General features: G+C 31.3%; 3 protein-coding genes across 3 annotated transcripts in view; 2 read left to right on the top strand and 1 right to left on the bottom strand.

The window, feature by feature from the left end:
* Timp (Tissue inhibitor of metalloproteases) overlaps nt 1-17065 on the top strand; it is a 65311-nt gene extending 48246 nt beyond the window's left edge. The window contains exons 3-8 of the mRNA XM_077434518.1: nt 10477-10608; nt 15007-15092; nt 15496-15604; nt 15707-15828; nt 15904-16046; nt 16122-17065. Of these exons, the coding sequence (XP_077290644.1) occupies nt 10485-10608; nt 15007-15092; nt 15496-15604; nt 15707-15828; nt 15904-16046; nt 16122-16191 (654 nt within the window). The 5' untranslated portion in view covers nt 10477-10484 and the 3' untranslated portion in view covers nt 16192-17065. The remainder of the gene's footprint in view (nt 1-10476; nt 10609-15006; nt 15093-15495; nt 15605-15706; nt 15829-15903; nt 16047-16121) is intronic.
* Nucleotides 1-28498, bottom strand: part of Syn (synapsin) — a 94854-nt gene extending 66356 nt beyond the window's left edge. The window contains exons 1-7 of the mRNA XM_077428993.1: nt 28329-28498; nt 25480-25619; nt 25221-25404; nt 24983-25145; nt 17604-17689; nt 17349-17475; nt 17164-17268 (exon numbers count right to left, since the gene is read on the bottom strand). Of these exons, the coding sequence (XP_077285119.1) occupies nt 17164-17268; nt 17349-17475; nt 17604-17689; nt 24983-25145; nt 25221-25404; nt 25480-25619; nt 28329-28498 (975 nt within the window). The remainder of the gene's footprint in view (nt 1-17163; nt 17269-17348; nt 17476-17603; nt 17690-24982; nt 25146-25220; nt 25405-25479; nt 25620-28328) is intronic.
* Nucleotides 28499-42831: 14333 nt separating this feature from the next.
* LOC143914302 (uncharacterized) lies at nt 42832-71833 on the top strand. Its single transcript, XM_077434481.1, has 11 exons — nt 42832-43063; nt 64178-64299; nt 64373-64481; nt 68986-69098; nt 69176-69288; nt 69367-69445; nt 69514-69650; nt 69805-69918; nt 70000-70145; nt 70226-70332; nt 70995-71833. Exons 1-11 carry the CDS (start codon nt 43001-43003, stop codon nt 71080-71082), a joined length of 1191 nt encoding a protein of 396 aa, XP_077290607.1. The 5' UTR covers nt 42832-43000; the 3' UTR covers nt 71083-71833.
* Nucleotides 71834-72089: the final 256 nt, after the last annotated feature.

The following is a 72089-nucleotide window of genomic DNA, read 5'->3' as shown; positions in this document are numbered from 1 at the left end:
GATTTATCTTAAGAATTGCTATAAATCATTGAAAGAACGTGTTTCAAATTTTTACGGGAAATCTATCTACATATTTCATTTCCGTTTCAATGTGCAACACGTATGTATATGTACTAGGGTTTCTGATTTCCCGGACTTTTTCAATTCCCGGGACACGGGACGGAGCTCAGGATCGTTCCCGGGATTCCCGGGATCCCGGGAAACAATACATAATATATCTATTAACTTGAAAAAATGTAAATATAAAAGTAAACTTATTTAAAGTAGCTTTTTAAAAATACTAAAATATTTAAATGAGAATCCGAAAGTCTAATTCTAGATTTGGTACAAAATTTTCCAGCAATGGAAAAAACTCTTTTAGTTTCGGTCGAAGTTGGTTTTATTGTTAAAAGGGACGAAAACAATTTTTAATAACCTCTTCTCATTTTAAATTATCGGTTTTTCTCCTGTCAGCATGTATATTTTAATTTCTTTTTTAAAGTTGATGTTATTTTTATTTACGTTATTTTGTATATTCGTCTTTGATAATTCCTTATTTAATTCTTCATTAATCGTCAAATACACAATTGTTTAATCTTCATCCGAATCTAAAAGAGTTTCTTCCATCGTGGAATCGTCAATACAAGAAGGATATACTCGCTTCATAATAGTTTCACCGTAGGATATACATTCGCTTTTATTGCAACATTTAAATAATGTTTTGTTCAGTATAAAATCAGAATTATTTAACATTTGTGTAAAAAAATCAGTTTTATGCTTTTTCTTTCTTCGATTTTAATTTTTGAGAATATTTTAAGAATATTTTACGATTCTTGGATTTTTTTAAATCCAATTCCCGGGATTAAAGATAAGAATTCCCGGGACACGGGACATCAAAAATTTTGGTGAATTCCCGGGAATTTGTAAAATGTTGAATTTAATACGAATATTGTAAAATTTGGTTTTTTAAAATGTTGAAGTTGGTTTGTAAAATTTTGAATTTGGAGTGTTATTTATTTTTTACATATCTGTACAAATATGTTCTGCTCCGGTTTTCCTTCCGGAAAAATAACGGTTATTTCGGTTTCCGGTTTTCGGTTCAGCTTCGAGTGGTTAATTTTTAAGTATGTACGTATGTATTTGTATGTATATATATTTTTTAGTTGAACTAGAACGAAAAAAATACTGGTTCGAAGCTATGCACACAATACAATCTTGGTCATAAATAATTTTTCTCGGATGCTGTATGTAAATGGTCACTAGAACGAATTTACTCAATCGCTTCCCGTATAATAAATTTAGCGTAAACGCTTTCAAAGAGTGCGTTTTTATATTGAGAAACTCTCATAAATCATATAGAAAAATTCGACATAAGCTTATTTAGCAATGTTTGATTGATTTTTTCTATAATATCTACATGATGCGAATATTGTTTATCGATCAGTGGAAGACGAAAAAGTCTTTGTGATTATTTTTTTCGGTATAAAGACGAGGCGTCAAAAATTATTTCGAGAATCTCTCGAACAATTAGCGGAATTTACGAAATCCCGACAGACGAGTTTTTTCTCGTCTTCGGTCTGCTTTAAGCCAACGTACTACAACGCATATAATTTAATAATAAATAATAAAAAATGGGCTGTCGTGTTAATCAATGTTAAACGAATTAAAGAATTAAGATGTCGAGGTCGAGGGATTCCGAACGAAAACAAGTCTTATCAAATAACATATGTAATTTGACGCCTTTATCCGTTAAAAAATTGGTGTTTTAATAATACAATATACTTTATGTAATATAAAATATTTTTGCTGTGCGTTTTAAGATTTGTTAATAATTCTGAGATGAAAAATTATTAACTTGTACTCGTGTATGTTAATAATTTTAACGATATAATGTTACGTACATATGTACATTGTATATTGTGTACAAAAGTATTTTTTTAACATTGTCATCTATTACACATATACATATATGTACTATACATTTATGTTTAAAATATTTGTAGCCTATACCAAACAAATAACTAAAATTTTCGATGCTCGATTTAATATCGTTTAATTTATTTAGTTACATTTATAAATATATTTTTGATTTCGTGTATTCATGTATTTACAATTTAGTTTATACGGTATATGTAAGTGCTTCACAAAGTCAAAACTACAGTACCTGTCCAAGAAATTACGGACACCCGTTTTAAACATTTGCGCGCAATAGAAACGGTCAGAAACTACTCACTGCAGCCCCTTTTGGGTTCATTTTTTTTGTATGCGCCTCTTTATTACCTACCCTATTCACACAAAAAAGATTTTGTGTAGTACTATTATTTAAAAGAATGTGAAACAAAATTGAAATGTGGAACAACAGTTTGCCCCTGAAATTCGATCAGTGAAGATGTGCGTTTCTGTAGAAATTATTAATTATCTCTTCACCGTGATTTTTTCTTTTGCAAATTTTGCATTTTGAATTTTTATTGTAAGTGCAAGTATTAATTATTTTATTGTTTTGTTGTATTTTATTATATGTATTTATTTTGTAAATAAACCGTGTTACAACAAAAATACATATTTTTTTTAATATACTAGTAAATGCAGAATTTGTGATTTTTGCAAGGTGTCCGTACTTTCTTGGACAGGGACTGTACATACATACATATATTCCCATTAAATCGAATAAACATTTTAATTAAAAAAATGTTTTAGGAAATGGAGCTAGAGGAGCAAATTATATAAAAGGGGAATATTTGAACTTCATTTTTAATAGTATTCACTAAGTACATACATATATACACGGAACTATGTATATTTCAAACACTTCTAACTTATAATATGTACTCGTGAACATTCTCACATGAATCTCTCACTTTAGTCATTTTTATACCAAACCACGAACCCATCAATTTTTAGTACATACTTATCGAGAATAATCATGTCTAAAGAACAATCCCTGTTTTTTTTTTTAATTTTGTTGAAAGTAATATCATAGACGAAATATTCAATAAATTTATTATAAAAAATATGAATTTCTAAATAATAATCTAAAAAAAAACATTAATATTGTTTTTGATAACTTAAGCGCCGTTGTCAAGAATAATTTCAGGCAGGCTTATCCCTGGTAATGCATTTTTTAGCAATATTTTTGTTATTAGCTGACAATACCCTGAAAGTACTATTGCTTACATTTTACAAGAATCAATCTCATAAAAAAAATGTACCGTTTTCAGCATATTTGTCGATAACCCCCTGACCGTGAATTGGCGCGTGTATTTTGACCCCTATCACCATAATTAGTGTATGAAAATGACTGTTGAAAATTATGATAACTGCTGACCCATCGATATCATATTACAAACTTACATATGTTCATATGTACATATACATATGTACCTATGATTAAGATTCGCATAAAATAAGATTTTATGCGAAAATGACGAATTAAATTTGATATATTTATTTATTTATTTAACATATTAGCCAAAGTGACATTACAGAGATCTCCAACGCGTCACTGTGGCCGGTCATTCAGTAAAAATAACATCATAACAGTAATAATAACTTATAAAAATAACAATATTGACACAACATCATTAAAATCATAAAATCATAAAAAAAAAAAACATAGATAAAGTAATAACAATCATTCATATTTAATAGGCAAAATCAACCACTGGCATTCCTCAACAACCACTCAACCAGATTAGTATATTTTATATTGAAGAGGTCATGAACCCGATGTATCAATAAGTCTGTGTATATATATATATATATATATATATATATATATATATATATATATATGTATGTATATACATACACATACATATGTACATATGTACTGAGTTCGTATTCAGGGCGGCCGAGAGGTATCCCGGGCCCCGGGGAAAATAATTTCGAGCCCTATGATAATCTAAAAAAACATCTTATAGATATATTTTTAATATGCGAAAAATCTATCAGAACTATTAGAAAAATACGAAAAAATAATAAATAATATTTGTTAGACCTATTATAAAAATAAAATATATTGGTTGCTATTTTTAAAAATAATTGAATAAGACAGTATAATATAATGTAACAGTAGGGCCCCTGGAAATTTACCCCGTCTCCCCCCACCCTTCTTATTGGCCCTGTTCGTATTTATTATACATATAAACTTACATCATTATAGCTGAAATTGTCGAGACTATTCCAATTCTGGGGCGATTATTTTCGATCAGCCTATACGCTTTGCAAGTCGCATAGCGCGACTGAGTATATTGCTAAAGATGCATAAATATACATATGCACATATGTACAATGTTTGTATACAACGCGACGAGGCATAAATAAAATAAAAAATGCTTGTATATGGTCGGGATGGTCTCTACGGTTTGTTAAGCGTATCTAAAGCCAAAGATGGATGACTCGATTGTCTCAAAATGTGCATCACACGTCATCTCTCGCTGCATTTGCGATGAGCTTGCATCAATTTGAAATGTTGTCGCACTAAATGAACGGGCAAATAAAGAATGTAACGGTAATTGAGAACGACAATAATTAATTCGTGTTAGAATTTCCATTAAAGTTGATGATAGCTCAGATTAATTGGACTCAAGTGCAATGACATTTGACACACATGACGGTCACCTGTACGACTTTCGGGAAGGTTTCAATATTGATTTGCTTCAGTGGTTGATGAATTTATATATACTATGTTTAATGTATGTATGCAGATAGCGAATGTGTATATACATAAATACAAACTAGTGGCGTGCCATGAAATTCCGTTTTTGTAGTACAGCCTTACTTACGTGTGCGCGGGCAGGATACAAGGGGAAGAGCCTATTCCTCTTGTATCCTGCTCGCGCACACTTAAGTAAGGCTATGTGACAAAAACAGATATAATTTGACCGCACGCCACTGATACATACATATACATTAACACATTTAAAAAATCAAAGACAAATTAATAAGGCCTTGTATTTTACTGGTAAGTATTTTCATATATTTTTGTATTTTCGTTTATTTTAATATGAAAGGTCAGTATTGATATTAAATGGTCAGTATTAATGTTAAATGGTGAGTTTTATTTTGATAAATGGCCAATTTTATTTATTATTTTATTATTAACACAAGGTTGATACGATCTTGAGAGACAATTCCATCCAACAGACATTGCTATTTGCACCTCAGCTTTCCAATTTATTTTATATTGTCTATTTGTTATTTATAATGACATTTAATAATATACTGACCATTTTATTGATAAAATACTGGCCGAAAACTGATTTATGTACTTACCAAAATTGATTAAAATACTGGCCATTTAATGAATAAGTAGTGTGGTTTCATCATCATCATCATCTACAGCCGCTCACCATCCAATGCCGAATAAAGGCTTCTCCAACACGCTTCCACTTATCTCTGTTTGCGTAACTCTCATCCATTTCATCCCACACATTTTCCCAATTTCGTTTACCCTGCGGTCTTCATTTTACCTTTTTGCATTCTCTCAGGTAACATTCTATCACTTATTTTGTCTATCTTTCGTCCATTCTTCTAGCCACGTGGCCCGCCCATTGCCGTTTCAATCTCTTTACTCTATCTACTATGTCCACTATCCTTGTCATACTTCTCACTCACGTGTTCCGCTTCATGTATTTCCTCCTTATGCCGAGCATAAAGCATTCCATACTTTTTTTAGTGCATTGGTCTTTATGTAGCATCTTGGCGTTCAATGTCCATTCTTCGATCAGCGTGGTTTAATATATTGAAAAGCATGTGTGCATTTAGGACTGAGATGTGTTAGTGCACTCATTTCGAAAGCGTATAACTTGAACGTTATTGTACAAACGTGGAATCGGTAACTCTAAACAGATTTATAAAATAAATACCAATCACACTACGCAATACTTCTGAGAATTCATGATAGAATATTAACATATGTACTACATATTTGCATCACTTGTTATGGATCTAAAATTGCGATAATGTTGTAGCAATATATAATAGATATCTTACCCGCGTACATAAATATGTACATATACATAGGCAGGGCCGCCGAAAGGAATCCTCTGCCCTGGAAAAATTCTATTCCGGGCCTTATGATAAATTAAAATGATCTTTTCGATATATTTTTAATATACGAAAAATCTATCATAACTAGTAGAAAAATACATGTGCTGGGGTTGTCAACCTCTGCACTTGCTTTATAGACCATAAATACTTTGCGATTTTTGTCCAACTCCGGACCAAGGTTCATCGTTTCTTCTGTTGAAGATGGTCGTTTAATTGTTGCGTAATCAGGCGTTTGAGATTTGTAGTTTTACCGACATATGTACATACATACATATAAATAAATAAATAAATATGTATATTACATACAGACTAATAAAATAATCAAATTATTTTTCATGTAATCGTTTTTTTTAATACGACAAAAGTCCCAATATTTCTATCGCAATACCATTTATATTATTTTATTATGAAGTTTGTAAGATTTATAATCATATAATGTTAGTAAATTAAAAAATCAAAATTTCATAAATCAAACGATTGTGATATTTTTCATTTTTTATGTTATTCAATTACTTTAACGCATTAAAAATATGCCAATTATGTGATCAAAATGAGTGTGTACATGTGAATATGACCCTGTTTACATGTAACATATATTTTAAACCATTTATAATATTGTATGCATGTATTTCAATCCCTACTAAAACTATCAGAAATAAATAATTGATACTCTTTCTAATATTGATTTATCGAATTTGTTCGTATACTGTTATGTGATATGATCTTACAACCTACGTATGTATGTACATATTTATGTATAATACTCTTTTACCTCAAGTGTTGTCTAATCTTAAATGTTTGAACGTAATCTTCATTTTTAACATTATTGATATTTTCTCTTAGAGCTATCTCTCATTATTTATGAGACTTTCAATAGCTTTGTTACTTCCAGACTCTACAGTTACATATTATGTTCAATTCTATCTACTTAAATTTTTCTAATGTTTCTAATACAATTGTTATATAAGACGATACGATCAATGACCTGTTGAAATCCAAAGTATTATTTCTAATAATCTTCATTGCTATTGCTGAATTTTGTCTCACGACACGTGTAACCCTCAAGTATTATTATCACTATTTATCTGTATGATTAATTATGTGTATCTACTCAAAAATGTCTCGATACTTCTCAAAGGATACATAAATCAAATACTAAAACTGTTTTACACGCGGATGCTGCTTATATTTTAATCAATTTGTTGTTTTACCAAAATTATGTCATCGGTTAAAACTTATCATTCTTTTTGGATAAATACTCATGTTAGATTACTCACTTGTGATTAAATCTTTTAACAAGTAACTACCTAGTTACTCGTGATTTAACTATCATACCATAAACTTGCGATTGAACTGTCTAACTAGTATTACATAATTAACAAGACTTGTGATTAAACTGCCGAACTGGTAACCTGTATCTGTCAATAGTAATTTGTGTTCGAGACCTGCATCATGCATCTCAAAACATGTCTGCATAGATCTCGCCAACACAAACTGCTTCTTTTGGGAAATAAAATATAAACGTCAAAATTGTTAATAAATTATTCTATCTCCTACTCGTCCCCGTAAAAATACTTATGTATGTACATATGTATATATGTATATATTTTTTTCTATACATGTGTGCTATTTTACGGTGGTCCAATTAATGGGCGTGGTTGTAAATCTCGATTATTTTCTCTGAAGTGAATTAGCTGCCGGTGTTTAATTGCTCGAAAAGTGTTATTGCGATGTGCTAGACTTACTGTTCGAAGATTTCAGTAGTACACTGACATTATTGATCCGAATCATCTAGCTTCAACCAGACCGTTTCGAATTTCCCAGTGAAAATATGTAGTGAGAGAGAGAGGGAGAGAGAGAGAGAGGCGTTTCTAGTACATACATACGTACGTATGTATTGTTTGTCGATGTGGAATAATAAGAAGATATCTAAACGGTGAAGCAATATGACCGTCTGGCGCCAGTTGTTACACCCGCTTTCTTTGCCAAAATGCGTGATTGTGTCAAAGTGTAGTGACGTGAGATATAAAATCAGTATATTTTTACAAGCTTTTTAATATTCACACAATTTTATCTCGGAATCGTTTTACAGCTGAATAAGGCGGATCTTATCTAATGACGCTTCGCTTGCATTGCTGTTTATTTACTGCGCTCATAGTTCCCACACATTTTAAATTTCCAACATTTTCTGACAAATCATCTGCGTATAATATGTACATATACATACATACATTTTCCTTTTTTTGAAAATATAATGCAATTAATTGATGATTGTTTATTTTTAGCGTATTACAAAATTCATGACATGACACTGGTACATTTGTCATTGCACTGCGGTATTTTACAAATTTTCGCAAACGTAAATGGTGATGACTCCTTATCCTGAACCACGTCCAATTCCAGCTATCGATTTGGCTCTTTTCAATTTCATATTTGTAAAATTATTTATTGTACTCAATTCTGAACATTTTAAAAAGATTTCTCAGCCGTTCTTTTGATTGTTAACTGAATATAATGACCTTCTCCAACCACCATAATCATCTTCGGTGTACTTTTACAAATTTAATTGATCTGTATACTTTTGATTATAAATAAGTAAAATATAAAATACACATACTGTTATGACAACGATTAACCTTATTTTTAAAAAAGCTAATGAGTGTTTAAGTTGAGTAACCCTAAATTATGGTTTTATACTGTACAATAGTACTTATCTCTAAAGGTAGGACCGGATGCGTGCCGTTTATTGTTCAATTGTTGTAAATGCTTCGTAAAAAAGGTTCGGCAAACCTTTAACAATGCATTTACAACATTTGAACAATAAACGGCCCCCTCAGGGTCCGCGCTTTACGTTATCTCCATTAAACATAATGTCTCATATATAAGGCATGGTTCTACATCACGGCATCGAAAGTTCGAAAGATCAAAAAAGCAAATATCTGTAAGCAAAGATCGAAAATCGAAAGATCGAAAGATCAAAAAGAATGTATGCATGGTAAACGGTATATAATATATATCAGTGGTTATAATTGGTTATCTGGGAATAACTAATTATCTCTTAAAAGTCTCTTAAAATATACTTTTTTTACATATTTTTTCCGTAATATACTATCATCATAATATAATATCTTTTTATACTATCATTTCCCTTTACCACAGGTTTGATTTTTTATCTTTTATATATTTTTATATCTAAACCTACTAATTTGAGTGGTAAATGATTTTAAATTGAGTTAAAAAAATGCTGTTAAATGACCGTATGCATGATGCAAAAGCGAGATGAAGAATGGAGATCGCATCATTCGATCTCACTCGCTCACGCTAACTTACGAGTAGGGAACCCAATCCCGGGATCCCGAGAGTTTTTCAAGACCGATGAATCCCGGGATTAGCTCTGAAACGCCCATATCTCAAAAACGAGAGAGAACCAACAAAAATCATTGCCATATTCGAATTTAGTGGGAACAACTTAGATTCATTATTCTACGCTTCAGTAAGTAAAAAATTCGGATGTGACCAACCATGACTTTGTCTATGAATTTGAGGAATATAAGATGGTCACAAAACAAAATTCGATAATGAACCGTACGTACACATTCACACACCCACCGGCAGCATTATGAAATACTAATAGCTATAACATCATTTTTTATACAAATTGAGCGCAAATGTATGGAAACTTGCACAAGACAAAAGTTCTACTTCCGGTTGTCGGATTTTGTTAAAAAAATTTTATATCTTTAATGAATTTTATTGGATATGCAAAAATAAATTATTATATCCTCTCAAAATTAAAATCTGGGTGTGCTACTGTTTGATAGATTCATTTATAAAACTTTGATATATACATACATATGTAGAATTGAGATTGTATGTACATGTTGATCAACAAAATTGTTCTTACTACATCAGTTATTTCTTTTTTTCGATCAACTATCGACTTCAAATTCGTACTGGAGCTCGAAGGTAATTTGTTTTATCTTTCACTAGACGACGTATGTCTATTTGTAACGTTCTACGTACATATGTATGCATGTACATATGTATGTAAATTTACCTGAGTCAAGCCAACAGCCAGTTTTCCGTATAACTTTCTATGTATTTTTTTTTAAGAATGAGTTATCGCATACGTTGAATCAATTTTTCGGGATGTTTTACGACAACCTGTCAATGATTTTTTCTATAAAAGCTCAACGTTGCGTCACACCATTGGTTAGACACTATCGATTATCCGGATAATACAAATCCATGTTTTTTACGACTTTTATAAACTTTCGGTGTCCCCTCGACGAGTGGGTGATTTTTCTTGGCGCACACGTCTAGACGGGTAATCACCGCAAAACAATGACTAAATAGTTGATCACCAGTTGCCAAGAAGCTAAAATTCTGCAGATCATATCTATATTCGTATACTCCGACATTATTTTCTTACTTGTTTGCTTTCAGGCTGAAACATGCTGCCATCACGATGGTTTTATATGGGGAGTGTGTTTTTCGCAATCGTCTGTTGGAGATTTTCGGAAGCTTGCTCTTGTATGATGGAACATCCTCAGACCCAATACTGCTCGGCAGATTTTGGTAAATATATGCATACTTTTTATAGATGTATAATAATGTGTTCATAGCGTGCGCTTATTACTTGACTGTGTGCATATTATGCAAGTTTTTTTCACGTGTATACATATATTTTGACTACATTTCGTGTAAACATATACATACATACATACATATTCATGTTCAAATACACAAATGCTAACTAGCTGTCGCCTCTTATTTTTCGTGTACTATGACTATTGTTTTTAAAAGTCAGTTATTTATTTAACGAAAATATTTTTTTCGGTTTATCTATCCATATATTATATATGTTACACCGAATCCGTGAAATTGTCTATGACACGCATTCGGCAAGAGAATTGCCGAATGCTTGAAAAATGTAAGCACGTTGCCCAGTTCACGGATTCGGCAAATTCTTTGCCGAATGCGTGAACTGGACAGCGTGTAATATTATAACCAAGTGTCAAAGTGACAACTGAATGAGGATGTTTAATTTACATATTATTATGTATAATATGACTACATACATATGTTTCAATCATCTCATATGACTTGTACATAAATTAATGCTATTTTTATACATTTTGATCAATATTTTAACAGTCGGAATTTTATACCTTTTGAGGAATCAGTATTATATTATAAATATTTAATTTCATTACACATGTCCCAGAACATAGCTCTCGGCTACACCGACCAGACCAAATGTATAAAAATGTGAACGACTAAGAAATCACCGGGTGTGAAACGTTTAATCTAAGTGCATATATCTCTCCGGAGTTCGGAGATGCATTTGTCCGAAGGACCAAAACAGCCCTGCGTGACCTGAGCCATAGAACATTTTGTATTTTAACAAGCTCGTAGTCACCTCTCACTCATTGGTTTAACTTAAAAACATATTTTGGACATGGGACTATTACAGAAAAACACTCTTTGAAGTCTTTGAGAATTGGCTAAAAATGTACCTTAAATTTAAACAATAAGTCAATATTAATAGTTTTTTGGGCTTTTATTATTTCTTTTATACAAAATTACAATGGACCTGACTGTGTGTTCATACATAGTAAATAATTTTTACATGATATAAATTAATATTAAAAATTTTAACAACTTTTTCAACTTTTCCCACCGTCACAGATAGAATTTGCTCATATTTAAATTTAGCGCATTTCACAGGAGTTGTTATAGTGTAAAGAATTAATAATAAAAGGTAATGGCCTCTAGAAATTATGTACTATCTATATAAAGGGTCTTTGTCCTCTTTAGTTAAGGTATGATACTGTAACAGAAGGCCACATGAAATTCTTTCTCCGTGGACCTCTCACACTGTTCAATAATCATTTTTACAATAACAATCAGTACAATTGCAGTGTTCTGAAGTATTGTTTTAGGTTTTCTTGTCCCTTTTATACTCACAAGCTATATGCATTTCAATTATAATTGATAGTACATAATTTCTAGTGGCCATTACCTTTTATCATTAATTCTTTACACTGGAACAACTCCTGTGAAATGCGCTAAATTTAAATATGAGCAAATTCTATCTGTGACGGTGGGAAAAGTTGAAAAAGTTGTTAAAATTTTTAATATTAATTTACATATATCATGTAAAAATTATTTACTATGTATGAACACACAGTCAGCTCCATTGTATTTTTGTGTAAAAGAAATAATAAAAGCCCAAAAAACTATTAATAGTGACTTATTGTTTAAATTTAAGGTACATTTTTAGCCCATTCTCAAAGACTTCAAAGAGTGTTTGGTTTGTCTGTAATAGTCCCCTGTCCAAAAAATGTTTTTAAGTTAAACCAATGAGTGAGAGGTGACTACGAGCTTGTTAAAATACAAAGTGTTCTATGGCTCAGGTCTTCTATGGCTCAAAGTCTTCTATGGTTCAGGTCACGCAGGGCTGTTTTGGTCCTTCGGACAAATGTATCTCCGGACTCCGGAGAGATATATGCAGTTAGATTAAGCGTTTCACACCCGGTGATTTCTTAGTCGTTCACATTTTTATACATTTGGTCTGGTCGGTGAAGCCGAGAGCTATGTTCTGGAACATGTGTAATGAAATTCAAAATTTATAATATAATACTGATTCTTCAAAAGGTATAAAATTCCGAATGATAAAATATTGATCAAAATGTATAAAAATAGCATTAATTTATGTACAAGTCATATGAGATGATCGAAACATATGTATGTAGCTATATTTATACATAATAATATGCAAATTAAACATCCTCATTCTGCTGTCACTTTGACACTTGTCCACGCTGTCCAGTTCAAAAAAACAACACCGGAGCGCTGCTGTCTATTTGCCGACTCCACGCTTTGAGCAGACAAATTCTTGCCGAATACACGCATTCGCCAAAGAATTTGTCGAATCCGTGAACTGGGCAACGTGCTTGCATTTTTCACGCATTCGGCAATTCTGTTGCCGAATGCGTGTAATAGACAATTTCACGGATTCGGTGTAACATATATATGTACATGCATACATACATACATATGTACATATGTACACATCAGTGGATATATGTACAGTGCATACACAAATCAGTGGCGTGCCGTGGAAATTCCTCTGTATTTTTATCTCACAGCCTTTGCCACATATGTACATACAATGTATTGCTATGTGAGATGTGACAATATTACAATTTTTAAGCTATATTTTGCTATTAGATATGATTAGTTGATGGTTGCTATATGTGATTAATTGATGCTAAATTATTTTGAAATGGAAACCTAGTACAATACGCAATTTATTTAACATCAAACTTTTTAAATAAATTGTCAATAATTAAATAGAAATAAACCTCAAGTAAGAACTTACATTTACATATGCGTTCCTTATTTTATGAGTTTTCCTTTAAGCAGTAATTTTTATTACTCTTAAATTTTAAATTTCGATCATTATTTATACTTAAATATATTATTATATATATATAAAGACGCTATTTTGTGTGTGTGTCCTAACGCTAGCCGAACATAATGAATGAATCGATAAAACGCCTTAACTTTTGTATAAATTCATTCGTCGAAACTTGCCGCGGTATCGAATCCCTGAACCCGCGAACACAAATATCCTCTTATAGGTATGTACATACATATATCTGAGTTCAGCGAGCTAACCATAAAGCCATCGTCGAATTTTCAATTGGCCTTTTTTTAAATATTAATTGAAATTTTTCTTCACGCCATATAAAAAGTAAGTAATAATGATTTTATTTTGCGAGTTTTTGAACCATTTTTTTTGTTTTCATATTAAGCAATTAAATATATGTATATATTTTTATTAAAATTAATTATATTTTAACGATATTTGAAAAATAAAATGAAATCGAATTGGCGGGTACGAGGTATCGAACCCAGATCCTATAGTCCTCAGTACTGAGCGCAGACAATTTAGCAGGGGATCACGGTCACTGCTAAAAATTGTGTGCTAAATGACGTATAATGTAACCAGGTGTTTCGACCTACGACCGAAATTTGTTTATAATTGATTTTATTTATAACACGACCAAATATTATATTTGTGTTCACCTCTCGACTAAAACCATTTTCACGAATGTGTTCATATAAGAGTAAGTACATATAATTTTATTTAGCAAGGTTTTTAACATTTTGTTAAATTAAATTATTTTATTTTATTTCAATTTTTATATATTGAAATATAAAATTAATTATATTTTAACATTTAGCGCATCGAACACACAACCTGTGTCTTTATATATACATATATAATAATTTATATAAAACATAAAACTTTATTTTAATTCGTGTATCAAGTCCTTTCCGAAAACACCCGTTGAAATCAACGGGCACAAAACTAGTACGTATATATTTACGCTATTTACACTATTTATTATAGTTCTGATTAAAACGTTTCTGATTCAGGAAGTATTCAAATATTGGTTCGAAGTTGTTAAATAGCATGTTTTATTGATATTAAATGTTTGGGATAATTAACGTACAATTAACCATTCCGTTCCTTTTTTTTTTGAGAGCGGTGTGATAATGATACTTTTATATTTGTAGGTGACCCTACAAATGTAACAATGACTGGGGTCAAAAATATCTAGTCAGTAAAGATCGTATTTTCATGCATTTAAAGGGCACATATGGCTATCTTGCTGTCGGTGAATCAACTTTCTAAAACAAGTAATGCTGTTTAGGGTTGGTTGGAAACAAGAGCAAACTTGCAGTCGTCAAAAATTAAAATAACAAGAATTTAAATTAAAGCTAGTGTTTGGGGATGTTATTAATTTACCAGTATGCAGTATTTAATAACTGGCATTCAATAGGGAAAAGTAATACATTTTATAATTATTTTATATTTGGACTTACATACATATGTATATTGTGTTAAACATAAAATTTAGTTTTAAATTATTTTTTGTACTTAAATTTATTATTTTTCAGTAATTGTTGCTACAGTGAGACGTGCGACACTTTCAAGGGACCAAAATGATATGATTTATAAATTGAAAATAAGAAAAGAATTCAAGGTAATTTTATAAACATATACTCTAAATAATTTGAATATTAAATTATGGGTTTGATATGACTTTGGAACGGATAGAAAATGCAGAGATAAAAAAAACATCATTTAAAATTTTAAATACTAACACATAATGTGCATATTTAAAATTTTTGTTATATGTAGCATATATTAAAATTATAAAAATCTATCTATATATGGATACATATATGTATATACATATATATATTCAATATTTACTTTTTTATCTCGAGAGAGGCCTTAATCACATCAAGTCCAAAAGTCAGTGCATTGCCAGTAAAAAATGTAAACATTGTCTAATTGAAAATGTGAAATCGATGCTTCCAACTCTAGTGAATGATGTTAATCTAGAATTCCAAACATTTCAGTTGATATTTTTTGTTTTTCAGATGTCAGAAAAAGCGAAAGTCGCTCTTAAAGCAGGAATGGTCCGGTCTGCCGTACATGAGTCAGTCTGCGGTGTTGAATTGGACAGAAATCAAACTTATTTGCTAACAGGTATTGTTGATTTGACGTTTGAAATACGAATTAGACATTTACATACACAAGAACACGGTTCAATGTAAATGTCTGTAATAAAAAATTCTCGTTTTGTTTTAGGCCGCATTGTAAGTTTACAAGCACAAATAAGTCTATGTGGATATGTGAAACCATGGAAGAGCGTGACACCGCGTCAACGTAAAGGTTTCCGGATGCTCTACAAACAAGGATGCCCATGCAGAGTGAGTTTCAATTTGTACCATTATATTATTTTGAATTAATTTTCATGATTAAAAATTGGCGAAACCTCTTTTCAGATTCAACAATGTATGAATCCAACCTATTGCAAAATGCTGAAGGCAAAGCACGCGTGCAAATGGCTGAACCCATTCCAATCGAAATGTCACCACGATCATGGAATTTGTCTCATAAACAAAGAAGGAGTCTGTCATTGGGCAAAGTGAGAATATCTGATGCTAATTCTAATTATTTATGCTTGTAAACGTTATCTAAATGTAATAATTTCGTATTTCAGAGCTCGACGACTCACTGAATGTTTAAAAGAGCAGTCACTGTCCCACGATTTGACACCAATAGAGCGTTGAATAACTTCAAATATGTTATTGTAAAATCAAAATGTGTATATTTTGTATTGTGTACCCTTAATTCTTACATTGTTGATAGTTTTTGAATATGTGTTATTTATTAAAAACTAAAATTGTCGTTAAAAATACTCAAAATTAAAAAAATGTTTGATAGTTTTACATTAAAATAATATTTCCTACATATAGAACATATAAATTTAACTATATACATATTATATTAGATTTTATTAATAATAATCAAGTACCTGTATTTTTAATTTGTTTTAAGCATTTTTTTTAATTATTTATAATTTAAAAATGAACGTAAATTTTAATTATTTTAGTGTATTTGTATGAATTTAAATCAACGAAATATGTTTAGTTCAAGTAAAACGTAAGTTTTTATTTATTTTTGTATTATACATACATATAATATACGTAACTAAAAAAAATCTAAGCTTAGCAAATGAATGCATTTATTATTCTTTTTAATAAAATAAGTTTTATTTCATCGAAATTAATTCTAATTAATGGACCCTTCACCGATTTGTATTTTTAACAAACCTTTCAATTTATATGTATAATAACTATTACTATTTTTAAAATGTAATTTAAAAAAAAAAGTTGTTCAATAGTTCATATTTGCAATTAAATTTTCTCAGTTATTATTCAACATTAGAAAATAGGTAATACGAGTAAAACGTCAATAATTTTACATTATTAAATAAAACATACATATGTACATATTTTAAATTAAGTTTTCATAACTTAAAATTATAGAATTTTCAAAGGGTCAAAAACTTCAAAGAATATATTTGTTTTGAATCTGAAATTATTTATATTATGCCATTAAATGTACAGTTTAACTATAATATATTACATGGATGAAAAAGCTAAAATATATATTTTTTATTTTTATTTAACTGCGATGTCGTGACTTTTTTCATATTTGGAACAGGCTTAAAAAAAAATTAGATTTGAAAATGTACTCACCATATCAGCATAGTTGGGGAAATATGTTTGCTCGATCAAGGGAAAATTTTCTTTGCCGAGTCTTCTCTGGAGTTGTAAAAGATGGGCAAACACCCACGGTTTGTCCTGTGAATTATAACAACACAAATGAAATAGACCGTAAATGAATTTGAAATCAATCATTTAGGTATAAAATCAATATTCACTTGAAAATTGTATATGGCATTCAAAGAGTTAATGGATGGCACTCCACCAAATTTGAGTCCCAGCAGAAGGGAACGATAGTCTTCTCCAGCGTCCCGGAGATTCTGACGAACTAGTACGAAATCTGGTCTAAAATGAATATATTATTAATCAAATTATCCTACCTTATAATGTATTTAAACACATAATGAATGTTGAAGTAGAAATAAAAGTGCTAATTTGTATTATATGTATTAATATTTATATGTTATATATACCTGAAACATCTGGTGACTTTAGTTCCATTTCTAAAGACAGCCATCGAAACGTTGGTTCCTTCAGCGTTGGCAGTCAATGAAAGTTCCTGGAAATATTCATATTGATAAACGAGGGTGACTTTGTATGTACATATGTATGTAGATCGTGTATGAAATGTGATTTACCTATACATTATAATATACATGTTTAGTCAAACTTCGATAATTTATCGAAGAGAATAGAATATAATGGAGTATGATCAAATTTGTCAACTTGTTAGAAACCGAAATAGACAAAGAAAACCTGAATATTAATCATGAAAGAGATTATGAAGCAAAAATGATACTAAAATACCTGTAATAGACTGTGGAAAAAGACCTGTAATAAACTAGATGGAATAGCAAATTCGATATGCTAAACTCTTTACTGTTATATAAAGAATTTTGTTAAAAAAATATGGAGTACCATTTCCCAGAACATAAATCGATCGAAATTAATTTCATCATTGAGACATTACGACCATTAAGAGAAGCCAAGATGAAATTGCAAAGCGAGCAAATGACGTTAAGTGATTTTTACGGGATTTGGATTCAATCAATATTGAAACTACAAAAGTTAACAAGTAGATACACCCATACCCGTAAAAATTAACTTCTAGAATAAAACAAACTAGATTATTTGTATACTGTTGTCGCACTTTTGTTCCTAAAAGCAGGGCCCGCTGAAAAGTTGGTAAGCCTAGAGAAAGTCAATTGAGTATGAATAAAAATAAATTCGGATGTGACCAACCCATGACTTTATCTATGAATATGAGGAATATAAGAAGGTCACAAGACAAAATTCGATATTGAACCGTACAGACATATTCACACATACCGGCAGCATTATGAAATACTAATAGCTATAACAGCATTTTTGATACAAATTGAGTGCAAATGTATGGAAACTTGCGCAAGACAAAAGTTCTACTTCCGGTTGTCGGATTTTGTTCAATTTTTTTTATTGTTTAAAATTATTATCAGTATTATACACAATAAATATTAAGAATATTTAAATAATTTAAAAGGTCAAAATAAAAAAACGAAATAATGTTTAAAAAAAAATACTACTTCCGGTTTACGACTTGTGACCAAAACCATATCAACTCTAAGCTAGTACATAAATAATACAAATATAAAGTTTCAGATTGATACGTTCAGGGGTGTGGACAGAGTAGTCGCGACAACATTTTTGAGCTTTCTAAGAGAAAAAAATCCCACTTCCGGTTTATAAAATTTAATCATTTTTTTTATTTTCATCACATTGATACAAGAATTATACTTGAATTTTTTCGTGAAGATCACACATGTTTAAGGGGTCGAAAAAAATAGTGGAAGAAAAATCGAACAAGAGTAAACTGACACTTCCGGTTGACGGATGCTTACCAAATTTTATACATAACTTGGTATTAAGCTTAAACTGATAGATAGGATATATTCAGTTCAATAAACTAAAAGGTTTCTGATAAAAACATAAAAAACCTCGATTCTCTAGAGTAAAAGTACTACTTCCGGTTCAGATAAAAATATTTAAAAAATATTGGGTTTCAAAATTTATAATTTCTATTACATGGGAAAAGATTTCAGTTCGATTCAATTAGCGGTTTGGGAGAAAATTGAATTCAAAAACTTAATAAAAGGGGGCATCTATTATGGGAGGTACCATTTCCAGTCAACTTAAAAATTTGAAAAAAATTTACTTTGACACTAGGAAAAACTCAACTTTGACATTTTAATTATGTACATATATGATCATAATAAGTTATAGGAAACTACCGTATAAAGAGAGTTATAGACGGTATATGGGTGTATGTATTTACATTTACCTGCTAATATTTATATACAAGAGAACCGAAAACGGGAACTGAACCGATATATATATTTTTTACGGCGCACCGACATCTCAGCGCAAACCAACTTAGCGCCGACCTTTCGGCGCAGACAACTCAGCCCAACGACTACTCAGCGGATGACAATTCAGCGCATGGACTATTCAGCGCAAAAACAATTTTTTCAATAAGTTTCAAATGCGTTTTCAAAAATAATTACTGTATTGAAATTGTCGGTCATATCTACATGATAATTTCATAAATGCGAATAAATTTATTTGATACTTGAGGTGAATCCACGCCTTTTTATTATTTATTATTTTTGCTCAGCTTAACAAGGACGTTGTGTGGTTACGAAGTTCCCGAGATTTTTCCGAAACTGTATCAATTCTATGAAAGTTTAGATGATATATAATACATCTTATCACAATAAGATTTTTGACTAAGCGCCGACTTAAAATTCCAAAACGATATTATGAAAGATATTAAATTTTCCATTTTTTGGATTTTTATTTGCAATTTTTTATTATTTGCATTTGTATTTTTTATACATATATTGTATTTATAATGCAATAAATCTAGAAGATAAAAAGTTGCTTTTGTTTCATTTTCGAGAAAAATTTAAAAATAAATATATTATATATATACCGTCACGGTTTCGGAAACCGGAACACTTGTAATTTTACGATTTTTGGGCAATAAAAATATTGTCCCTTTAGGTGTGTGGTTTTTAACGATCGGGTCTTTTAAATATGATTGTTTTCTACGATTTGAGTTCAGTTTAGTGTGAGTTTTTGAGGTGTACGGATCAAAATCGTTGAAAATAAAAATACCATGCAACAATACACTCAACTATCATTGGAGGAGAATATAAAAATCGCGGCTTTGGCAGACTCGGGAAATTCATTGCGATCAATTTCTCAACAAATGGGACGTTCTGTATCTATTGTGTCAATAATAATGAAAAAGAAAAAGGATTCTGGAACTTTTGCTCGTAAGAAGGGGACAGGACCGAAAATATGCACATCCGAGAGACAAGATCGCCTGATAATTCTATTATCTTTACGGCAACGGTTCAAAACTGCTGTAGAAATAAGAAAAGATATCTCGGATCAATTTTCAATTGAAATTAGTGATGTAACCTTAACCCATTTGAACCCACGCGGTCAGTTATGAACTTACACGATGTATGCCAGCGCGGTCATTCACGGCATTTTACAATTTTGCGTCGTAAAATAAAGGGATCACTCAGGCCGGCCGTAAAACCTTTCATTACGCTTGGTTAGATGTTGGTGATGAATTTTAAGAAAGTCACACGAAATTAAATCAGTTCCTTTTGGAGTTTTGAGGGAATAACATCGATCGCTTTTCGACTTGCAGATATGTCGAAGAGAAAACATACGTAAGTTTTTTATTTTTACATATTTTTTATTTATCTTTATGTTTCTAATACAGTAGGACTTATTGTATAATATGCATAAGAGAAATTGCGTTTATATATCTCATATTCCTGAAAAAAAATAATCAAAAGTCGACGGAGTCGTATATGACTCCTTGGGATAATGACACATATTTTTTTCCAGAGAATGCAATTTTACTACTGCAGAGATACGGGAAGAAATTGATAATTGGGACGAGTCTCAACTTCCGGATTCCACATACATACATATTACCACCCCTGGAAACTGATATTCGGTTAAAGAAAAAAGTAGGGTGGAAATCAATCAACCATTTAGTATAAATATGTATAATAAATATATGGGTGGGGTTGATCAAATGGATAACCATATTTCTAAGTATTAGAGGGAAAAAATGGTACATGCCTATTCTGTTTTGGAACATCGATGTAGCTGTGAATAACGCTTGGATTCTTAGAAAAAGTTTTGGTTGTAAACTTGATAAATTAGGATTTATCAGACAGGTAACAGAGACGTTGTGCAAGTGTTATGGTCAAAAACGAAAACAATTGGTCCCATTCAGACCCGGCAAAGTTAATCAAAATCAAAAGGAAGTTGGAAGACATTTGATATTGGTCAAACAGAAAAGGAGAAATTGTGGACACTGTAAAAATAAAACGTTTTCCGCTTGTGATAAGTGTGAAATTCCATTGCATGACAAATGTTTTGTACCGTATCATAATAATTAATTATTTTGTCTTCATGTATTTTGTTTTTACAACTTTTGAACCCAAAATCTCGTTTATGACATTTCTTCTTTTAAAAGGGTGCACCCTTTTTTTTGTTGACGATGTGTATATGTCACAATATATGTACCTACGTGTGTTATGTTATGCGATTTGAAAATATCATTTTATCGAAGAGATGCGTGTTTGTTATTTTTAAAATTAATTTTATAAATTTCTTAACAATAAAATTACAAATAACCAGTGAGAAAGTATTATAACTGATTATGTGACTCCATTGTGGTTTTTGTTTTATTTTAAAAAACATGTTTCATTAGCCCCAAAGGTCGTTCACGACACCACCTTGAAAAAAATTTAAAATGTTGAAAAATCAATTAATTATCCATCCCTATCCTATAAAAAATATTTCCCATGAAATAACTCAAAGATTTTGGAAAATAAACGAAAAAATAGTCCTGGGCACATGGGACATGTGTTTTCACGCGAGCTCTGGGTTCAAATGGGTTAAAACGAGAAGCTCGGAAACCTGCGAAAAAACCATTACTTACGAAGAAAATGATGAAAAACCGATTAGAGTGGTCGAAATATCACGAAAATTGGATGACATCGGATTGGCGACAAGTCATATTTTCTGATGAGTCGAAATTTAACCTCTTCAGCTCCGATGGTTTTCCGTATGTTCGAAGAAAAGTTGGAGAAAGATTCGACCAAAAATTTACCCTGTAGACAGTGAAGCATCCCCCAAGCCACATGGTTTGGGGATTTTTTTCTTATTATGGAATTGGTCGAATACAGTTTGTGCAAGGTTCCATTAACGGAATAGCATATAAAAAAATTCTAGAAGAAAGTTTTATCCCATCAATAGAAAACCATATTTCAAATTCTGATGATGTCATATTCCAAGATGACTCTGCCCCTTGTCATCGAGCTAAATTAGTGAGTATTAATTTTATTTAATGATATTGAATGTAATTAATAATATTTCGATCAAAAAACTGAAATATTTTTGTTACTTTTTCTTAGGTTCAGGTATATTTGCAGGAATTGGGTGTAAAGACATTGACATGGCCTGGGAATAGTACCAATTTAAACCCAATTGAAAATTTATGGATGGCTATTAAATATAGGATTAGTAAAACAAATGTGTCTAGCCATCAATCATTAAAAGAGACCATTGAAAAAGTATGGTATGAAGACTTCCCCATCGACATTTTAAGAAACTTAATCGATTCTATGCCTAACCGTATAAAAGCCATCATAAAATTAAAAGATGCCAAAATATTAATTAAGTTTTTATAATTTGTAAATAATACCATGTAACTAATAAAATTAAAAGTTTACGCTCAACTGTGTTTTTTCATTCAAAATTTCATTCAACTGTGGGGACTGCGTTTGGTCATAAAAACCGGCTCGGACTAAAATTCTCCCTACCTTTTTTTTGTTGTTTATTTTCTTAACGATTGTCATTAAAATAAAGCACTGTGATATAAAACCACCGAAGCACCGAAACCGTGTATATATATATATATATATATATATATATATATATATATATATATATATACATACATACATACATACATACATACATACATACATACATACATACATACATACATACATACATACATACATACATACATACATACATACATACATACATACATATATACATATATATATATATATATATATATATATATATATATATATATATATATATATATATATATATATATATATACGCATACGTCTTAATTTTCTCCACTCACTTAACGAACTCTATATATGTACTAGTGAATAGCCCGATGAAATATCGCATGTATATATATATATATATATGTATATATATATATATATATATATATATATATATATATATATATATATATATGTATGTATATATATATATATATATATATATATATATATATATATATATATACATACATATATATATATATATATATATATATATATATATATATATATATATATATATATATATACATATATATATATATATATATATATATATATATATATATATATATATATATATATATATATATATATATATATATATATATATACGCATACGTCTTAATTTTCTCCACTCACTTAACGAACTCTATATATGTACTAGTGAATAGCCCGATGAAATATCATCGCATGGGTATAAAATTATTATATACTCGTATAAAACTAAAAAAAAATCCGGAACCGTTATTTTCTTAGACTCTCATAGATAGTTTTCAATTCTTTATTTGTAATAATTTTCAATTTTTAAAGTTAACGTTAGCAAAATGTCAATTAAAGTTAAAAAAATGTAATATTATCCGATTATACACAAACGGTCATTGACATCGTAACGTTGAATATTATTACTACACATAACAAATTACGTGTATATACATATGATGTGTATTTACAACAGGTATTCTGGGCGAGGATATGGCGCGGGCTCGTGAGAACATTGCGTTTGGATCGGAGGGTCCGAGCTCGATTCCCGGCGCCCGCGGTGAATGAAATCAATTTTTTTCTCGAATATCGTCAAAATATAAATAATTTAAATTATAATTATAATTTAATTGAAAATAAATACATATAAAAATGGTTCAAAACCTCGCTAAATGAAATTATTAAAATTACGTATTTTTATATGGCGAGAAGGAATATTTCAATTAATGTTTAAAAAAAAAAGGCGAAATTAAGAATTGGATTTGGCGTGATGTTCGTGACCATTAGTTCAATTTATACCTATATTCAGGCTATTTGCGGTGATTGGTTCGAGTCGCGACAAAGTCCTCTCGTCGAAAAATGAATTTATCGATTTTTATCGATTCATTCATTATGTTCGGCGAGAGTTAGGACACACACACACAGATTACCGTCTTTATATATATGATGTACACAGTTCTAATTGGGAGACCTTTAAGCTCGCATTCGCTACAATTCATAGTTTGACAGTGGCGACCGGTAATCGTAATATCTTAGCAGCCAACACTTATTTATTTAAGGGTTAGGTTAGGTTAGGTTAAGTTAAGGTTGGCCCTATTCATTTAAGATAAGGTTGGGATTTATTTTTGTCAAATTTTATTTTTGTAACTGATGTTTGATTTGCCGGCCGAAAACTGAATATGTCTTGCGAGTTATTTTAAAGAGGGGCATTTTTTTTATTTGCCGGGCCGATAATAGGTACCCAATCGAAAGTAGTTTAATATCATTTACATAAATAATATATAGTAAAATACAATTCATAAATTTTTTCATTACATAAATTTATTATACTTTTATATGCACTTATGTTTGTATTTATTGTATCACCTTAAAAATTAAATTTAATGTGCCAATTTATTGTCTCTCGGCTATTTGTCGAAATTACTTACTTTGAATTCGGCTTGTTCGACTCGTATGTCCCAGTCGTGGTGTAATCTTCGTCCTCTGAAGTACTTGGACCAATCCGTATGCTGATCATCTACCACCAACAGAGTGACACATCTTTCCTTGTTGAACGAAGGTCTCACGCCAGCTGTCACCGTCGACGTGACGCTCCCTATACATACATATAAGAATAGCGGTAGTATTTTCGGGAGCAATAATTAGTACGACATAAAAGTCAACGACCTCTCACCTAAAAGGTTGGCTCCTTGGTCTCGAGCTGCGCCTGTCAACGATTGAACCCTTTGCAGAAGAGATTCTCGAGACTTGGCCGGACTGCTCGGCGCGGAAGTCCCTCTGGCAGTGCCTCTCAGATTTAGGGATAGTTCACCTCCCCCGACGGCAGCTGTTGGAGGCGCAGCCGGTGCTCCTGTTGCTAAAATTAATACTAATGTTAATATAAATATGCAAGATTGCTTTTAGCTTAGATTTTAATATTAGGTACCTGGCACCGTTGGGGGTGGTGTGGCGTGCGGTGTTTGCCTCTGGGTCGGTTGACTGGTGGTAGCTGCCGGTGGTTTTTGTCCAACATAAGGATCTACCTCGTTTTCTTCGCATTCTGAGGATAGATCCCCAGAACTGAACCTGCAATTGGAGCAAAATTATCCAGTCGATTTTGTGAGAGGTCGTGTTTGTGTGTTTGAAGCGCTTGAGCATAATAACAGCGGTTCCAAACCTGTGGTACGCGTACCACTTGGTGGTACACGAAAAAAAATCAGCAATGGCGGACATGCAAGAATGAATGATTTATAATCATAAATAGAAATATTTTTTATATAATAAATAAACATTATCTTAATTAACCATAGTCAACGTTAATATGTACAGGTGATGATCGAAAATCCGGCAATTGATACCGTTTTATAAAATAAAAATATAGAAATAGATTGAACAAGCACCAGAATCTCATTAAATTTGTATTGTAAAGAGATTTACTCAAGAAAAGAAAATATATTATATGTACGTATTAGGGTTTCTGATTTCCCGGACTTTTTCAATTCCCGGGACACTTGTAAAAAAACTTTTTTTTTCAATTTAATATATTTTTTATTAAATAAATATTTATTTATTTACAAAATGATACATAATATATGTATCTATCAACTCGAAAAAATTTAATTATAAAGGTAAACTTATTTAAAGTAGCTTCTTAAGAATACTAAAATATTTAAATGAGAATCCGAAAGTCTAATTCTAGATTTGGTACAAAATTTTCCAGCTATGGAAAAAACTCTTTCAGTTTCGGTCGAAGTTGGTTTTATTGTTAAAAGGGACGAAAACATTTTTTTTAAATTATCGGTTTATTCTCCTGTCAGCATGTATATTTTAATTTCTTTTTTAAAGTCGAGGCTATTTTTATGTGGAATCGTCAATACAAGAAGGATATACTCGCTTCATAATAGTTTTACCGTAGGATATACATTCGCTTTTATTACAACATTTTAAGAAAGTTTTTTTCGGTATAAAATCAGAATTATTTAAAATTTGTGTTAAAAAAATCCATTTTAGGCTTCTTCTTTCTTCGATTTTAATTTTTGAGAATATTTTACGATTCTTTGTGTATTTGATTTATTTTTTCCCTTCGTGTAGTCGTGAAAATGTTGTATGTTTTCAAGATTTTTTTAAATCCAATTCCCGGGATTCGAGATAAAAATTCCCGGGACACGGGACAACAAAAATTCCGCAAATTCCCGGGAATATCTGTCCCGGGTCGACCCGGATCGGAAACCCTAGTACGTATGTACTTTGTAATTTTGTGTTTTTATGAAAACTATTTATATTATTTAAGCCATTTAAACCATTTACGTAATAGAATTATGACGAAATAGTAGATAAATATATTAAACTTTGGGCATATTATAATTGCGGCTCCGTTAATAACTTTTTTTCCACAAAATTTCTTAACAAAACAGATCCATTGCGTATTTACATTCCATACCATATAATTACACTTGCGATGGGAAATTTCATGAAATACAATCATTTTTATATGGTGGTACAATTTTGCGTAATGTATTACCAAGTGGTACGCAAGTCAAAAAAGGTTGGAAGCCGCTGGCATAATACTAGAGTTACCATTTCCGGCTCATTAAGTCATTAGAAAAGATTAAAAAAACTAAAACAAAAATACTTAAAAATGTTAAAAATTATAAACTTTTAGGATATATGTAAATACTATCTTTTTTTACTACGTACGTAAAAAAAATGTGTTTTGATCTATTTTGAGGAGAAAAACATTTTTTTTGAAAAAACGGGCCTATACATACATACATACTTGTAATATTGATGGAACATGTGCGTACATTTTATTTAGAGTCATTTTTGAAGAACTAATTTTTTTAATATCCGGTTTGAAATTTGACGTTCCGATATGTAAAAGTTTTCTAGATGCGGTTCAGATGAGCGTGATTGATATATCGTTTTAATAAATTTAATTTTGGAAAACATCTACATATTCGCACATGTACGTGCTACCAAATATTGATATATTTTTTCTAGCAAATGATTTGTTTATGGGTAATCCGACTCCAGTTAAGAATAAAATTTAATTTTTAAATAATGATTTCCAACAATCTTTTTCTTGAAGATCAATCATCTCCAATGGAAAATATTCTACGTTAACATCGTTGATATCAATATCAAATGAATTTTGGCAAAAAAAGTCCGAACACTCGGACAAATTGTTAGTTATCCTAATAAAGTGATAAAAGACAATTTGTCCGAGAACTTGATTCTCGATGTCTTTGGAGTGTGCAAGTGCAAAAGATGAACATGCCGCTTTTCCAAAAAAGGTGTTTTTTTTTTTAATCAACCAAAAAAGGGAATCCCAAACGTTATTTGGGATTCTCTCAAAAGATATTTGGGTTTAGCTACCTGGAACCCTGAAAGCCATATCTTCAACCGGAATCGCAAAGGGAATATTTTGCAAAAAATTTTTCTCGTATTAAACTGGTCAATAGAGCCGAGGGCTCGATGAAAAATGCTCGCGGGTCTTAGGTTGGGGACCCCTGATTTAGAGAATAGTTGTAAAATTTGGTATTAATCATCAAAACACTGAAAATGCTAATAGAGCACTTAGTCTATTATCTCATTCCCGAAAAGTGTTCTTAAAATATATGTACATATGTACATATGTATGTATATGAAGTTTACCATCAGGGAGTTTCAAAATATGTACATAATATTAGTGGCCTACGAGTATATGAACATATATGTGGATAAGGTTAATTGCTAAGCAGTACCTTTTGTATGGCTGTAAATAAGGATTGATCGACGTGTAGTAAATTGACTTACCTTCTCTTCAAGTAATTGACATTGCTGGTGAAGGAGTTCCGGAAGCTGGAGAAAGACAGCGTGGGAGCGGGGGCGGGCTGTGGCCCACAGATGCCGGGACAGCCGGACCGGTCTATCTTGACAGCCGCCTCTGTGCATATACAAAACACTATCAGAACGGACGAATTCATAGGACATAGAAGTTATGTATGTATGTACTTATACATGTTATACAATTTGGAAAACGTCCGTTTCTTTGTACCGAATCACAAAGAGAGCGAAAGAATCCAAAATGAAGGCGTAAACCTGAATATATGTATGTATGTACATATATTATACATATATTATACATATGTATATACATATACATACATACGTATATAAAAGTAGGAAAATTTTCATTGTAAGGCACGAAAGAGAATGTTGTGAAATGTTTCACGCGCAATATCGTCATATCATAGGGACGTACATATTAGGGTTTCTGTATTCCCGGACTTTTTCAATTCCCGGGACACGGGACGGAGCCCGGGATCGTTCCCGGGATTCCCGGGATACCGGGACACATATAAAAAACTTTTTTTTTTCAATATAATTTATTTTTTATTAATGTTTACATATATAGGTTGATCAAAAAACCACCAGCATTTTTTGAACAAAATCTCTAAGTTTGTCGAATTTTTCCGTATTAAGGGCGTTGTAAAATTTTTCAAATTTCTTCATGTTGGTGTAATTCCCTTAATTCAGCATCCCACTGTAAATATATAATCTTAATTTATATCTCCGTCGATACGCTATGTAATTGATCTCGTATAATTGCCAAGTCTATCTCAATTTTTCCTATGTTGCCAATCTTCATGGAAACTCACCACTTAAATCGTTGATAATTTCACCATATTCTTCAAATTTATTTTCTGGTATCTTCAGCAATTTCATGGTTGAAAAGTGGTATATGAACATATATGTGGATAAGGTTATATATATTATATATTAAGGTTATATATCATTATTAAAGCCCGGACCCAGAAGGTGCCGCGTATTGTTCAAATGTTGTAAATGCATTGTTAAAGGTTTGCCGAACCTTTTTTACAAAGGATTTCCAACAATGGACCAATGAGCGGCACCTTGGCTATCCTACCTCTAATCATTATATATAAAAAATTTTGTAGATCAGAAAAAAGTAAACTTTTTTTGAATTTTGCTCGCGTTCTGCACCAAAATACTCGGCGGGCCGCAGTTTGCCCAGGCCTGCTCTACAAACCCAGTGTACATTACAATGTATGTATGTACATAAATTTTGATGTTGATTTCTGCGTTTATTTTTAAAAATTTCTAACCGGGAACTTTTGTACATGGGAGTTATCATGGGAAACATTAGTAATATCAGTTCACACAACTTGGTACCTTTTGTACATCACCGTGTACATACTTTTTTAATTTTTCAAAATTGAAATTAAAATAAAAAATTGATGGTTGATGGTTGGTGGTACGCGAAAAAAAATCAGTAATGGCGGACATCCAGGAATGAATGATTTACAATCATAAAAATAGAAATATTTTTTATATCTAATATATAATTTAGAAAGAGACAATTCAATTGGTTGAATATTATATTTTTTTCGATTCAAATAAATTTAATAAAAAAACAAATGAATATTTACTATTAGATTCGCCATGTTTAAGCTGTTTATATTACAAATACTAAGCGAAGCCGGGTAAAACAACTAGTAATTAATAAACATTATCTTAATTAGTCATAGTCCACGTCAATATGTACAGTCGATGATCGAAAATCAGGCAATCGATACGTTTTCCTCAGATCCGGCATGGATTTTGGAGTGCATTTATAAATTTACCGCGTTCACGCTCCAATCAATAAATAACTTGAATTTGACACTTGAGAACAGTTCGATAATAATCTTTAATGTTGCAGATAAAATTGAAAGTACATATGATTAGAAAATTAGATTTTTGGAACTTATGTATCGGAAATGATCAAACTGAAGTATTTGAAACTTTACATAATTTCTTATCTGAAAACAAGGTCACACAGTCTCTGGGATTCTATTCGCTATCCGCGGCGTAAAACTTCTAGCTGCTACGTCAAGTGCGCGGAGACTGAAGGCAGCCACATACTAGCCACATACATTCTACCTTGCAGGCTCTGGCTGCGTGCAGCCAGCTGGCTGCCGTGCAATCGTACGCGATCTATTGGCTGCCGCAGCCAGGAATTCTTGGCTGCCTAGTGCGCGGGCTCCAATGAGCCACCGTATGTTAGATTGGCTGCGGCAGCCTGGCTGCCTAGTGCGCGGCCAGTCTAAGAAGGAAACAATTTAATTTCAAACCCCTTTGATAATGAACATTTTCGGACAGCTACCAAGGAAAATGAGAACTTTATTGAACTTTCAAATTACAGCACTTAAAAGTACAAGGATCTCATTAAATTTATTTTTACTATCAATAATAGAAGTATGACAAGATATATATATATATATATATATATATATATATATATATATATATATATATATATATATATATATATATATGTATATATATATATATATATATATATATATATATACATATACATATATATATATATATATATATATATATATATATATATATATATATATATTTAGTTCTCAGAATCCACAGCGGTAGCGTGGGACATCTAGTACGTGACCATAACAATACATAGGCAAGCAAACCGGATGTTGAAGATGCCTTGAGCGACCGACCCGTTATAAAGGTGGTACTTAGGCGATATCAAGACATTCTGGACGGAGCACTGCCAGTGCGTGTATCTCCTTAATCACCAATAAATGCTGTGACACGACTTTGGCCTTTTACTTGGATCCTCCACCCACCCTACGCAACAGTATGTTATCTTACCTTACACAGTAACCAAGTGTTGTGTCAAAATATGAAGATATTTTGTAATAAATAAAGTTAAAAAAATATTATTTGCAAGTATGAATAGTTAGTACAAAAAGATAAGCGCCATATTCTACAATGCAGATGTCTAAAATGGATGAAATATCTTTATAAAATAGTTTTTATCGAATTTATGTAATATGGCGTCTATTATATGTACGATTTTTTTTTAAATATTATACCCAAAACCGACAACCGGTTTTTTCAAGAGTTGGTTTTTGTATAAACCCCTTTTATGTACGTAAATACATATGTATGTACATAAATACATATTATATACATATATGTATACATATGCATGCTTGGCAAAGCGTGAAGCTTTGCCAAGATTCTCTAGCTGAAAGCAACGATTATTATCGTGTGAGGTAACATTGGTTCACCCGAAAACTAAATGCTGAAAAGCCTAAAATCACACTGGGTCAACAGATCTTTTGATTATGTTCTGATGATGCGGGTCAACCAGTGTGTTTGCATTAATAATGATCTAGATTTAATTTCTTCCATACTGCAAATAGCAACCCTTTAGAATTTTCATTATTAAATTCTTCTTTGAACGTTTTATACGTTGAATCAACGTGGAAAAGTGACTCTGGGGTTAAATAAAAATAATTAACTTATTATTATGCGTTCTACGTACCGTTTAGTGTTTCCATATTAAACCGTATAAATAAGGATAATGTTTGCTTGAAATTAACTACAATATATACATATTTTTGCGAATCGAATTGAGGACCCTTTGCTGTGGAATAATCTAAATTATGAATAACGTCTTTGGGTATCTGTCAAAACCTCGCAAATACATATGTAAATACAGGAGTTGTTTGCGTAGTAACAAATTTTATGTGTGTGTCTGTTAGTATGAGTGTCTGTGTATTTTGGAGATTTTTTTGAACACCGTTAGTTCTATCAAACTGAAACTCAGTGTCGGTCATTAAAATGCTTATCGAGCAGCGTCAAAAAAGTTAGGGCACCGCTCGATGCGACAAAAGCGCTTTAAAATTAAAATTAGATCGCCAAAGGTCCTACATTTGTACTCGGCAAATTCTATTCAAACAATCTATTGGAAAAAGCCGATCTTCAAATTAAGCTCATCATGAATTCAAAATCTGATATTATTAGCAATGAACATATCAATGTAAAAGCCTTTCTTTCAAATAAAGTTCGAGGTAAAATTAATCCACTCATTGTATTTAATTTTATAAAACAGCACAATTTACAAGAATTATATCCAAACATTTGAGTTTCAATGCTTTTGCTTACACTGCCTGAAACTGTAGCAAGGTCCCAAAGCCGGGAACAAGGAAGATGGGAATCCAGTTTTTTACAATTTTTTTCTAAGGGTGTTTAGAAAAAAATTGCCCAAGGGCACCATTGGGTGTAAGCCGGCACTGAGTAAAACACCGAATGAACAAGTGGGAAGTTAATTTTATGCTGTGAATATGTATATATGTACATATGTATGTATGTATGTACATACATGCATATGTACATATAATATATACATATTTATATTGGTTTATATTATTTTTATCTACAGGCTCTCAATAATGACATTAAAAGAAAAATCATGCACTCATTATATACATAAGTAGTTTCATGTTGAGTGTAAATCTGCTTGTGTACCTTTTGACGCGGAAAAGTCCGCAACTTGCTTTCCTCGCCTTTTGTCGTCGTCCAATCGTCGACTTTCTCCAACAACCCTTTGATGTTTCGATGAAAAGAATTCTTCGGAAGTGTTGTGAGAGCCTTCCGATTCGTTGACTGGCTACAAAACGGCTGTAGTCTCCGTCTAAAAATACACACATACAAATTTTAGAGTATGAACACAGATAATTCACATTTTTTAGAACAAAGCTTTAAAAATAAATTCACTGTGCTAAATCTAATAATGAAATTGACTATATTCATGTATGTATGCAAGAAATAACTTAATTACTAATTAATCCAATTATTCAAATAATAATATATTCACATATATGTATGTACATACGGTTCGGTGATTACTGGTCACAAATTACTCGTCACAAAGTCACTAAAATCTCTATAACGGAACATCTGGCAGCCGAAAATTCCATCATACTAACGATAACTATCATAGTAACGAGAACTTGAGTGCCAAATATTGTGTATTCGCGATTTTCATGGCAAAAATTGTCTTTGTGACCACCCCAATGTGACGAATATTCCAATTACCGTACATACATGCATACGTATGCACACACACACATACGGATATAATATCAGGCGTCACTATAGCTGAGCATACATATATGTATGTATAAATGAAAAAACAATTAAAAGATACAAAAATAAAAATAAAATATCAAAATGTAATAAAATATAAACAAAAATAAAGCATGAAAATAATCTAAAGTAAAGAACAAAAATAATAGAAGAAATAAAAATAATGAAATATGAACAATTAAATGTGAGAACACATTTACGATTTCAAATTAAACCACATCACCATATTTTAGATTTAACGAATCCAAGTTAACAGAAATATGGTTGAGGAGCTTGATGCCCCAGGAACTTTACCAGAAAACCATTAAATTAGTACGTGCCCCAGGAGAAGAGAACAAACTGCGGATTCTATTTGTACTTGAGTTGGCTGGGAACATTGAAGCCCAATTCTGCCAGAATTTGAGGATTGCTCACCAAACCAACCAGTAATAATAATATTTCCCCAAATATAATGTTGTGACTATATACATATGTATGTACTATCATCATAATTCACAATCATTCGCCATCCACTGCTGGATGAAGGCCTCTCACGCACTTCCATTTGTCTATGTTTTGGGCAACTCTCAGCCCACTCGTATTTCTAATTTCTTCAACCCATCTCCTTTAAAATTTTCTCTGGTATTGAGATATTTGTGGTTTCAATTTGTGGTTTGATTCATAACTAGTTATCGATATATGTATGTACCTATTTAATAAAGATAATACGGATGCTTTATTCTGCAATTATCAGTACTTAGAAATTAGATATCGTTATCTTAATATTTTAAGTCAAATTTGCGGATCGACCGTTGCACTCGTTGCGAAAATACCCTTGCGAAAAATTCGCAAGGGTAAATAGATTGTGTTGAAAATCGGTTATTCCCTGCAAAGCGCAAAGGATACCTTTGATCATGGATCCCCAACTTTTTGGGAAATGGGTGGTTCGGAATTTCAAAACGTATGGTGGGCCGAAAAAAAAACAATCTTATTGAAATTTGACAAACGTCATTAGGATTTCGATAAAAAACCGTGAAGGGAATATTTTGAAAATATTTTTTCTCGTATAAAATTTTACGAGCTGGTCAAAAGAGTCGAGGGCTGGATGAAAAGTGTTTGCGGGCCGGTTCCGGCCCGCTTGCCATAGGCTGAAGATCCCTGTCACTATACTCAGTAGTGCCGATTGTCATAATGCATCTGCATCATAATGCAAATTCTATTAGAATTTGATTTATATTTCGATTCATATTCAGAGCGTGTTAAACTTTCGATAATTTTAATTTGACATTTTTATTTTCAATTATATTTATTTCTCCTTTCCTTTTGGGCATGCTTGGGTATAATTCCCTTGAACTTCGGAGAAACTTCTCATTAATTCGTTTCGTTCTCCAGCTACTACGTGGTAATACGTCATGCCCGTTATTGCTGGAGCAGTTGGGACTTTATGTCTCTAATAACTAGAGGTAGGATAGCCAAGGGGCCGCTCATTGTTCCATTGTTGTAAATCCTTTGTAAAAAAGGTTCGGCAAACCTTTAACAATGCATTTACAACATTTGAACAATACGCGGAACGCTCTGGGTCCGGGCTTTACTAATAACTATGTGCGTGGTAGACATCATCATTTGTTGGCTGTACCTCCTGCTTCATAGTTCTTTTTCGAATGGCTCCTATTCCAAGAGCCATTCGACTTGTTAATGAAATCGTTGCTGTTGGGGCTGAATGTGATATTTTCCACCTTAGTGAGCGTAAATTGTCGGATATTACTCTAACCCATTTATCTGGTAGTCTGCACTCATCATTGTTTTCATGATTGATTTATGAGTGGAATTTTGATTTATTCTCTTCCATTTGGGCCTCACAGAGATGTTTTGTATTTGCAGTTGGTTCTTATTTATTGGAATTGGCAGTGGGTGCAAGAAATTCCTTATGTTATATATTATATTTGATATTCTTACGTTATCTGTTATTGTTAAATGCTATTTTTTTATGTATGGATGTAATTATGTTTATGTATAAATGTATTTATGTTTATGTTTAAATGTATTTATAAATGTATTTTTTTATGTATAATTGATTAGAATGTATAATTCAGAAGAAATGACGAAAAGTGAGGAGCGTGTCGACCGCGCGGCGCGCACACGAACGCAACAAGAAATGTGTATACTGTTGGGAGTGCAGTACGGATCAAGCTTCTAGCTGCCCCCGCGCCCCTCCTTCGCCCACTCGGCATATTCCATCGAAAACCGTACTGCACAAAATCATAAACGATGCCTCACTTTCTGATATTATTATCACGATGTATGATCATTATTGGGTGTGCGGGCGAGCGTAATACACGCTTAAATAATATTGATATTTTCATATAATATACATATATTTATGTATATAATAATATTAAATTTTTCTCAAATTCCTTGGGGGTGCTGCAGTACCGCAGTGCATATGGACGAGCCGCCACTGAATATAACTGATATCAACGGTAAGTTAGATAGATGGAAACAGTATGTTGAAGAACTTTTTCAAGATCGGAGACCTACAGACCACGATTTGAAGATTGCTCCGAGAGAACTACCAATCATGGTGTTAGAAGTTGAATGAGTCATCCGAGAGGCGAAAAGCAGGAAAGCAACCGGATTGGATGAAATAATAAAACCACCTGAGGAAAATGGTATCCAAGCTTAGTTCAATTATATAATGCCATCTACATACCATCACCAAGTCATACCATTGGATTGGTTAAAATCCACATTTATAACAATAAAAAAATCATCCTGCGGCGCATGCACATGAAATATTAAGTTGAATTTTTTTTCTTGTTTATTTATATAGGAGACGCGACAATTTTTTTTGCGAAGCGTCTCATTTTGAATGCTGGGAAATGTCGTCACCTTAGTCATAAGTAGAGGTCGGACCGGAAGCGTTCCGTTCATTGTTAATTGTTCGCTGTGCTTTGTCCAATTTTATTTAGAACCCTTTTTTTTGCACTCTAGCTTTGTAAATATACCCAAAACGCCCCGATTCCTGGAAAAAACACGCTGGTTATCCGCCCTTTAGTTATAAGCGATCATTTTTTATCGGAAACAAAATTTCAACTGAGAACAAGCGAACCAAAATACATATATAATATATATATATATATATATATATATATATATATATATATATATATATATATATATATATATATATATATATATATATATATATATATATATATATATATATATATATATATATATATATAATAAATTAATAATAAATGAATGATAGTTTTTACTATAAAATGAATTAAAAGTATAAAACAGCGCATTGTGCTCAACTCAATAACAAAAATATTTTAAATGAAATATTTCAATTTTGTGTGTGATTCTTCTGGAACGTCTTTGTATAATACACATTACATATGTACATATACATACATACATATACATATTAGTAAATATATATGTACATATGTACATACATACATGATACATATATGTATATGTATATGTATTTTTGGTGATCCGAAATTGTCACCAACACCTGTATTTCACATACAATATGTACATAAGACATGAAACTCAATAGCACAATCCAACATTACTTATTTATTAAAATATGACATTTAATATACTACATATTGTAATATCGAGATTACAAATGTAAAAATGAACGAGATTACAAATGTAATGATTACAAGACAATAAAAAGCTTGTAAAAATGAACCCATTTAATGTTCGGTATCAATCACCGTGAAACAATTCTACGCTTTTACGAGGGTATAGCGTGTCCCTCAGCAATTATCAACGCCGTGTTCTAAAGGGTTAACGTATAATCATCTGTTCGACCGTATCAATTTTACACGACACCCCTAGCCCACAGCCCGAGCCACAAATACCACGTTGGATTATGTCGATATCGACACGTAAAAAAAGGAGCTAAACGGAGAAATTTTAAAAAAAAGGAGAAACTTTCCCCTACCCTCCCTCATCCCTCCAAATATACATGAATGTACATACATGTAGATAAATGTAATAATAATGTGACAAATCAATTAATTTAATGATTCTCTAAACCAGTGGTCCCTAACTTACGGGCCCGGGCCGAGTTCCAGTCAGTTAAGGCCAAATGTTTTTGAGGATATCCCAAATGTCGTTTGGGATTATCTTAATTTAGCTAAAACCGACACGTTTTTGGAAAAACGGCATAATTGATCTTTTACACGTGCACACTCCGAACATCCAAGTTCTCGTTCAAATTGTCACTTTATCATGATAAGTGACGATTTGTACGAGTATTCGGTCTTCTTTTTCAAAATTCCTTTGATATTAATGTCAATAATGTTGACGAAGATTTTCAATTGAAATTGATCTATCTTCAAGCGATTGATAGTTTGAAATCGTTGTTTTAAAATTAAACTTTAAATAAATTTTACGCTAAATTGGAGTCGGATTATCCATAACAAAAGCATTTGGTAGTAAAAATATATCAATATTTGGTAGCACGTACATATGTACATATGCGAATAGACGTTTTCTAAAATGAAAAAATCACGATTTTCACAAACTTTGATGGGCTGGCGGCAGCGCAAATAATTTTACATATTTTTTGTAGAATATTTATATATTATTTTTTCATCATTGACGAAGGCATTATCTCCACAATGGAAGGCTTAGCTTAGCACTGATGCATAAATCAAAATTTGCGAGTATTTGAATTTTTATTACTTTTAATTTTTTTTAGTTAATTGATTATAATTTAACAAAATAAAAACACCTGGGAATAAATTCCATGAAATGGCCAAAAGGATTTCATCGAAAATATGTGGGAGCGTAATGGACAGAAAAAATAAAGATAAAAAGTCTAAAAAGATTGGGAAACTTAAAAAAAAGTTTTGTGAAACGAAATAAGTGATGAATTACACTGAGCAACAAAAAAAAATACCAGAGCGGAGACTAGCCAATCTTTACTAAGTTTGACCCACTGAATTCGAATATGATATTGATTTTTGTTCTATAATCCACCTCACATGCCATCTCGCTTGCTACATGCCATCTCGCTTGCACCTAACATATTACGCGATACAACCATATATACAACGAAAGCATTTAAATTGCAATTACCGCTTGAGTTAGTACGTTTAGATAAAAAGATAATATTGAGATAGAAAACCAATCCTTATAAACGTGGTGAAATAAAAAATTTGCCAAATAAATGAAAAATAGCACGGAAAAAAAATGACTTTTAAAATTCGCTAGACAATTAATTAGAAGTATTTTAAAGCAATGAAATATAACAATTAATAGGAAAAATATCTGACTATTGATTACAATACTCAGTTTGAGCGTAACAATCCTAAATTTTGAGTTAAAGACCGCAAAAGCCAAAAAACTGTAAAAATCGCGGATTTTTTTAAACGCTAATATCTCGTAAACGATCGCCCACCAACAAAAATCAATATCATATTCGAATTCAGTGAGTCAAACTTAGTAAAGATTGGCTAGTCTCCACTCTGGTAACTCAAAAACGTGATTTTTTGTTGCTCAGTATTATTAATGTGTTTTTCGATTATTTAATTTATAAAAAAATGACATTTAAACCCAAATTTTACCAGGAAATGTCTCTTTATTTAAATTTATCTATCGACAAAAGGGAAAATGAGTTATAGGAAATAATGCAAAACTATTTCATTAATCTTTTAATTAAAAATATCATAACTCACGTGTAATGTTAGTGATACAGTATGTATGTACATATGTGATAGTTAGTATGTATGTACATATGTAGATATCTCATGTTTAAAGGTAAAAGGTATTTAAGGAAACCGTGTCATGTATTTTAGATATATAACTTTTTGTATCATTTAAAAAAAATTACTCTTTAATAGTATTATACTGTTAATAAATAAAAAACATTTTTTGATTCCAAATAATGGTAGTTAAAACGGTAATTTATACTTAATTAAAATAATCTGTTAAATGAGAATTTATAGGCCGAAATAATATTTATTTGGAAAAAATAATTAAACAACTTTAATTTGAAATTATATAATCAGAAATGTCCTTTACATATGAAACATCATACATATTAATATTTCATTGAAAATGTTATATGTATTTAAGTATTTTTTTCTTACGTGTGATCATGTGCTTTGAGTTGAGCCAGTTCAATTTTCACGTAAAATATATGTGACGTTCAGTTTGGGAGAAGGATTTGTTATCACATATTAAAATCAAGGTATATACTCTACATAGTTTTAGATACATTCAAACTATATATTTAAGTTGCTTAATTGTAATAAGAATAAGAGCGTAGGGAGCGAAAAGCCGTAAATTGTTAAAGAGATTAAGGGATTTGCTAAATTTATAATCTCTCTAATGCTCAATGTCACTGTAAAAATGTATCTCGCTGGAATTAATTATATCTATACCACTCCTACACATATAATATTACTTTAACGTAACGTAACCTTTAATAAAATCGACATGATTCGATTTTTGCGCACTCAAACGAAACGTTATAACGAGATTACAAAAAAACTGATTTGCAAAAATTATTATGATGTCGAGAAAAGGTGAAGGATTCTTCGGCAAAATATTTTTTTTTATTCGAAGCTCGCACGCGTAATTGGAAAATTGGAAGAGCGTACTCGGGAAAATTTTCAGAAAACCCATTCAATGTAATCTTCATCCCGCACACGCACGATTATCCAATGAATTGAATAATCCCATATTAAATGAACGAAATCATTGTATACGCCTGTTTTTTTTACTAGACGTTAAATCAGAATACATATAATACATTATTATGTACTAAAATTGAGTATATGTACATACATATAACAAAATAAAAAATTAACTTAAGAGATTTTCCAGAATCTACATACACATATATTTTGATAAATATGTAATACGTAAAGTAATGTCGTTTTAAAGATGAAAAGGATATTCATAGCATAATCCTGCGTAATGCATAATTGCTTCATTTTATTTATTGATTATAGAGAGATTGAAAATGTAAAAGCTATATTTTCATACATAATTAACAATAAATAAGTAGTTAATAATATATTGCTAACTGTACATTTAAAAAAAAATTTAAATAATAAATATACATTTAATATATGTATATATATGTACATTTTTTTAAATGTATATATTCATACATATACTATAATAAAATTAGTTTTTAGTTAATTTTTGATTTAACAACGAATTTGAATATTTTTTTCAAACAAAAATAATAATAAATTTAGTTCGTAACTACAATGTGATGATTATTGATATGTTTATCGAAAATACAAAGTAATTATAATTTTTCAAGAAGTAAATTGTCAGTCGAGTGCCGTTCGTCTGTATGTGGGTCAAAAAGGGTGTTTTTATTTTTTATAATTTGATGAATTAAAAAAGCAATATTAACTTACCGGAAAGACTGGGACGTCAAGGGAGGGTCTGTGAGCTTCCGTTCAACAGGGTTTCGCGTCGATTCGACTCAGAAAAACCGGCTGTCGGTGGAAAACTAAGATCTCGGATGGGGTTGTGGCTCGTCTAAACTCTCAGAACGACTATTGATTTTCAGAGAGGGTGAGACTACAGCGCCTAAATATGCACTAGCGGCATTGCATGATACTAATGTAAGTGAAGTCGATAAAGCAGTCGCCTATCGCGTCGTAATACTTTTTTGTCCGCCGATAGATGTATATACATATGTATAACGAAATGCTTTTCGAAAAAAAACCTTGTAAATACGACGAATGTCACCTTGTGCGCTATGAAATATTTCATGAATATTCAAGTACATTTTAAATTCAATCTGAATGAAGAATTTTCGATAGTTACCGTTCGGCTAGGTGCGTATTAAATTAGCGTGTGCTCAGGTGAGTCGCTGAATTTGTGCATCTGAATGCGTTTACTAGGAATGAGTGCGCAACGCACATACAGTTGTCTCACTCACACTCGTTATATTAGCGGCAGTTTGGAATAGATCTCTTTCTACTAGCTGAGCGCGTGTAACCGTTTCTGCGAAAGCGAAAGTTGTCAATTTTAAAATTCCAGTGCCCGAAGTGGACGTCAAAATTTTATACTTTTATTGTGAAATGATGATCTACAACGACGTTTTTTTTAATCTCATTTTACGTACATTTTACATACATACATATATGTATTTCGTTCGAGATTAATTTATTTATAAAAAATTTACTCAGCTTACATATAATATGCATTTAAATATAAAGCTTTAGGTGTTATATTGTTGTCAAATGACAGTTGTCCATAGACAAACCTAAATAATTTTAGCATCAGTCGTATCTGACGCTTGGTGCTCGACGTATGGCCGATAAAAACTTCCCTGTTTGTTTATATTACTCACAATACATTAAAAAACACACAATAAACAACATGGGATACATTTTTATAAGTAAATTGATCCGATTGTATTCCGTGCGATGTAAGGTATTTATAGAGACGTACCGCGTAAATTTGACAACAATTATTTATTCCTAAGGGCCCCTCAATTCTTATTACATATCTCTGAACACAGACCAACATTAGTTGCGATAGTTTACAATTTTAAAATTTTGAAACTTTATTTAAAAATGTTTTCAATAACTTTTTATATGATAGACATCTCCTCCATTGAAATCTTGCTAAATTCACTTACCTGGGTATGGTAGAAAAACCCGTAGTGAGTTTTACAATATTTATTTATACATGCTACCAATTATATAATTCTATATGTTTGGATTATATGATTCTATATATTGTAAATAGGTTTTTGAGCTCTTTTTTCTATTATGCTGTACATTAACACTAGTATAATATAATACTATTATTACTAACAAAATTAAATTAAAATTGTAAAATAGAAAATGATCAGTAGATCACTAGCTATTAAAATAGATATAAGAAGTATTGTGAACATAATTTCGTAATAATAAAAAGCATTTAAAAATCAAAAATATATTTGGATACACTTTTTTATTGGTTTTTTAGTTCGATTTAAACTATTAAGTTTATAAAAAAATTCAATTTTTAATTTTTAATTTTTATTGTTTTTTTGCTATTATTTTTTCTTCTTGTGTGCATGTTTATACAAAGCGTTTTTTTTTTTTTAATGTATTTTCCGTTTCATATTGGGGTAACCTGTTGAAACACTGGTATGTATGTGTATTAAAAATAAAATGGTCTAAGAGCAAAAAGAAAAATAAAAATTAGTACGATTTTGGACGAAAGCACAAATACTAGTGTAGTAGTGTAAAGAAGAACGCACATATGTACCTGTGTATAATTGTAATAATAATGAATTGTATTAGTAGAATCCACGCGATGCACCGCACAGGTAAGCGGGGGTCGCCGAGAACTAGCCATGGTCGCTACTCGCGTCAGTGTTGCGCGATCTACTGTCTGCGTCCTACCTGTCGCGTTGCTTGTCCACCTTTTTGACAGCTGGGGTTTGCATTTGCAAATAAACACCCCCCAACGAACGATCGAACCTCGTGACGAACTTTCAGAAGTTATGAAAAACAAAATCGGTTAATTTTCCACCGGATAAAATGGCCCCACTCAGGGATATCGTCATAGTTTTGGTGATCTTGGCCGGTTTCGTCGACTCTCAGGTAAACACACATCACTTAACATCCGACTTGATTGAATTTAAAATCATTTTTTATGTTTGCAACACAAACCCGTTTTGACCGTGACTGATTTTCCGTAAAAAAATTTAAATAAATAATATACATATGTAATATGTATGTAAGTACATGATATTGTAAGTTCGACGGCGATTCAAATTGTAGATACAAAAATATGTATACGAGTATATTTATGTTGTTTAACATTTTATTTGCAAGGCTATCGCCCTCACATTCTTCCTCTTATTGTTCACATTTTCAGTTGTATCTGTAGATGTTTATCACCTTGACGACAAGTTGCCATCGCCATCATGCATTACGCATTTCAATTGTTCAATCTATTCTTGAGTTTTAAAAATCACATTTGCAATTTATTACTGTTAAATATATGTAAGTATATTTGATTAGTGCGATTTCCGTTTTGATGTGAGGAGGTTTCGAAGGTTGTTTCCCATCGACCAGATGCTCATTTGCATATCGGCCTCAACGAGAGTGGTGGGCGGATTACTCTTATATGTTGGTCTCCTTAAAAGGACACTGAGGGATCGTTTTTCTAGAGGGAGTTACATAGTTGTGCATGCATGTTATATCGATTTGATTCAAAATGCTCCCTCGCGATATTATATATAATACAAATGAGGATAAACATAAACCTGAATCTATGGAATACGTGTATGAATTCACATAAAATAAAAATAAATAGCTCAAGGGAAGTACAATATATTTTAATTGGAAAATAATCATTATTTTATTAAACGATATTGTCTATAGATGCGTATAAATGTTCATACATATGTACATATGTATGTGAGTACATATTCGTTGTTTCGCAAACGTGGTATGCGATCTACGACCATGTGGAACACCAACATTGTGTTACCGAAGTTGCACAAAACTAACTTTCAATATAAAATAAATCAAGTTCAACGTTTTTTGCAATGTAAATGAAAAGGTGTGAGATTACTTTTAAATATGAGTTTTAGTTTGTTTGCTAACTTATACCAGAGTTAGTGTAGCTAATTTACGTATATTTAGAATTAATGATATATGTATGTAATTAATATATTTATATATGTTGGAAGATTCCATGAATTATTCTGGACTTTTTTTGCTTTAATTTTTTATAATACGAACATACACATACATATGTATGGATATTGTTTCAACTCAAGGCTGTAAATATAATAAAAGACCAAACTCCATTTGCAAGCAACGTGTATAAACTTCTTTTTAAATTTAAATATCAAATATTATTATGCGTTGTTACGCAATAGTTATCGATATTACAAACATAATGCACAAAACCTGTTTGGTAAAAGTTTGTTACTTTCTTTGTCGACCGATAAATAACTGGATTTTATCGCTTTGGATTGCGAGCCCACTGCAACGTGAACAAATATGGTATTGAGCTTAAGAACCGATATTATTAAGAATATATAATATATAACGCACACGTAAAAGGCAAAAAATATTCATATATTGAGTCATATTGCAAATTTATCTTATAACAGCAGTCGGCGATGTTTATGACTCGTCTGATGGATTTTCGAAAATTCCACGAAGAACGAATCATTGAATAGTAGACTCATTCTTGTTCGAATCCTCGCATATGCATGACGAAACGCTCGAGACGTGCGTTTCCTATCAACTATTCACGGCGAGGGTTTACTTGTTAGTTTCTGCGAAAATCCCATTATTTTTTACCTTTGGAACTTCTTACTCGTGTTGTAGTATGATATTTTAATGTCACTATGATGATGCTGGGCTTAGCAATGTTTTTATTGGACACATTTTTCCAGCTTTTGGTGCGAAAATCAGACATTGAACCGTGCATGAATGTTGTTTTTTCCGGCTCGTCATTGTTGATGCATAGCGTGTCAATGTCAATGTCATCATTATATGATATTTTTCTCGCTGTCGTATCATTACGTTCGAGTATTGCATATGTGGTCTGCAATAATAACAATGTCTAGAAATTGGATATGTGTACGGCGAATGCACATTTCTGTCGAATTTTTCTACTTGTGAAACTTGATTAACAAAACATTTAATATGAATCCCGTACTTCGGTATAATCATTCAGACAGGAGCATTCAACGGAGCATGCAACATTTTAAAGATGTAGAAAAGGATGGTTATTGTTACTTGTAATTATTTTAGGAATCATTTAATTTAATATTCAAAGGATTTCCTTATGATATCGAACGTGGAAGCTATGCTGAGTGAGTTTATATACTTCTTTCCTTTTTATTTATTTTTCATAATGTTGAATAAGAGTAAGAAGGGAAAACTATCAGGGATCGGACAGAAATCTATTGGTATGCTGTCATCGTGATAGCTTACAAAAGATTTTTCATACAATGGGCCTTTAATGTATTATCTACCATATATTATCTATCATATAATATTTGATACCGTACCTGAATTAGGGTCAATCTGCCTTTAAAAGCAACCTACTGATTTCAGATTCCTTGATATTTTTTTTTAAAACCAAGCTACGTTTTTATCACTCCTAAACCAGCATTATTATATACTTATGTACATGCATTAGGCGACTAATTAATAGTATATATATATATATATATATATATATATATATATATATATATATATATATATATATATATATATATATATATATATACGTATATATATAAGATTTCTTATTTGATTTTTAATTGTACATACATAAGTATTATATTTATTGTATATTGTGATACAATTGTTGATTCCTTTTTTGATATTTTGGTGTACATATAAATAATTGTATACTATCTATACACCCCGCTCATTTCCTTCGGTACACAATATTGAGAATGCAAGTGTGCGTACAGACGTGTATGCGGCCAAGCCCATGGTCCACACCTTGAACAATGCTGAGCCCACGAATCCAATCAACTGTTGCCCACTATGAGACGAAAGTCGTTTACTAAATTGTTTGCTAGCAAAAGAGTTATTTCCTAGGAGGATACAACAAAAGAACCGAAGAGACGCGTCGACCAAACGGTTCTTCACGCGCAAATCCGTTACCGTATAAAAGGAACGATTTTCCTACAGTTCTTTTTCGTATAAATTATAAAAAAAAATCTACGAATAAGAGGATGTATTTTCCATTGTCACAATAATATGTCTATGCAATTATTACGTTCAATTTGACAACACTGTTCATGAGATAATTATATCTCTCTGTTTTTAACGCGCAGTCTAAGGTCTGACCGCACTAGGCGACAGTGCGCTGCAGCAACGCAGCGCAGCACATCAGAGTTGGTACTAAAGCTTAAGGTCTGACCGCACTATGCGTCTGCGATACGAACGGCAGCGTGCGGCCAAATATTGTTTGTATGAAATTGTATGAGATATAACGCACTACGCGTCACGTGACAGAGTTGCCTTGTTGTGTCGTGCTGCAGCGGTCGACGGCCGTATAGTGCGGTTAGACCTTTAGATCGCATTAGGCGGCACTGCAGTGACGCAGGGTGGCCAAATATTGTTTGTATGAAATTGTATGAGATAGAACGCACTACAAGTGGCGCGACACTGCGCGTCAAAGTTGCCTTTTGTCTCCTAGTGCGGTCATACCTTTATCATTCTCTGGTACAAACTTTCAAACAAAATTTGATTTTTCAAATTTTCATTTAGTACATACTGTGTTGATTGTATTGTCCGATGATTCTATTCGTGTTACTGAATCGTCACTATAACCTTGGCTCAGTGTTTGTCCAAGTGTTTTCCAGCGAGAAGTACCGCACTAATATATCAGAGGCACGGTTTCTTAGATTTAAAATAGACAGGTTCTAAGATATATTTTGGCCGATTTTACGTGCTATTATAATGTATGAAGTGCTATTTCTGGTTAAACATTCGTACATAATTTGCGTATCTGAGTGGGTTTTTTATTTTACCGTGCATTAATATCTCCGCAAAATGTTCATGTACATTATGTACATACGTATGTATGTATGTATGTACATGTACATAAATCGCACTGGCTAAAATCTTGAAAGTAATTCTACAAAAATACATACATATATGCACAAGGGATGAATATTATTCATAAAATTGACAACGTGATACAACTATAATATATAACATTTTCCTATAAATGTACATACATACATATTTAGATAAATGAAAAACCTACAAAGTGACTGCTAGATTAATATTTTTTCCAACAAAGCATCCGGAAATGCGCCATTTATTGCTTTTATCAGGATATATAGTGGTCAATAAGCTCTCATGAGGCCACTGACGCTGCCCCAAGCCAGATTCCGATTATGAACCAAAACGAGATCCATAGTGTGGGCGATCGAGCAAGGCCAACTCGTAAAAGTGAATTCTGTTCTCGTTTGCCATTTAAAATATAACATTTTTGCTAGAAATCTTCAATGGAAATTTTTTTTTAAGAAAGTCACATTTCATCAATTTAATCTAGTTTATATACATGTAGTTTATTTTTTAGGATAAATGAAATCATATTTGAAAATGTTTGCAATATATTAAAAATATCAAAGATAATGGCGTTCAACGTAATATTTGTTAAAGTTCAAAAATTCACCAAATCGCATATCTATAATTACTTTAAAGGCAGCTTTATCAGTTTTATGGCGGTGATGCCGCCGGTGAAAAATACTCGATAAATTATTTTATTGAAATTTTAATATGGAAAAAGCCAGATCTATTCATATTGTCAAACAGGATGCATTTAGTTATAAAAACTTAATTTGAACCTAATCCTAATAGAAAAATAGCAATATTTTCTTTATAAATTTGCCAAATTATGTATTATCACTATGTACTTATATTTATGTATTTTGAAAAATTTACAGTTTTATTGAAATATAATTTTAAATATATAATAATAATAAAATTTATATATTAATAAAAATAACAAAAAAAAATAGTAATAATAATATTGATAACGGTAGTATTAATGATAGCCGAAAAAATAATAATAACGTAAAGTTACAATTATAATAATAAACAAAAAAAATAATAACTATAATTCCAATATTTCACTAAAATAATTTTGAAAAATAAAACAAAACACAAAAGAAAATAAAATTAGAAAAAATAGCAAAAATTTACAATTCAAATGTTCAATTAATTAACACCGCTGTTATACATTAAAAAATAAATCTTCAAAAATCATTCTAGCTTGGTTTGCGTTTGCATTAAAAACATCGAAATCATAAGTAGCAGTATTGAGTGCATTAATGTTGGAATTTGCACGCCAGACAGATGAACCTCTTTCATAATTTGAAAGACATAGAATAGGGTACGTAAATGTAATAGAAATTATAAATTGCTTGCCCTAATATTTTTACCTCAACCAGAAGTAGTACTTTTACTCTAGAAAATCGAAATTTTTATGTTTTTCTCAGAAATCTTTTGGTTTATTCAACTGAAATTCGCGCATAATTCTTGTATAAATGTGATGAAAATAAAAAAAAATCACTAAATTTAATAAACCGGAATTGGGATTTTTTAAAATAGAAAAGTCAAAAATGTTGTGACCACGATTCTTTCGAGACCCCTGAACATATCAAGATATTTAATGTGTTATTTATAGTGATTTTAAGTAATAAAAAAAATTTAACAAAACCCAACAACCGGAAGTAGAACTTTTGTCTTGTGAATTTTTTTAAGTTTATTCCAAGAAAATTATATTTTTCCTTTGTGTGTGACGGGGAAATTAAATGGCTTTTAATTAATTTTATAATCAAATCAATTCATAGCTTTTCTATTTTGAATTGTGCTTTTTTGTATTAGATACACTTCAATGTATCAAACAATTCAATTCAAAGGTATGTACATATGTATGTATACACCAGTGGCGGCTCGTCCTAATGGGCTGCTGGGCTGCAGCCCCTCCTATAAAATTCTAAGATATATATTTAATAATACATTTAATATTTTATTTATTAATGATATTTTTTTTATTAGTTGGATGGACTTAACTATTGGGGCCTTCGACAGAGTAAATATTACTTACAATATCACCCATATCCAAAAGGGTGAAATTGTAAGTAATGTTGACCGTTTTGATGACCCCACTAACTTGTATGGTGACAGATGAATTAAAATGTTGCTGTACTGGCTGTAAAGTGTTACAGCGCCGAGCTGAACGCTGCGCAGCCCGGAGTTTCGAGAAAGAGAAAGAGCTATTTGCAACTGCAGATAGCTCTTTCTCTTTCACTCACTCTGCCATTTTGGGCTGGACAGTCGGCAGCCTTCGCCTGTCTGCCGTCTACAGTCGGCAGTCTTCGCCTTCGACATTCATCTGTCAGTTTGTTTAAGATTTCGCGCGCTTGATCTTACATTTGATTAGTTGAATCGCACGATCACAGCTTTATTCGTTTTCGTTACTCTTAATTGGTTGTGTACGAGCCCTCATCAAATCTTCGGTGAGTCGTTTTCATTTTGATAACAGCAAACTTTTTTCAAATCTGTTTAACTTTTTCTCGTAATTTTTTATTTAAATATATTAAGATTTTTTTTCTTTTAAAAATGGAAGAACAAAAGAATTCAGTAAAATATTTACAAAATTTGCACTTTTCGCGACTAGAACTTACCGAAAAAGTCGCTATAAAAGCATTAGGCTGCCTCACGCCCAATTTAATTATTTCACAGCCTGCAACTAGTAGATCTTTTGGTTACTCGCAAAAATTTAATCCAGACATTTATAAAAAATACAATTGGTTAACGAGGTGTACAGAAAAAAACGCGTTATTTTGTTATCCGTGTCTTTTGTTTGGAGGCGAGTCGCCAGGCGAAGCATCTTGGACGAAAACAGGAGTTATTGACTTAAAACATTTAAACGATAAATTTAAAAACACGAGGGTAGTGTCAAACACTTAAAAAAATTGTGTAATCTCACGATTTTGGGAAGCTTGTCGGCGGGAAATAGATAAGCATAACGAAAACGTCAAAAAAAAAATCGGGATGTTTTATTTAAAATTATTGATTGCGTTAAATTTTGCGGTAAATTTGAAATGCCAATGAGGGGACACGATGAAACAGATAATTAAAAAAATCCGAGTTTTTCGGGGGCTTCTAGAATATTCACAAAATTTCGACGATTCTTTAAAAAAACATTTTCAAACTTCTTCGGTTTTTAAAGGGACATCAAAAACTATTCAAAATTAACTTTTAGATTGTATTTTGAACGTGTGTAGGGAACAAATAAGTGCTGAAATAAAAAAAAAACAACTTATCTAGCTGTTATGGCAGATGAAACAACCGATGTATCGATGCATTGTCAACAGGTTAATGTTTTTCGTTACGAATTAGGGGGTTAAGTTTTTGAAAGGTTTTGGGGTTTTTTTTAATCCGCGTCGCGAAACCAGCAAGAACGAATTTTTTTAGCAATCTTACTGGAGTACCAGCGTATTTTTCGAAATCTTCATCGCGTTTGGACGCACCCCTTTAATGGGTGGTGAATTTTGCTAGTTTTTTTTTCAATAATACTTAAATCCACATGTAAGTGGTCGTACGCCAAAAATTGTGCTTATTTTGTCCTGTTATGACATGATAGAATAATTATGGTGACATTTTTTAGACATATTTTCAGTGCAGCCCCGCCACTAAAAATTATCACGAGCCGCCACTGGTATACACACATGTTGTTTGTCAGCAAACTCACGTTTTTCAAACAATACATTCAGTAAATATGTACATACATTTGTATGTATACTACATATTTATTGAACAATAACGTAATAATGAATTGCTTTATTATTTATTGTAATTGTCGCTTGTACATACTTTTATACATCTTCCCGTGACATTCAGTCGTGAGAAACTGGCTGATCTTGAGAACGCTATCTCGCAGATCAACCAATTCTATGAGGCTACCCGTTCACAACCTGCCACTAATTTCTTGAGAGAACAAAACATACATTATTATTTGAACCTAGAAAAATAAATAAATATAAAAGTATAAAAAGTCGGTTTTATATTATGGATACTCTGAATGGTTAGGTGAGTAAATGTTGAAATTTTTTTGATAATACCGTTTTTGCGTCACGCAACAATTACTACAATGCGGAATGACACGAGCGCTCTGCAAAGTATGTTAAATTTTTTCATCGTCATGATTCATGAACAGACTTCGGCGTTGGCTTGTTGCTCCTTAAATAACAATAGACCTCTCCGTTTCCGTTCAAAGCAAGAGAGCAAAAAAACATGGACAAAAGTGTACCATTTTTTTGTGCATAAATCATCGTTCGAACGCTATCCTTTAGTCATGAGATGTTATGAATTGTCCAGCTCAGAAATGGTTAATTCATGATAACGGTAGGTGGACACCGGTGGGTCATCAGAGTGTGACAAAATCCACCACTGACCGAATAAATTAACACCGATGTTGCATAATGGTGAACAATTAATCTGTTGTATTACAACTGCTAACAACTGCATCATTGTCGACAGAGATGATGAATTCGGATGCTACATACATATATTTCGGATTCGGTAGTTCGCAAAATTTTGAAATTATTATACTGAAAATCAATCTTAACTAGGGATTGCAATTTACCGTCAAAATCATCAGTAATATTAAAAATAAATGTCAGGTGAATAATGTCATAAAAATACATATGTAATGTCATAAAAGTCCATTCATAATAATTACTAATTTTGATTTATTTATGATTTAACCAAATATATTTATTTATTTAAAGTTTGGATCATAATCGAAACAACCTTCTGATTGCATTAATTACGATTTGGTTGGTCTATGTTGCTATAAATAAAAATACGTGTGTATGTACTTATATAGCAATAGCATTGTTCATTTAAAAGTAGATATTCCTACTTTTTTATCACCCATCGTATCTTGTTTCAGTTTTGCACTCAATCATCAACACAACAATTGCATCTAAGAATAGATTAAAAAGAAGCATACATAGTCTGTCGATATTTTTCACACAGTTTTTACATGATTAAGCAAGAATATGTACGAGCGATCCATTTTCAATGTACATATATAGATACATACATATGTATGTACATACATCTATGCTATACGCAAAAAAAAATCAAATAGAAAAATTCCCTCTTTATCATAAATATTTCATATTTCTTAGGAGATTCTACTGAGAATACAATACTACACGTTATATTACATTTAGAATGGAAAAAATGTTAATGATAAATGGTTTTCCCGTGTGAAAAATCCATTTCACTTTCAGTAATATTGTGATTTAATGTTTACATAAATAAACAGAACGATTTTAGCTCGACACATTTTTGAAGTTGGTACATATGTATGTATGTACATACAAATTTGCCTATTGAAATAAATAATACGATTTAAATTATTTCCTTCTACATCCAGCTAGAAAATATGTATATATGTATACCTATATATAGAAATAAAAAAAAAATCGATGTAACATTTTCGAATAATACCATTCAGTTTATAATCGTTCGCCATGCATACATACATACATATGTTGGTATTATATATGTATGTATGGTATCCGGGCATGTACCCCCTGGACACATACCCCCCGGACACATACCCCCGGTCAAAAACCCCCTGGTCATTAACCCCCGAACGGGATACTAGAGGAACAGCCTGTTCCTCTTTTATCCTGCTCGTCCACATTAAGTAAGGCTGTACGACAAAAAGAGATAGAATTTAAGCGCACGCCACTGGTACATACATATCTTGTTGTTCAACGTCTATACCAAATTTTTCCACCAAAAACACTTTTAGCATAAAAATAACCACAAGGCAAATTGTTTAACAAGAAAATGCCGCGAACAAAAACAAACGTATCATACAAATCACAGAATTCGACTGCGACTACATTTGGCTAGTGAGCTTAACCCAGGTGAGGACTCCATAGTGTAACGTCATATTTATCTACCTGCTTTAGGACCCCAACATAAGCTCAATTTGTGAATACTTGATTTTGATTTTCGGCCAGCTTTTGATTTTGATTTTTAAATGCTTTTTATTATTACGAAATTATGTTCACAATACATCTTATATATATTTTAATAGCTACTGATCTACTTTTTATTTTCTATTTTACAATTTTAATTTAATTTGGTTAGTAATTATAGTATTATATTATACTAATGTTAATGTACAGCATAATAGGAAAAATAGCTCAAAAACCTATTTACAATAAGGCCAGCTTTTGAGGCAAAATACCACTATGTGCGACGTTTGTACGTATGTATGTATATACATATTGCGAATTTACATACTTACGTACATACATACATACTTATGTATAGTATTTCTACCTAATAAAGCAAATTTTATAAAATATAAAGTGAAAAAAGAAATATTTATAGGCGATTAAATAATTAAAATTATTTAATGGCATGGCAGGATGGCAGGGCGAAAAGTAATGAAACAACCGATGTGAATGATGAATGTGACAGATAAACGTCACCGTGTAATACGATGCAGTATTTTCAAACGTGTCTAATACGATATTTTTTCACCATCGTAATGGCGGATGATACCTTTACTTATATTGATGACCAAAATGAGCAATATGGCAAAATATGAAAACAATCGGATAAGAGATAAGAGATATAAAAAAGTCGTCTTAAAGTGAAACGTAAAGGAGGTTTGTAAAAATACATTTACGCACATACATATATGTACATACATATTTATATTCTCCCATGTATTTTTGTGTATGACAAGTACGCATAAAGCGAACGCAGATTTTCATAATTATAATTCAAAAGAAAGGAAACGTTGTATCCGAGTTCATTGGTGTCATTGGTCTACTTTTACACGAAAGTCAAGTGTTATATTATCAAATATAGATAATCAAACATGAAGTGATTACAATATTTTTTTAATTGTGAAGTTTTAAAATACTTTCAATTACCATTCGTATCATCCTGGTAACGAAAGTTGATTAGGAAAATAAAAAGTTTCACGAGCGCATCTCGCCCAGAATACGAAATGATTACAAAAACCATACATAATTCACCGATCGCTTTGAAACTGATGGCTCATTAACAATTCTAACGATGATGATGTACGTATAATATTATATTAGGTACACTTTCATTGAAGAAATCGGGCACGTCTGTTGACACATTTTCGGATTCTTCCTCGTCATGCAGGAGTGCTTTCAAAGCAAATTGGATGATTGATTTGGTGTGCAGTAGCAGATGCAGCAACTGCTGTGAACACAATTCGAACAAGCCGAAATGAAATTATGCAATGCAAAATGCATGCAACTTTAAAATAAACAATGGGGTGCGTGGGACTTCAATTCTGTAACAATATTTTTCGCACGCGTGTGGGTTTTTTTAAATGTATTTTTAGACTGCATGTTTTGCCACAGTGTCATTGAATTTATTCATGCTGAAACAACATATCATACACTTCCTATTTTCCGTGGAAAAACTGTGACATTTCCTTTGCGGTATATTTCACTTTCACCTCTCCGTTTTTGTATGCAAACGTGTGTACCACTACTATGCTGTCATCGTCGTATGTTAAAAAGATGATTTACATGGGGGCTTTGCAATTCACATCTTGGTCTTGTCTTTTTACAAAGAGCCGACTTTGGTAGTTGTTCTGACAGACATTCTCGTCCGACCAGTTGAAGTTTCGAAAATCCAGACCCGTTGGAATGCAACTGATTTTTTTTTGTTGATCCCCGTGACCGGCAAAAATAGTCCACTTTGTATTTATAGCGTTTGCTAAAGTGAGGTCTATGAACTTGAAAGTACATTTAATCCAACGAGATATCTGTTTTATTCAATTCAATTTACTGAATTGTTTATATTCAAAAAAATAAACAAATTTTAAAATTAAAATACAAATACAATTTAAAAGGTTCGTGGAAAAAACGTCAACGCGATTCGTTAGTTTTAGTGTCAATCTCACCACACAACAATTTACAGAAGTGAGATACCAGCAGAAAATCTCTACGAGAATATAGGTTCATAAGTTTGGAGTTTGGCGCTGTCATATGGAATCCCAATGAGGCGAAATTCTCTCTCTTGATTGAAAGAGTTCAGAAGAAATGTCTACGTTACCTATACTTGAGAAAGTATGGGTATTATCCGTATTTATTTCTGCAGGTAGCCTTGGGCTTTAATTCTCTGACTTCTAGGAGGATTGTTGCCATTTCCAAATACTTCTTTGGAGTTTTAAATGGAGTTGTTGACAATCCTTCGATTTTAAGTTTTGGGCTCCTGAGACCGGCAGAGCGGTGCGTAATCGACGACTCTTTCAACTTATTGTTACAAGAACGTCTGCTTTCAAAAACTCGTAACTGGTGGAGGCTGTCCGGTTCTTCAACGTGATAGGAGAACATCTTGAATTGTTTAATTGTCGTGTTGATGAATTGGTCAGCTTCATGAGATTCAACACTGGTTTGTTTGAAAGAGATGTATGAATGGATTTGACATAATTTTAATTTTTTTATAATTTTATTTTTAATTTTTTAAATTTGTATAATTTATTATATAACCGCTGTGACGCATTGGGGTAACCTGTCAGATCACAGCGGTCTTTAATTATTGTTATTATTATTATTATTGTAATTGTAATAAATAAATAAATAAAATAAAATAACTAAAGAGTGGACCAACTTGCGCCGTTCATTGTTCATTGTTCGTCGTGCTTTATTCATTTTTATGATGGACCTTTTTTATGCTCTCTAGCTTTGTAGTTTGCCTTGTTTCCTGGAAAATAGACCCAAAACGTCCTGGTTCCTAGAAAAAGCACGCTTCCGGTCCTACCTCTATTCATAACCCACAGCTCCATGAACAAATGCACTTGGAAATAGTAGGGGATAGTAGCCAAACTCTCTCATATACAGATAACGAAGAAACTTTCGTTATATTCGTTCAATCTGTAGAGAGTAAGTCACCTCCCTAGGATTCCAAATTAAGGATCCAGACTCTAATATGCTGCGTACTGACGCGTTATAAAGGAGACGAACTATTCGCATGTTGTTAAAATCGTGAGCGTTACGGACAACCAATCCAAACATCTCAAGTTATTCCCACCCAGAGTATATTGAAACACTCCAGGTGTAGAAGAACGAGAATAGGAAACCATGTGGCATTTCTTGATGCTGAAAGGCAAATAGCTAATAGCCGCCCAGTTCTATAAAGCGTTCAAATCTTTTTGTAGAACAGAATAATCCGAAATGTTACGAATTCTGCTAAAAATTTTAAGGTCATCGGCATACAACAAGTAGCTGGAATCCGAAATAACCGTATTGATATCATTAATAAATATCAAAATCAGCAAAGGGCCGAGGGAGATTAGAGCCCTGAGGTACGCCAGAATATGTAATATATTCATCCAAACAGACATTACCATAACTGTCTACGATCATTAAGGTAGGAGGTAAAGAGTTTTGTTAAATTATTTGACAATCCAAAGTTAGCCAATTTACGAACGAGTATCTTATGATTAACTTTATCAAATGCTGTTTCGAAATCAAAATAAAAAACATCAACCTGATGTCCCGAATCCAAGGATCTTGAATGATTAAAGGTTAGTTATCGTGAATCGTGCAGGGCAGATGAAGAGCATTTCATCGAAGAGCATTTCATCCTCTGACATAACTAATTTCAGTTAATAGTATTACTAAAAATAAGCCTCATCTAAAATATTATACTACTTACGGGTAATATAAAATATGACAAACCTGCGACTACATATTTAGATTATGTACTTGTAAGAGTATATTTAAAATTGCACATTTGCCAATTCATTAGTACACGCTTAGTGGCTATGAGAATAGCAGGAAGAGGTATCGTCTCAGTTTACATAAAAAAACTATTTTGGTAAAATATTTGAGCTTCCATGGTATCGAAATATGACTAATGATAAGAATCGTCCCATTGAAGTCAGTCGGCGCAAGTGCATTCTCTTGCATCTCTTAGTTGCATTGTCTTGCGTTATCTAGCGGCTCCTGATGACCGTGACAGTCGAAGACAGCTCACCGTGGAGACGAGAACTCTCCTCACGACAGAGAAGAGGTCACCAGTTCAAATCCGAGAACTTCTATGCTCAAACAATGGCGAAATATTACGAGTGTTTGCATTTTCTACATTTAGTTTATTTTTCATGTCAGATAGTCGTGAATCTCGCTGGGTTTGAATTCAGGATGACATTGCGTTTTTGTTTTTTAGTTTAGTGGTTGCTATTATATAAATATATTTTATATTTATTATAATATAATTATGTATATTTAGATATTACGTATCATTACTATTTGCAGTAATGCACCATTCATTACTGAATGAAGGCCTATTTCTCTATTTTAGAATAAATCAACGCATTACGATGCCCTACCTTTCTCCACTCACAAGTTCTTTAAGTTTTGTAACTTCAGTTCTGTAGGTATCATCCTATTCTAGTACCTCCCTTGTACATCTATAGTTTAATCTTCTGGTTACATGTTCTACCTACTGTAATTTTAATTACATACTAGTTGCTCCACATCTGCTACATGCATCCTACTTCTTGTCTATTTTCAGGATTAGAAAATGACTAAAAATCATTTTCAGGGCAGTTTTTAATCCCTGGCCCCTACCCTTCTAGGTGTATCTTTTGATACTGCATAGTTTGCGAAGATCGTGTCGTGTCCATAAAATAAGTTCGCATTATCGGCCATTATTGCCGCAAATGCCCGAAGCGCTCGCAGCACGCCTTGCAATCATACAACTTGACTGAAATCAATATCAAAATAATACATAACCGTTGAAGATTTCGACGGCCCTATTACGTCGTCTGAACATTATCTTCTCGTTCAGGATTCTTGTACATACACAGTGGCGACTCGTGTATATGAGTTGCGGCGCTGCAGCACCCCCAAAAATATTATGAAAAAATCGCATTTACAACTTGCAATTAGATATTTGACACATTAATAATGAGTATGTCATAGACACAGTTAACCTTAAAGTTATAGATTTAATATACATACATATATACTTACAGGTATACCCATTAATCGGTGGGCTCCATTGTGCCAACTTGAGTGGTGGAACGAAGTAGAAGTAGACCCATATTAAGTCTCTAAAACAAAAACAAAAAAAAACGATTTGAAGGCTGTAGGAATTTTACCTCAGTCTTTTGCAAAAGCAAACTAATAAGAGACTTAAAAAATATGGCTCGCGACCCATAGGTCAAGAAACCCTGCATTATATACATTTATTTCCAAAACCACACATTGATGGTTTTGGAAATAAATGGCAAAACAATTGCTAGTAATAAAAGTTAAAAAACAATTATTACTATAATAAGAACCGTAATGTTTTTTAGGTCACGGGTAATTAAAATCACTGAAATTTTATAATTTCAGTGATTTTATAACAACGTGATCTTTCTAATATTTCAGAATTAGACACTCTGAAAATATGACACCAATATTCCAATACTATTATGAATTGAAGAATGCCTTCTATTTTCCAATAGTTTGTGTTGCAGGAAGCAGTATTCAGCAGCAACGATTTCATTGAGAAGTCGAATAGTTCTTAGAATAGGAGACATTCGAAAAATAACTGTGCGAGCTGGAGGTATAACCATCAAATGATGGTGTCTACCATATACATAATTATTAGGGACATAAAGATATATAGAGCCCTAGTGGAGTCCATTGCTTGAAAATTGAGAGAGTACGAGGAGATTTGTCAGGTATATTTATGTACATGATAGTTTACGGTGGTTATCCTTGGCTCTATCCTAGTGCCTACCTGCTGGGAGAACTAGGTTATTATTCCGCCGCGTCACGACGTAGAGTATATTTAGGGAAACATTTCTATAAATTACTAGTTGGTTTGGTGATAAATCCTCAAATTATTGCAGAATTGAACGTTAATGTTCCCAGCCAACTCAAGTACATTTAATGCCGCAGTTTGTTTTCTTCTCCTGTAGCACTTACCAATTTGGTGGTTTCTTCATCTGTTGCAATGGACATCCAGCTCTTCAACCCGATTTCTTTTAACTTGGATTTGTTTAATCAAAATGCTGATCTGGTTGAGGTATTGTTTAATTTGAGATCGTAAATGTGTTCTAAATATTGTACTTGTTTTTATTTATTGATTTATATTTTATCTATATATTTGTTTGTGCATCTATATTTATTATTGTATCTTTTCTGTAAGTGTAGTGACGACTTTGTAACGTAACTATGGGAAAATTGTAAAAAGTATAAAATTAATCATAAATATGAAAATTGAATAAAACCCCCCAAAAAAAAAAATTAATCAAAATCCCTAAATACCCCGTCCGTGTACATATGTATCTATTGACGCGTGCTTCACATTACTTTTAAATCCATGTGGGTGCGGCAAAAGTAAGAACCGGTTTGCCTCCTACCCAACGTTTCTGCTAAACACTCTTTTATTTCATTTTCCTTGGGACGCTATCTCTTGTGTCCTCGACGTCTCTTATGGTTGTTTGCCCACTTTAACTGCTGGGTAAGAAGACGCTTTTTAATTTCGCATCCCACTTGGAATGCTGAAGCTGAAGTTCGAGATCACGCTATTATCGTGGAATTATATCAATTTCCTTTTCCCTTTGCTATGTTACAAGCTTTTTATACTTTTTCTCGTTAGAATACGTCGTTACTCTTCGTCTTTTCGTAAAATTTTCTTGCACAAGGTTATTCCTTTCGATGACGCATGACGAACGTATGCTGTCATCATCAGCTTGGATGCATAATCACCTATGCGAGGTACATTATGAAATCCATGCTCAAATGATATTTCAAGGAAATATACGTGGGCGTAACTGGGATGGCAGCGTAATGCAATGACTACAATGCGACATTATTTTTAATCAAATTTATTATAGACTAGCATAGTTGACGGCATTTCCTGGAAAAACAGAACATTTCCTGGTTTCGTCCATCGTATAGGGTTCCTTCATTTTTACTTTATCTATGTATATACATATGTATGTACGTAGTAAAAACATTTTTTTGTGATTATGCGAAAATTAAAACTAGAGATTTCGACTGATTCGAACTCAGAATCGATCAACGATCACGTTTTAATGATCTAGAAAAAATGTGTGTTTGCATTAGTATGTATTTGTGTCTTCTGTATAATGAAGGTCTTTCCAATACGTTTCCATTTGTCTCTGTTTTGCGCAACTATCATCCATCTCACCCAACACGGTTTCCTAATTTCGTCCATGCATCTTCCCTGCGGTCTTCCTTTTATCCTTTTACATTATCTCAGACACTTATTTTGGCCGAAGTTTCGTCCATTCTTCTAGCCACGTGGCCCACCCATTGCCATTTCAATCTCTTCACTCTCTCCACTATATCCATTTGTCATACTTTTTACCCACGTATTCCACTTATTCCACTATCTTTCCTCGTTATGCCGAGCATACAGCGTTCCATACATCTTTCCTCGTTATGAGTTCTTTGAGTGCTATTGGACCAACCCACGTATTCCGCTTCTTGTTTTTCGTCATTATGCCGAACATATAGCATTCCATATTTCTTTGAGTGCATTGGACTTTTTTTTTTACATAGATATATACCAGGAAGGCTTGACAGGAAGACCCCAATGCGCCTTCCTGGACAATTAATTACAAACAATGCAGCATTTTATTATCACATAAATCACTGTATTTCCAGAAGCTGAAGAACACGAAATAATAATAAATTAATTAATTACAGAATTAATCCATTGAGACATATGTGGATTTAGATTTTGTACATAATTTTTACAAATTATACACACAATAAATACATAAGATTTGTGACACCAGGAAAGATGATTTTTTGCCAATTTTGAGGAACCGTTTCAACAATGATAAGATAAAATTGGCAAACTCTGATAAGAAACGATAGATTTGGAGTCACAAATACCCCCAAATCTAACCAGCAGTATGGCGGATCGAACCCACTGATTACTTGGTGCTAAACATACACGCTACCATTAAGTCATACTGCTGGCATCTTGTGTAACATCTTGGCGTTCAATGTCCAAGTTTCACATCCATACGTCATTACTGGCAAAACACATTGATCGAATATCTTTTTCTTCAGGCAGAGTGGCATTTTTGGTTTAAAAACAACATTTATTCATCTAAATCAGTGGTTCTTAACCTTGTTGGAGGTACTGACCCCCGCCAGTTTCATATGCGCATTCACCGAACCCTTCTTAATAGGAATCCTTCTTAATTGGCACCCGAATCATATGAGTTGGTTGTGTGTCTTGACCTCCGCCGAACCCCTGAGACTGACTCACCGAACCTCTGGGGTTCGATCGAACCCAGGTTAAGAACCACTGATCGAAATGCACTTCATCCTAATTTCATACATCACTGGCAAAACACATTCTCGAAAATATTTTCTTTGTCTACTTTTTTCTTTTAAAATCTACGTTAGTAAACATTTATGTGCATGTACATATGTATGTATGTACATATTTATATGTAAATCGGTCAAAAAAACAGGATTTTATATTTCATTGATTGAATATTTTTTGCAACCGTGTTAAATGTCAGTGGTTTTGATATAATCAAAATACTGTTAAGATAGTATTACACATACATACATAAATTATATGATACGAATATATATATATATATATATATATATATATATATATATATATATATATATATATATATATATATATATATATATATATATATATATATATGTATATATATGTATATATATATATATATATATATATATATATATATATATATATATATATATATATATATATATATATATATATATATATATATATATTCGTATCATATAATTTATAGTTTTATTTTTGACTACGGTCGATAAATCTATAACTATTTGCCACTCATGCGAAATAAATATTCATACATACATACATACATATGTAAAAGAAAGTCCAATTTCATCGAAGTTTACAATTAATACTGACTTGTTATAAACCAACGAATTTATATTCAGAGAAAGTCATGAAACGAAAGTGCGTAATTAAATTAAGATTATTATATGCACAATAGTGTTTGAAGGCACACTTTTTGGTCGCCTTTTCAAAGATGAAGTTTTGTGATCATCTTTTTACATACCTCCTTTACGCTTCACATGGCTTTCGTGTCAGTGGTCATTTTTATCTCTTATTCATTGAATAGTCAGTCAATAAAGCGTATGCTTTGTTTGAAAATAATTTCATATCGGTTTTATTTTTCATTTTCATCCTTAAAACAAGTTAATTTTACTTATTAGTTGATTCCCCGTTTGTTTCGTTAAATAATAAATAATACCAATACCGTTTAATATCAGGTTGACGAACGAATGAGAATTGATTTATAAAGCCTGTTTTGAAAATATTGGAACTAAAATTGGCACATAAGCCACATCATATTCATACATTATCTTTTCTATTCAATCAAAAAATTATAATATCATTAAATTAAAAAAAAAATCTTGAAAATAAAAAGCTTGTAAAAAAGCATTCCTATTGTGATTCAGAAGCCATCAAATTATATAAGGGTCTGACACAAATTAATAAAAAAATAAAAATTTCCAACCACAACATTTATGTATTTATATACATAGATATATACGACGTTGGTCTATTAAATACCTTTCTAATACAAACTGATTTTGAATAAGATAGATGAGCAGGTGACGCAAAAAAACGACTTCACGTTTCGTGATCATACTTGTGTGTTAATCGTGTATTGTTATGTAAAACGTTGAGTATTACTTTCAAATGAATGATGGAAGTGTATTATTTCCCTAATTGTAATTGTACATACATATGTATCTATGTATATACATAAGTTCGCGACACGACACCTTTTCCGTGTTTGAAACTGCGTTTAAATATTATATTTTAGAAATCATTACCATCCATACATTTTTATAATATTTTAAGTTGCTTGGTTACCTAAAAACTAACGAGTAGAAATTTTTGTCGTTCGTTATTCGTGCTAATTTTTACAATATTCGAGTCGCGTAAAACTAAAACTGTCCGTGTTTTGCAAAATGTATTTAATCAGTGTGTTTTAATTTGTGATAAAATCGGACATATTTAATTGTGATGTGGTTTAAGTCTGTCTCTGAAAATTATGACGAAAATTCACTGGAAAAAACGATTAATTGTTGTGTGATAGTGAAAAGTTTATTCAACAATTGAATTATTAAAATTATTAATTATTAATTGATATTAGCAATTGTGAAAAAATTAAGTGTTTTGCAATTGCTAATTCACATCAACAATGTCAACATTTTTGCTAGAAGGGCTCTAGAGGAGAGCATCTAACCTGTGCTCCGCGATAATATGTTCTCCGAACAGCACTTCGGCCTAATGCGTGCGAGTGAGATCGCATGTGAGGGAGAAAACCGATGTTAGTTAGTGTTTTGTCCCTACGCATTTACGGAATAACTAGCGACTGCCGATGAAGTACATATTGTATATACGTAGCTGACAAACTCTACTAGTCGTAAACAATGTGTGCCGCGAATATCCAAAGGTTACGATGCTCTGCTCTAGAGTAGAGTTTGATTGTCATCGATGGAATAATTGCTAGACTAGGCGGCCTATCGATGTAATGTCGGGACAGTCGATCTTCCCGGTTGATTTGAGTGAAGCAGCAGCATTATTGAGTTTGACCATTAATATATATATATATATATATATATATATATATATATATATATATATATATATATATATATATATATATATATATATATATATATATATATATATATATATATAGTTAATAAATTTATATAATATTTAATAAATAAATAAAGTGATTAATATATAATGGATAAATAAATATATGTCAACGTGTGTCATTAAAAAATAAATAGAATACGTAATTATACTTATTATATGTACTTATATGTACATCTATACATTTTTTTTGTTATGTATTTTTGTATATATGTATAATGTACATAAAATATATCTTATTAATCTCTCGCAAATTCGAGTTTATAAGGATCTCGAATTTGCTGATATTATAAAATGGTACCCACTATGTCTCTATGATACTGTATAATTGTTTGTAATTGGCCAGGAAAGCACATTGGGGTTTACCTGCATTCCTGGCATATATTATGTATATGAATAAAATAAAATAAATAAATAAATAATACATATTGTTCTTTTTTATAGGGATTGGAAGCAGGTGTTGATTTCGCCCCGGTTGTAACGGCCACTTGTAAAGCTGGATTTATGACAATCAGAATAAATTTCAACCAATCTTTCACTGGTATAGCTCACGCTAGAGATTTCAGGTAAATTAAATTGATTTATTCGTTTATTTGATGCATTATATTCACTAGGTATTTATTTTATATGAATTTTTAGGACACCACCGTGTATGAGTCATGGAAATGGAAGCAACTCTATGCAATTAGGCATCAATCTTTTAGCATCTTTTGGAGCTGCTGATTACTGTGGAGTATTAGTCAATAATGTGAGTAGAGAAATTAATTTTGACGGTATAAATATTTTGAATAAATGATGAATGTGTTCATTTTTTTTTAAATATTTGATGTGATGGAATAGTATCGTTGGTTGGATTGTAACTAAAGGGCGGCGGTCAAGTTTCCATTACCCACAAAAATTGGTTCACTATGAAACAGGAGACGTTAGTGCACCCAGCTTGTTAAAAACACAATAATAGTTTAAAATAAATTCAATATTGCAATATTGGCACAATATTTTCGGCAATAATGATTGAATTTTAATGTTTATCAAAACTTAGGAAATTTTGGATTTTTCACGAGAGGGCGCGGTACGCTTTTGGATTTCACGAATGGGAGCAGCGCTCCCATGTGGTCCCGTTCATTTCAAGCCCTGCTTATACATATAAAAATAAAAATAAAAATAAACACAATCATTACGTGCTCGGTATTCATTCAATAACCTCTCCTGGTATCTACCCAAAAATTAATAATTTCTTTTAAGACTGGTCTTTAAAGTGTAATCTCTTGAAAGTTCCATTGAGTTCTCACTTTCTTCGATCGATAATGATGTACCTGTTCGAAAGTGTTATTTATCAAAAGGATTCGAAAACTATCAACCCATAAACTCGGCACAAATGAAAAGAATGGGAAGTGAGACGGACAAATGTACACAATCATTTATTGCATATCGACATGCTGACTTTGACTAAGTTAATAATCTAATTCGTTAAAATCAGAAAAAATGCATACATACATATGTATGTATATCTGCAATTGTTGATTCTCCTCCAGGGGCCTCGTATCGGGACTTCGAACTGACCGATATTGATATTTTATATATTATTACGGGATAATTATTGTATATATGTATGTACATACATATGTATACATACATAGATAGGTATGTACATACATTGCGTAAAGACTGCGACGTAATAAATCGTAATTTTCGGACGTCGACGTTCTAATAACATTGCAAATTAATAAACATTGCATTTTTCGTTTCTCAACTTTTCCTGTATTGTTTGTGTGTATAAAATAAAATAAAACTGAATAAAATCATCGGTATATTTTAGGTCAATGTCGGAAAAGAAATCGAAAATATAATGAACTGGTAGAAATTTAAATTATCATAATTTTGCGTGGCTTTATAAAAACATATGTATGTATGCATATTTAAATCTTAGTTAGTTTTATTTTTTTCTCAAAACGTATTTAGATTAATTTTAGAGCGGACATGTTGGTTTCGTAATCGTTAGCTTTTCCAACTGGTCAATTTTAGCTGCTTACAATTAACACTTCAATAATTTATATGTAGAATATTTCGTGTAAAAAGGTTAATAATAAAAGTCGTGAAGTTGCGTTGGGGCAATAGTGCTGACAATATTTTAATGAAAAATTTTGGGTTTCGCCATCGGTTCCGATTGCCTCATGACCGGTCTTTCCGGCTGGGCTTACAAACCGGTGTCCGGGATGTTCGAACGATTGTTTTGTTATACTTTTATGTTCATATATATACATATATATATATATATATATATATATATATATATATATATACATATGTATATATTTAAGTTCTTAGCGCGTTTGCCATCCGATTTGGTAACTTTGTCGATCTTTATCTATTAATTATGATTTGAGACGTACGCTTTTGTACGCCGCACCGGTGAGAATTGTTTTCCTCTCGTTTGGCAATAATTCTCAGATTTAGATTCATCACGGTCTTTTGGTCATTGCCTTGATTCACTTTTTTAATTGATTCAAACAGAATCATTCCCCTTTTACTCGTGAGACCTTCCAGAGTCGCAAAACTTTCCAAAACGACGAGTTCAATTACCTTTTCAATTTTTTTTTGTTTTTGAAAATTTGAAAGCCAAAACTATCAGTGAATTATTTATTATTTGTTTTAATAGTAACAGTTCCTTAAGTTATTTTTTTTAAAATGTGCAATCTAATCATTTAAATGACTTTATAAAATATAAAAGAATATATGTATGTATGTGCATATATTTATTACTGGTTGAATCGGTGAGCAATCCTCAAATTCTCGCAGAATTGAACTTCAATTTTATGATATGTATGTACATTAGATGCCGCAATTTATTCTCTTCTCCTGGGATACGTACCAATTTGACGGTTTCATCGCCTGTTGCCAGGGACATCGAACTCCTCAACCAAATTTCTATTAGCTTAGATTTGTTTAATGTAAAATATGCTTATCTAGTGGAGGGATTGTTTAATTTGAGATCGTTACGTGTTCTATTATTGTATTTGTTTTTGATTAGTTTTATATTTATGCCAACTTTGTTTTCTTCTAATTATGTTTTATTTTATTTTTATTGTATCCTTTTTTTGTTTAGCCATAGTGACGACTTGCAACTACTCTGTAATGTCACTATGGCAAAATTGCAAAATAAATAAATTACATATGTACATATGTATATAGAAATACAACATTAAATTTGTTTTTCTTGTTAAATAAATAAAAAAAATCGTATTTCAAAATAGAATATTTACATACATACGTACATACACATACGTATACGATTTTTTAACATTGTTCTTAGAGAAATCATGACATATTATTATTATAATAACCCTAAAACAGTCTTGGCATAATTTGGTATAAGGGGTCTTGATTTATGTATATGTTTGTACCAATAAATGCATAAAAATACGAGTATAAATATTTTTTTATAAGATCATATTACTAAGGCCGAATAATAAAATAATACAGATTCTGTTTATTGAGTATTTATGTTCAATAGCTTTCCGAGATTTTGAAAAATAATTCGTATATATAATACATGTACTATGTACATACATATGTATCTATGTGTGTCGTATATACATACTTTATGTACATACAAACTTTTAATTTTATAGACAATTTTATATAAAATCAGGTTGATACTATATATACAGATTATAGTAAAGCATTTGACAGGATTGATCACGATATTCTCCTTGAAAAACTTTTACAGATCGGTATTCATGGTGATCTCTATAGATGGTTCACCTCATACATTACACGTCGATCACAGGCTGTCTTATTAAATGGATTTATATCGAAATGGATGAATATTCCTTCTGGTGTTCCACAAGGCTCCCTCTTGGGACCTCTATTATTCAATATTTTCATCTTCGATATTGAAAAATGTTTTCAGAATTCAAGTGTACTATTATTTGCTGATGATATGAAGATTTTCAAGAGAATAGACAACCGAAATGATGCTTTAGCCCTACAAGATGATTTGTTCAGGCTAGAGGCTTATTGCAGCATAAATAAGTTGGAAATTAATGTAGCAAAATGCTCCTGCATAACCTTCACCAGAAAACTATGTCCAGTTGACTTTCCTCATTCAATCAACGGACATAGACTCACAAGGGTATCGGAAATTAGGGATTTGGGAGTCTTTTTAAACTCTGATCTATCCTTTAGTAAACATATTGACAATGTTGTAGCTCGAGCGTCGAAGGCCCTCGGGTTCGTCATCCGGTCCTCCAAATGCTTTACTTCTATAAAATCATATAAAATACTATATTGTGCATACGTAAGAAGTATTGTTGAGTTTGCATCCCAAGTTTGGAACCCAGAGTACTCTGGTGCAAGAGACAGATTGGAGCGCATTCAGAAGAGATTCTTGAGGTACATCAGTAGCCGTTTTGGATTAACCTATACTTCCTATGAAGATGCTTGTAGGTGTCAGCATCTACTTCCTCTTGTCAAAAGAAGGGAGATAGCTGACATCTCAACAATTTTGAACATCCTTAACGGCTCGATCGACTGTCCTCAATTATTGCGCAGACTATCATTGCGTGTACCAAATAGAATGACTAGATGTAATGAGCTCCTTTACATACCTAATACTTTTTCTAATTATGGAAGAAGCTCATTCATCTGGCGTGCAAGCTCCACCGTCAACACACTAATTTTAACAATTTCTATGTTTGACTTATTTAATATTAATGCTATACAAGCTAGAGTAATTATTGCAAATTTGTTTTTCGATGATTAATTTTATTGAAAATTTACGATTATGATTATGAATTTTTATTTTGATGTATTTATTTTGTCTTTTTGTTTTTTGTTAAATATTATATTTTTTTTATTATTTCATAATTTTTATCATATTATTATTCTTATTATTCTGATATTTTTATTATACTGTTATTTCTATTTTTTTTCTTTTTGTTTTCTTTAACTCTCTTACTCTATTATCATTTTTGTTTCTTATTTTAAATGTTTGAGCTTTTCTTTTTTTTACCTATATGTGAAAATTATTAATGGTTTACTTAACATAATTATATTTTTTTACTATCAATCTACATATGTAACTTAATAAACTGTAAATTTTCCAAATAAGTAAATAAAAAAAATAAAAATAAAAAAAAATAAATTATTATATCTATGTATACTTGTATACTTTATTTAATTTTGTACAAAAATTAAATAAAATTACTACGAATCATATTCAATACTTAAATGTGTGATATATTGTTTCATAGAAAACTGAAGAAAGGTCTGTACCATTGGCTGTCCGTGTGCATAGGACTTTAGAACTCGCTGATGATAAGTTTTACGTTATTACTTGTGGAAAAGCTGGCTTCCGAAATGCAAAGCAAGTTTATTTATCTTTAATATTTCATATTTTAACCAAATTTTAACTTGGTTTACATTTCCTTCATATGTTTTTAGAAATGAAACTTCTTTAGTATCGTTGAAAGTTGTTACTGAAAATGGACGGAGAGTCTCAGAAGCACTGTATGGAAATAACTATATTTTAAGAGCGGATTTAAGCAAACCAGATGGTAAATTGATTTCAAGATATACATATAATAATGTAAAACTATCTTTATATGAGTTTATTTTTTAATTTTTATTTTCAGGCTCTTATGGAATTAGAGTGAAATCATGTTTCGCTTTCAATAAACACAATTCAAGTGTTCCTCTAATAGATGAGAGGGGGTAAATATAATCTTTTATTGATTTTACTTAAATAAAGAAATTTCCAAATTAGAATTTATTATTTTTAGCTGTTCAGCTAATCCTGTGATATCAGCTTTTACTTATGATGTAAGCTCCGGAAGGGCTGATGCTGTTATTTCTTCCATGTTCCGGTTTCCAGATTCATCCCAAGTGAATTTCCAATGTGATGTTGCCATTTGCAAAGGTTATAGTTATTAATTTATTTGTTTACTTTGTTAAATTAAATGTTATAGATAATACATATGTATATGTAAATATGTCCATATGTCCTGATTGATGAAAATAATTATGATGAGGTTATCGTTTTATTAAATTAATATGAATAATTTAATTAATAGGTGGATGTGTTGCCGTCGATTGTTCATCTGCAAATGTAGGAGTAATTCCGGGAGAAGATGGTTCTGTTTCAGCATCTGCTAACGTGTTTGTTTTAGATCCCGGTGAACTTCCAAGTGTGTATCAAAAATTATAAATTTGTCAAATTATGTGTGTGAAGACAACATATATTTTAAAATCTTCAAATAATATTTCAGGAGTATCTGAGCTTTGTAATGAAAGCACCGTTCATCCTACGTGGTTGTTGTATTTGGCTATAGCTCTTGGAGTGATGTTCTTGATAATGCTCATTATCAACTGTTTCTTATGTTCCGCTATGACATGTTCTTGCGCACGTACTGAGGTCATTTTTTTGTTTAATCGGGAGGTTTTATTTCTTAAAATGAGATGTGTATATAACGTTACCATTCTTTTATCTTATAGGTATTAGAAAAAGATTCATCAGTAGTAGAAGATTATGATCCGTACAGAAGTTGGCATGGCAGTCAGTATGGTTCTCGATATCCGTCATCAACAATACACTCTGCAAGGTGATGGTTTATTCAATAACTTTTATGAAATATATATATATATATATATATATATATATATATATATATATATATATATATATAAATATAAATATATATATATATATATATATATATATATATATATATATATATATATATATATATATATATATATATATGTATATATATATATATATAAATATAAATATATATATATATATATATATATATATATATATATATATATATATATATATATATATATATATATATATATATATAAATATAAATATATATATATATATATATATATATATATATATATATATATATATATATATATAAATATAAATATATATATATATATATATATATATATATATATATATATATATATATATATATATATATGTATATGTATATATATATATATATATATATATATATATATATATATATATATATATATATATATATATATATATATATATAAATATATATATATATATATATATATATATATATATATATATATATATATATATATATATATATATATATATATATATATATATATATATATATATATATATACATATATATATATATATATATATATATATATATATATATATATATATATATATATATATATAAATATAAATCATGTGGAATTTCAGATCTGTTTCGGATAACAGCGATCATTACGCAATTGTCCAGTCAAGACCAGGTAGCCGACATTCCGGTGCTCACAGATCGAGGCACTAATTATTTATTATTTCATGTGAAATAATTTAAAGATTTTTCGATATCACACATTGGTCTTCTATAAAACCCATTTAAATCGTAGGCAAACTGTGATCCATTTAATTTTCAATTTTTATTACGTAATATTTTTTGTGTTCAAATGCAAATTTGGGAACGAAAATAATTCATAATTTAACTTTTATCAAAGGATATATGATTTATATTAGAATTTTACTTATGAACCTCCGGAGTATAGACTAAATTGTATGTTTCATTATGATTCTTATATAATACATAAAGGTAAAAGTCTGCAGTTCAAAATAAGACGGCATACTATCTATGTTTTGATAAAAAAATTATGTTAATCTGATGTAATTTAAGCTCAAATATTTTTTCTACAAATCTGAACAAAAATAAATACTTGATTTGACATTTTAATAAGTTGCTAAATATCATTAAATATGTACAACTTGTGTTTATTTTTTTTAAAATTGAATTATGATGGATTTGTATACAAAAGTTGTAAAATGTACATAGATTATTCTTATTTTTCTAATTTCAAATCATGTTCTTATTTGTGCATCACTGTGTATTATATATTTTGATTTTTAATACTTTATTAAATGTATGCATATCAAATAATATCTTCGTAATATCGAACTATTTGTTGTGAAGATTTATTTAGCCGTGATGTGCTATATTAAAATTTTATTTCAGAAAATTAATGTAAATTTCTATGAACAAATTATAAATTATAAATATTATACAAACGTTCCAGTTGTATCATCTATTGCTCATACTCTAGCTATCTATTCTATATGTTAGATTACCTATATTATATATATATATATATATATATATATATATATATATATATATATATATATATATATATATATATGTAATATGTATAGGCATAATTTATAAAAAGTCATAAAATTAAATAATAATTCTTACCAATATACTGTTATTAAAATAATATTGATGTATAATATGTAATTATTTAATGGGAAAATATACCAGAATTT

Source organism: Arctopsyche grandis, chromosome 1 (genome assembly GCF_051622035.1).
Source record: "Arctopsyche grandis isolate Sample6627 chromosome 1, ASM5162203v2, whole genome shotgun sequence".
NCBI classification, from domain to species: domain Eukaryota; kingdom Metazoa; phylum Arthropoda; class Insecta; order Trichoptera; family Hydropsychidae; genus Arctopsyche; species Arctopsyche grandis.
This window is presented reverse-complemented; position numbering and strand designations above follow the sequence as displayed.

Bases quoted from the DNA above. Each gene is read 5' to 3' on its own strand.
- LOC143914302 (XM_077434481.1), top strand. From the start codon at position 43,001: ATGGCCCCACTCAGGGATATCGTCATAGTTTTGGTGATCTTGGCCGGT. The intron at 69,651-69,804 runs GTTATAGTTATT...TTTAATTAATAG, and splicing joins TGATGTTGCCATTTGCAAAG to GTGGATGTGTTGCCGTCGAT. The intron at 70,333-70,994 runs GTGATGGTTTAT...GTGGAATTTCAG, and splicing joins TCAACAATACACTCTGCAAG to ATCTGTTTCGGATAACAGCG.